Source organism: Emys orbicularis, chromosome 12 (assembly GCF_028017835.1).
Source record: "Emys orbicularis isolate rEmyOrb1 chromosome 12, rEmyOrb1.hap1, whole genome shotgun sequence".
Taxonomy (NCBI): Eukaryota; Metazoa; Chordata; order Testudines; family Emydidae; genus Emys; species Emys orbicularis.
The window spans coordinates 21,056,180-21,127,173 of record NC_088694.1 but is presented as its reverse complement, the minus strand read 5'-3'; the positions used below and the strand labels follow the sequence as shown (position 1 = coordinate 21,127,173).

Genomic DNA, 70,994 nt, shown 5'->3' with positions numbered 1-70,994 from the left:
TCTTAACCCATTTTTTCTCAAGGCCAGTGCAGTTCTCCTCTAATTCAGCACAGCACCTAAGCACGTGCTTTAACTATAAGCATCTGAGCCGTTCCATTGAAATCAATGGGACTGAAAGAACACTCAACTGCTCTGCTGAATTGGGATGAGATTATTCACGTCCTGGTACAAACATGTTAAAGTGCTTTGCTGAACTAGACTCAGAGTGTTACTACTTGGAGAAAGAGGGGAGGAACTGTCCAGTAGTTAGGGCTCTCAATCCTTACTGTATCTATCCTCATAACACCCCTGTGAGGCAGTGTAGTGGTATGATCCCCATTGTACAGATGGGGGAACTGAGCCACAGAGTGGCTAAGTGGCTTGCCCGACGTCACACAGGAAGTCTGTGGCTGAGCAAGGAAAATGGGGATAATCGCACTTACCGACCTCACAGGGATGCTGCGAGGATTTAACACATTAATGACTGGGAGGCAGTCCAGTAGCTCTGAAAGATAGAAAGCTAAGATGTTACACCTGCAGAATGGACACGGACCAAATTCACAACACGAATCCTGAAGAACAGATTACCAGTGAGTCTGGACATTCCAGCACTCTTCATTGAAATGTGTAGTGGGTCAAGATACTATACTTCAATCTGCATCATTCTTATCCTTTATGTGTCAAGATAGGCAGGCCCCAAATATGATCTGTTCCTTGTCCTTCACCCCAAATTTTCTCTTCCAAATCCATCTAGTTTGTGCTTTCCACCCCAAAACAACTGCTTTAATTCTGTTTTTGTTGTTTTTCTTCCATGCTAGAAATATGACGACACTATCAAACCACAGTATTCATCCATGACAGAGGGGGGAAATAGTTCACCAATGAAACAATTTCAGTGCAAAACTCCCATGGGATGTAAATAAACTTGAGGAAACCAATTTAAATTGAAGGGAAAGAAACAACTTGCCTTTGTCAGCACTACTAACTCAAAGCGTTCAGAAACCATGAGTTGGGCCCCCAAACTCACGAGATTGGATTAAAAGTCATTTGATTTTTAAAAATAGAGGGGGGAGAGGGAGTTATTTGCCTTAGGCTTTTTAAGCCTTTAGGGTTCATGTTTTCAAGCTTTTCTCCATGAGGGCTAGAAACTTACTTTAAAAAAAAAAAAAAATAGTTTCTCACAGCCATGTGATTCCAGGAGCTGGGGCTTTATGGACAGCATCAACTATCATGAGGTTTGTGATACCATGGCAAGAGTTGGCAACAGAGCAAGATCATTTTCAAACCTTTTGCATAATTTAAAACTAGTTCAATTATGGCCTCCGCCAAAGCCTGTGTCAATCGGAATCTTTCCACTGACAGCAATGGCTTTTGGATCAAACCCTTCATTTCTGTTAAATGTCTGGCTAAACCCCTAAAATAGTGGGAGGGGATGTGTTACAAAAACACCAAGAGAATCTATTAACTCTGTAAATATGCTGCTATGTACCCCTGTAGCCACCTTCGATTCTAAATCTGCTTCATGGCGTCCCCACAAACCAATATAAATATTCTCTCTGGTCTTAGGCTAGTTTCATACCTGATCTAGGCACCTAAGGAATCAGTCAGCTATAATTAGAGGCTTGTTGCAAAAGATTTTTGAGGTGCATGCCAAGAAAGGTACAGAAAGTAAAGGAGACTTTTGTGCAAGGTACTCGTAGTACACACACACAGTGACAGCAGCTTGCTTTGGGAGCTTTTCTGTTTGTTTATAAAAGCCACTTAGTTTACTCCCCTCAATTGCCCTTTCTTGTTCTCTCTCATTAGAAAGTATTTTGAGCTTAAGTTACCTAGTTTGGTTTTTTTTTAATGACCGGTGAGTTTTAAAAAAACAAAAAAAACCCTTAAGCTTTATTCAGTTTATAGTAAGATTTAACAACTAAATCTTTTCCTTTACGGGAATTCTTTTTTTCAGTGCAGGCTGTGCACATTCCTTTGTTACTGAAGGGCTGTTGACATTAATTTTTATTTTTAGAAAAATCAAAATATTTGCAAGGGAGGGAAGAGAGGAGAATCAAACAATGCCAGGGCTGCTTTGAGTCAATTACTAACATAACTAAAAGCATGAAAAGCAAATAGCCGAGTGACATGCTCACAAGTCTATTTTTTATCATTTGGATGAAAATACTGGCCTAGAATTCTACACTTTTAAAGTAAGATACCGAAAAGCATAAAGACAGGCCTGACTTTTTTGACAAAGGTTAACAATATTAGCAATTCACAGTGCTCTAAATCTTTGCGAGGCAGCATGGCCTGGAGAGTAGAGCACTGGACTGAGACACTGGAGAGTTGGTTTCTATTCCCAGTTCTGCCACAATCCTGCTGGATGGCCTTGGGCAAGCCACTGCACTTCTGTGCCTCAGTTTCTCCATCCATAAAATGAGGATAATAATGGACCTTTCTGTAAAGTGCTTTGAGATCAATAGATGAAAAGCTCTATGTAAGATTAGGTTACTGTGATTATAACAATTTCATATTGTGACACAATTCCCATTTTCAACACCCCAAATGTGCATTACTTTAGTAATGTGACTAGTTTCATTTACTTCAATGGGACCACTCATCAGCCTAAAGTTACACACATCCTTTAACATTTGCAGGATCAGGGCCTAAATACATGACCCAACTCCCTCATCCTAGCCCTCCCCAAATGAAAAACATTCTTTCTGGCCTCATAACTGTTGTTATGATATATCACTTAGCAAACCTCAAGTTTAATTTTTGAAACTGAATGAAGTGCCCCAAAACCAGCACCACAACTCAGCATTCAGTATTAGCATCTAAACTACCATTTATGTTTTGCTAATTATTTCTGTATTTGGAAGACAAATCAGGAGAGTCAGATTGCTACTCTACTTGTTCAGGCAACAAGTGGAACTGCTTCCAAGAGGTGAAAAAATTCTGGTTCTCTGCAAGCATTTCATTTGGACTCATCAACCTGAGCATTCAAGCAGGCAGGAGTCCACAGTCAGCCAGGTTTTGAATTGCTGTATTTGGGGCACATCACCATTATTGATACCACAAACTGGAGAGATGATTCGTATCATCTGCAGCCTGTAAGGGTCAGATTTTCAAGTGTGGCTGAAGACTCTCATTGATATCAACATTTGAAAATGCCTCCCTAAAAATACGGTGTGTGTGTGTGTTTGTTTTTGATGGTGAATAGTACAAGTCTGCCAAGTATCTAAAGCTAAATGCTAGTTGAAAACCTGAAGCATAAGGTAACAGGGAGACAGTGTTAAATAACAACTAACACATTCCCGTGAACTTCATAAATTTGCATACTGTACTAAAGGACCATTAAATTAAGTGTACCTTGGTTGTATTTACACCCAATTATCTTGATAGCAGCCATACCAGGAAAGGAAGTACAGGAGAAAATACACTGAAGCTAAAAAGGGTTTTGATACAAGAGTATTATGTTTTGTAAAGTCAGTCAGAGGTCCTTTACATACAGTCCCACAGGCACCACTTCTCCTAGGAGGTGTTACATTTAACTTATTTCGTCCATTGTCTAAAGACTGGGCCGCTAAGAATGTAGCTGTTTGGCTGCCAAGTTTTGATAGCCATTAATGAAAATATTTTAAGTCTAAATTCCAGTTTAAAACCATTTATCTTTCCTGGAAATACTGATATGCTAAACATACCATTTTCCACCATCCTACCTCACTAAATTTCTAATGCCAGCTTCAAAGAAATTGAACACATCATTAAAAACAAACAACCCTCTTATTACCAAGAACAGATTGTTTTTAAAGAATGTCACTTTATTCTATTTGTCTACTTCTCCATTTCAATCAGCTCAACAGTTTTTGTTTTTGTTTCTAGCAAGTTAATATACATGTAAGTGCAGCAGCATACTTTTTTTTTTTTTTTTTAAGGGGTCCACAACACTGCAGGGGAACATTTTAACTAAAAGAAATCTCCACTTCTATCCCAACACCACCTCCTCCCCTGAAGGAAGGAAAAAAGGCATTGAAATTTTAAAATGCCACATGACCTTTTTATATTTTCTTCCAAGTTTTGGAACTTTAGTTCACTGACAAATGGTAAAGCAGCAGAAAATCATGTGCAAAGCGGTATTTCTTAGTGGTAAGAGGAGGAAGAACAAACACCTTGCATGTCCTTTGAAAAATATCTTAGTTTATATCTCTAGTGTGTGGCGCATTCTCTTGCCTCTTATACTAGTTTTGTCCTTTTCTATTTGGTAAAGACTTATTATTTCTCTCTTAAAGGCAAACATCCTCCCCTATGGAAATAAGTAACCATTTTCAAAACAAGAGATTCAACTATTGTAAAATCTCAGCTACTGAACTACGAATGCTGATTTTCTTTGTGAGCATGTGCAGGCAAGTGACGAAAGCAAGTATAGCCTGCCCTGTTTCTGTAAGCCCTTAGCAGCTCTGGTCTTGTGAGTTAGAAGGGAATTAAATTGAATTGAGTTTGCAGTTTCGATGCCCTACCCCAGGAAAGGCAATGACTGGGAGCAAAGGGACAATACAACCCACAATGCCATCACCGGCAGTACCCAGAGTTTATTTTGCTCAAGACATTGTCAGCTAAGATTTGTTACGAGTAATGCAGGAGGCATCCCACAAAGTGGGAGGAACATAAAAGGCAAAGAACGTATTGACATAGAAGCCTCAATATTCCACAAACAATTAATAGTTACAGTGTGCTTTACCTTGCCAACGCATGTGTCTATATACCAGCCTTGCTGACAACAGGTTTCTAAGACCTTGTCTACACTGCCACTTTACAGCACTGCAACTTTCTCGCTCGGGGCATGAAAAAACACCCCCCTGAGCGCTGCAAGTTTCAGCACTGTAACATAGCAGTGTAGATAGTGCTACAGTGCTGGTAGCTACTCCCCTCGTGGAGGTGGGTGGTTGGTTTTTTTTGTTTTTTTTTTTTGTTTTTTTTTTTTATATATAGCTCCCAGAGCTAGTGCCGCAACTACACAGCCACATTAAAGCACTTCTGCGGCAGCGCTTTAACATTGCTAATGAAGACATACCCTAAGCATACAGTAGATTTTCATGCTTGCTCTGCAGGATCAATTTACCACTTGGTAGACCCCACAAAACTAATGGCCAATTCTTACCCCCTTCCTCCACCAGTTTTAAACAGACGTCCAACTTTAAAAATCCTCAAATTCCAAGGACAATCAAACAGGAGACATGAACACTTTCCACCATTCCCTTTTAACAATTCTTTCTAGAGAACGCACGCTAACACGTGGAGGCATAAATTTTAAGTAAATCCCATGACAGAGCTTTAGAATCTTCCCCAGCTGAAGTTATCTAACCAGTTTGCATCTGCAGACCTCTCATTCATTAGCACAGTCATTAAGTTTAGGTCACTCCTTACCAGTAGGGTACAAAAATGTTCTGAACAAAGGAACTAGGTAAACTAATAGCCTTACCCCTGTGCAAAACCAAGTCCTACCTGAGACCCCACCATAATAATCAGGCTCTCTCAGCTCATTCATTAAGCAGAGGTTTAGTCTCAAAATGCATAACACATAAGCACAGCTTGTCTCAATTGTCAGCACCGCCTGAGCAGAGAGAACAGTAAGCTCCTTGAGCGTCCGTTCCCATCCATTCCACAGAAAATATTTGTGTGGAATTCAGGAATAAAACTACTAGCGCAAGCTCTGAATCATAGATGGGCATTAGCATCTGTGAAGCATTGACACTAACGCCTGGTACAGTTCAACAAAAAGGCAGAGGTCTCTGCCTCATGGACCGTACAGTCTAATAAATCAAGATCGGACAAGATGCACTGAAGACCCCAGAACATGTTTTTAAATAAATCAAGGTGGAGCTGGCACTATAACTTCCAGGGGCTTAAGACTAGCTCTGTGTGCTAAGACTAGTTACTCCTAACTAACTCTCCATAAAGTGAGTAGTTCTACTGACTTCAACGGGACCACTCACAGACAAAATGATGCACAAATTTACATTTTTGCAGGATCGGGGCCTAGAATACTCACCATGCATATACATAACTTCCCTACCAGTGAAAGGCAGCTGTTCAACAGCGTACCCCACAGCAGTCTTAACTGGGGAGGTAAAGAATACCTCTTCGCTCTGCAGTGCCCATGGATGTTTTTGTCAGGCAAAATACAATTGCAAAAATTGGAACCTGCTGAAGATCCTGGGGATAACAGCCCTACTTTAAAAAGTGAGGCGGAACCAATTAGCTTCAAGTAGTCATGGCCCTGGTTTTACATCACAGCCAAATGATAGCACTTCCAGGAGCAATACAGTGAGTCCTCACACTATGCTGGGACATCGGAGTCAGTACTGACTCAGAAGGGAGAATGCCACTGAATCCCGAATACTTCCCACTGCATGTAGGTTTTCCTAAGAATTCTCCCACGCGAATAGCAGCTAGACCTGCCCTCTGCTTAGATGGCAGCTCAAGGTAGCATAGATGCACACGAGGTAATTTTGTTTTCCATACTAGCTGTGAATACAAAATGAGTCAGTGTTACTATAAAAACTGCAGGTTGATTCATTCTGATTTCTACACAGGAACAGCATGTGTGAGGTTTATACGAAGCAGGGCAAACACTTCTAAACATAGTACCTGTTTCATGTCGGTGACAGATCAGAAAAATAGAATGGTGAAATGTCAATAAAGAATTTTAGCTCACAATGAAACAAAGAAAAGCATTAAAGCAAAGACCCCTCCAAATTTGTGGCAGTTACCACATTACACTGAATGTCCTCCTTCCTGCTTTTAGAGAAACATTACAATGCTAAATACCCTTAGCACTAAGAGCAGCCTGTTATTTAAAGCCTCTGTTACATTTCCATGGAAGATGGGGGAGGGAGAGCATTGTAACAAGTGGATTTTGGTCTTGATGAATTATTCACGTGCATTTCCTTACACTGATTCCAGCCCAGATGACTGTTCCTTCTGTATCAATGTGATTGAGGTTGTTTTAAATAGATCTACCTCAGATTAACAAAACAGCCCAGACTAGCATTTTCCTACTTGGAAATAATTTCAAAAAGGGGGAAATTTCAAAAGGGGATCCTAGATTTATGTCCTGATAAAAACAGCATAACTACATACTGCACGTGCTTCAGGAGGACATGATTCCACACAAATACTCGTGCAATTAGAAACGTGCTTAAGATCAAATTAACGCTAATGTGAAGAAGGAACAAACTCACCTTATCAATGGTCATGGAAACTCTGTTCCAAGAGGCTTTATTGACACACATCTGAATTGTTAGCAACATCTCCAAAATCATTAAAGGTATCAAGTATAAGTATTCAAAAGACTAGGTAAGGTGGTAGAAAGATAATGATGGGAACCAACTACACTAGTTTACTGCACTGATGGCAAGTAAATGTCTGTTTAAATAACACCGGACAAGGCACAAATGGCCCATTTGCTATTAACAACGGATAGTCCCTGAGCCAGCAATTGGCTCAGCATGGGAGGTCCCTTGGTATTGAGGCAATGGGGCTCTGCATCAGTACAAGGTGCCAGCAGGGGATTTGGGAACTTACTCTTACACACTGGACCAAGACCTCAGCTCATTAAATATAACTACATGAAAGAGTGTCCAAGATGTATTGTTTATAACTAGTTTAATACTCAAAATATGCTGCAAAAATGATTAGTGGAGCACTATGGAGACCCCTACCAATACGTTTATGCTGAATGGCGTTTGAGAAGGAAATCTAGCCACTAGACCAAGCAACAAAAACCTAAACCTTAAATGCTGTTTGTCCAGTTTGAACATCCTTGTTTGTCAGAATTTAAACTGACAAGAGGTTCAAAGCCCTCTTCACAGAAACTTAGATGCTGACTGATTCTTTACAAAAAAAATCAAGAGAGCAGAATTAACTTCATAGGGCCATTTGTTTAAATGTTGCTTTCACACACAAAAACAGTCAATCCATTTGGGTGTTAACCAGGCAGTTCACTTTTAAAAAATAAGAATGTCTTAAACGTATGTCTCTCAAAGACTACTACAAATTGGCGTCCTGTTCCCATTGCAATACATCATACTGCATCTAAAGAGGCAACATGAAAAGAAAGCACACACACACACTTTGTTCATTTGCAGCAGCATTTGGACTATGTGTAGGACGCTGTTCAAAACAATCAGATTGTAATCAGGAAAATGACTTATATCCCAATTGCAACTTTGCCTCACTGAAATCCATTCAGAATGCTGCTGCAAAGACCATGTTCCTATCCTGTCACCTTGACCACACCATGCCTCTCTTCGCATCCCTCCACTAGCAAGCCTATGTTGTCCACTTATTCACTTTTCAAACAAGCACAGCATGCTTTCGCCCAGGCCATCCTTCACACTTAGGAGGAGCTCCCCATAAACATCCATAGCGGTATCTCAATATCCTGCTTTAAACTCTCCTTTGATGTGATGCCTACAAAAAACTTGACAAAGGTTTGGCTGCTGGTGTGGAGACCAAGGCCCACCATGCTGACCAATATTGTCTCACTGTTTCCTTGCACATCCCCATTCCCTCCCACCACCGTCTGTATCCATCCATTGTCTAATTTTATACTTAGATGGTAAGCTTTTGGGGCAGGGATAGTCTTTTTGCTCTGTGTTTGTACAGCAGGTAGTACAACAGGGTCCTGGTCCATGACTGTCACTCCTAGGTGCTACTGCCATACAAATACAATAACAGAAATTGAACCGACCTCCTATAACACTTGGATTACACAGAAAAGGTTTGATTTGTGTAGGGTTTCGGCTGGATAAGGGCAAAACATCAAATCAGTTGCAATGTGCAGCCCTAAAGACTTCTGGTTAGAGGGTTTTTGGAGAGGGCTGAGGGTATACTTCCCCCAAACTGTGAAGGGGTGGAGAGGAGTTTCTATAGGTGCCTGGCTGGCTGAGTTCCCGTTGCAATGGTGTCCCTAGCTTCTGTTTGCTAGAAGCTGGGATTGGGGGACAGGGAACGGATCACTTGATAATTACCTGTTCTGTTTATTCCCTCTGGGGCACCTGGTGTTGGCCACTGTCGACAGACAGGATACTGGGCTAGATGGACCTTTGGTCTGACCCAGTATGGTCATTCTTATGTTCTCATGGTTCCTTTAATGCTGCTAGGATCTTATTTACTGTGTTGTGAACTCTCTGAGGGCACCCACAGCCTTAGATAGGAGATACAGGTCTGTCTCATCTTACGCTGGGGTTACGTTCCGCAGTCAGCGCCTAAAGCGAAAATCGCGTATAGTCAAAATTACATTGAGTGTAATGGCGGGTGGAATCGCCTGCACTACAGAAACAGTATTTAAATTATTTTTCTCTCTTGTTTTTTGTTGTTTTTGCTGACCGCGTAAAGCTGAAATCACACATGTTAAATGCGCCAAAGATGCGACAGACCTGTATTATTATCTTCACCTAAATGAATAAAAGTAGGGAGTATATGAAAAATAAAATGGGGAGAGAACTGGGAACACAAGACAGGTTGTCTATAACTAAGGTTTCTAGTTTGCAGTGTGTAATTGTGTAAGTCAATGATTTGGTTTTAGTAACATTAGCTTAGCTCTTAGTGTGCTTAGATAGGGCTCTTCCTAGAACTACTGAAAAAAATTGGGACTGTCCAATAGCCAATGCCTCTGGAGCTCAATCCTCCAAAGCACTCCCACACCCTCACTTCCCAGAGACTGCAGTCAATCAAGGGCATTCAGCATATAAGAGAGCTCAGCACCATGAGAGATTAGAACATGTGATGAGGTATGCAGACCCCACAGTGACCAAGAAGGGGTTAATGAGAGCCTGTGGCCCCAATCAGCCCCACCTCATTGCACCTGTGCAAGGTATCAAGCCTGGAGGGAGGAGCTAAAAGAGGAAATGCCCAGCTCACTGTGGTGGTTGAGTGGAACAGAGAGTAGACCTCTTAAGTTAGCCCTATGAAGGAAGGTATGGCTGGGGCCAGAGCCTAATCAAAGACTGCTGGAAAGAAATGCCTAATTGGAGCCTCCCAGATGTCAGACCCTCCCTAGAGCAAGTAGGCCTGATGTAGGACCTTTTGTTCCTCATAACTAGTTTGGTGGTTCCCCTTTGTTTTGAGACCGGCAGAAATGTCAGCCTGGCAGACAGGTTTGCTGTGCAAGCCCTGGTAGGAAGCAGTGCAGTGCAGTGCAGCAGAGGGTCTGAATGAACAGACCTTACAGGGTCCCTGTCTGGAACCCAGAGTAGAACACAGGTTCAGGTTCCCCTAGTGGCCCACCTAAGGTAGTGGTGTGAAGACACCAGAGCCACTGGCTGGAAGGCTCATAAAGGCCAAAGTTGGGCTGAGGCTCTGATGCAATGCTGCCAGGCTATTGTTTTTGCTAAAAGGGGTAGGACTAAAAGTGACCTGGCTGGAGGTCCAGGTGACAGGAAGCCACAGACTACTGCAGGGCCAGAGTGGCTGTCTGCAGTGGGTACCGGAGGAGGAGAGCTGCCACATCCAACCATGAGGGAATGCACCTGTGGTGAGTAGGCTTTGCTGCAGACCACTAGTGAGCACAGGAGCCTTTTAGGGCCCAGTAGCCCTTTTGCAGGAATTGCATGCATATGTACACATACACAGAGTAGAGACCAACATATTGCAAATCCAGCAGAAAAAAACCCCTAATTTATATGTGGGATTTTTCCCACGCTTGTTAATTTACAGAAGTGATATCACAATCGTACATTCAAAAAAAAATTACATTTAGAGCAAAGTGCTAGTCCCTTTCAAACTGTGTGGATGGTGCCACTCAACCCTAAAAACTCTGATAACACTTCACAGCTGGAGCAATGAAGATGACCAATTACCTCCGGGGGGAGGGGAGAATCTGGCAACAGCCTTAAACATTATTTTAAAACCCCTGAATTATGGGGCTGCAGTTCCATCATAATGGTTCTTAAGAACCTTGCACAATTCTGGATCAAGTTACAGACCCACATTTCAATTGCTTCTTTGTACTATATAAACAAATGCAAAAATACTATATTCAGGCAACTTTAAGGTTATCCAATTTAAATAAAAAGCCTGCAATGAGACTTGAGGTTCCTATAGCATTAGCAATTCACTTGCATTGCTCATGCTGTATATTTGATATAAAAATTATTAGCATTAAATATTATGCATACCAGCAAACAGTATTAAACAATATGCTTGACAAGGAAAACAGTAGGAGAAAATGCTGCATAGTCAGTTTCCCATTCAAGCATTAGCACAATGTTGGGATTGCAAACAGAGGATTGTTTTGTTCAAAGCACTTTCTACTAGAAATGATTTTAAAAGTTTCCTGGAAGTATTTCTATTGGTCTTAAAGTGTTACAGAGCAGAATATGTATGTGGCTGTCTATAACATGACCCTGGGTGTCCCTCTAACAGAACACTGATACATCATTCACACAAACTTTGAAATCAGCTGGGAGCAAACTGAGCCCTTGTATCTAATGGAGCAAGTCAATCAGGGACTGACCTGAGTTTCCTCAACCAGTAAGAAAAGGGTTGAGAGATGTGGGATGTATTTATTTCCCAGTCAGAGCTGCCTCCTTCAACTGAAAAGCAAGCCCCCTTTAAGTGACTTCTGCCCTCTAGTTGCAGTGACTTTTCAAATGCTCATTACTTAAATCAAAACTATCCTCCCTCAGACACTGCTCTATGTTAAGGACTATTTATATGCCAAGTTCCAGCAGTTAAACTTCAGCCATCTCCGATGTAGCCCTGTCCAAACATATATCCCACCCCCACACACACACCACTCAAAGGTAGCTGGAAGGCTTTTCCCAAAATTTTCCCCGAAACATTCATCTTTGCAGAGAGCTCAAACATGGAAAAATGTCATCCCCATGGATGAAACTTTCAGGAAGTTACGAGTGCAAGTACATGGATGAAGCAATAATGGAAACATTTGCAACCTTAACACTATCGAGTGCTTTCAAGCAAATGCTAAAATACGTAAGAGGCCTGTATGTAGTTTGTGGGATATTGTTGTTGTTCAACAAGGAGGCAATTAAGAGACATTGGGAGAGTATAATACATACCTCAAAAGGTACTTTTGAGGAATGTAAACAGTTTCTAAAATGAAACTTAAGAATTTTGGTGGAAGGTAGGGAGGAGAGCAGCAAGTCAGGTGACCAGGAATACATTTAAGGAGGGAGATCAACAGACAATATGGAGCTCAAAGCAGAGAGGAGAGCAAAGAAGCCAAGGGTTTTTTTTAGTGTGTGTGTGTGTGTGTGTGTGTGTATAATATATGCTAGATGAAAACAATAATTACACCTTGAGGAACTGGTGACAAGCCACTGTAGCTTTACTCTCATTTTGTCATCACTAGCCCCCTCAAGTCACTGCCTTACGTATAATCGAGGTACATCAAATGATTTTTACGTCTAATTACTAGGATGAATTCACTGCATTTGTATCAGTTTGTACTTGAGATTTTATAATTGGGCACAAGTTCTAAATAACAAAATAAAGGTGAAGGACTTTTTTTGTTTAACAAAAAAAAGGGGGGGGGCGTATTTTTCCTAAAATACCCACCCAGACCGCCCCTCAGCCTGGCAAAAGAATATATGGCAGGCCTTACACCAGGCCAAAGGAAAGCTCTGTCAGACCAGCAGGGGAAGCTGGAGGGCTCTCTGGGGAGGCCCAGCCACCAGCCCTTACACTACTGCTAGCCCAAGCAGCCCATGCTGACACACTGTGGGAGCACGAGGAGGAAGATAATGTTACAGACATACTAAGGTCTTGCTCCTGCAACCTTTATTCTCATGAATAATCCCCTTGGTGCTATTTCACATGCGTAAGGGTTGCAAAATCAGATCCTAAAGTTGGGGTAGTAGGGAAAGGGGCTCAGGGAAAAATACAGAGGTGGAGAACAAGAGGCAGGGTGAAATGCTGGAGGAAATTGAGTCGCCCCCCCCCCAAAAAAAACCACCATAAAAACATAAGTTTGCATGTATGATTATGAACAGCTAAAAAATTAGAATGACAGTAAGATGGGAAACACTATTCCATCTCCTGCCTGCTGTCTGCATAAGTTCCACAGACTCTGCATAGCTGTTTGTTTCTATATCCACCAGGCTGCATCTAAACTTTAAAGCAAGCATCTACGGTCCCATTTGTATTGGAATGAAAAATAATAGCCTGATCCCCAGAGAAAGTGGACATCCATAGCTCTCATTGAATATAGCAGGAGTTACAGGGTGGTCATGACCTCTCGGGCTCTGGCCTCCAGTTTGGAAACTATGTAACCTATGCAGATGAGGCTAAGAACTGGAGAGGTACATGCTGATTTATTTTTGCAACAGAGTAAACTGTGCTGAAACAAAAATGCAAAAGCAACACCCACTTCCCTCCTACCCACAGAGGTGGATCGGGATTCCAAGGCAGCATGGGTGTCAATATAGTAGTATAATGATAAACTAAGTGGCACAACATGCATTTAGAACAGACTGGAACTCTCTGCCTTCCCCTCCTGAGCTACATATCAAATGTTGCACAATATATCCACGTCACAGATCCAACCTAGTTAATACAGTTATCATTAAATTCCAGTTCACTTCTATGGTAAATACAGTGTTATCTTTAATTCCTTTGCTTCTGTCTGTAGGCTCTGAATTTTTCCTCCTCCATGTCTTTTTAAAAACAAATTACGGTAATTGAGAATAAGATGTTCCAGCTAGTGAGGTAAACTTTTGGCTCCTTTATATCCATGGAGAATAGCCCGTCAACGTTTCTTAGGACACTATGATCTTTGGTTTGGGATTATGTGGAAATAGGAGGTGGTCAGAGAGAAAGTTTACTTGGTGTTCTAACAACCCTGATCTACTGGAATAATCCTGCAGTGGCAGAAATGAAAGAGAGAAAGATGAGCTAAAACACAGACATCTTTTCCAGCTGGGATTAGAAATGGAAAACCTCACTGTAAAGAGCTTGTTGAAAAACTTAAAGCAAACTACAACCCAGCCCCTCCCATGCTCAGAACTGCAGAGAGTTTTTTTTTAAAAGGCAGGTGTAAATCTGTGCAGTCACTTCTCAGAAATGTTAACCAGCCAAATGAAAGCGATGCAAGACCCCAACCCTACACACTTTCCATCCAGGATCCACACCTGATTAACTCAACTGCATTGAATGCCCAGTATCCTCTACAGCCAGATGCCTGGAGTGAGGAGGCTTGAAGCCCCCAGCACCTCCCTAGACAGCTGGCTACACTACAAATGTGACAAACTCAGAGGATCCAATAAGGAGTTGGCTCCAGTTGGTAGCACAGACAGGACTTTAACCTAACAATCCAGGGGATTAGATTGGCTAGGGAACAACATTCCAAGAAAAAAAGAGGTGGTCCTGTAGTTAGGGCTCAGCAGGGAGGATCTGGGTTCTTCTATTCCTGTCTCTGCCACAGGTTTCTTGTGTGACCATGGGCAAGTTACTTAGGGCCAGATTTCTAAAGATATTTAGATATCTAAAGATTGATTTGTAGGGGAGTTGTGTGCTTCTGAAAATCTCACTAGAGAAGCCTGCTTGTATCTTTAGGCATCAAAATACCTTTGAAAATCTGACTCAACATCTCAGTTTTCCTACCTGTAAAAGGGGTATAACCTCTCTCTCACACAGGTGTTCCAAGGCTAATTGCATGAATGTCAGTGTGACACTGATATCACAGCAGCATCGAAGAGCCTACACCTCAATAAATCCCATCCATGCTACAAACTGGAACCAGCCATGACCAGATCAGGGATGGCCATGCTATAATTTGCTCCCCAGACCTGGTTCTATTTGTAGGCCCTGAAGCAATCTGGAAGTAGACACAAACTGACACTGGAAAAAACACAACCTCAAAACAACTTAGCTGCGCAGAGTGCTGGGAAGGGCTAACATAGAAGTACCATGGATGTATTTTGTTAATTGACTAAATGAAAATGCCAGTCTGATCTGATTAAAGCCAGCACCAGTTTACAAAACTGATTTTCTGGACTGATGCTAGGCTGAGACAGGCAGGGATGGAGGGAGACATGCACCAGGGGCATGCATATGCCACAGCCCACTACACCCGGGTACCCATCCTTACCCAGTATCATGCTGTACACTCCTCTCTCCAACACACACATGCCAGCATGCAACTCCTACCCCCTTCTTGGGCCTCAGCCATGCAAATCGCCTGCCAATGTCAAGCCAATACACACTTGTTTGTAAACATCCAAAGCCTCTTTTATTCCTCTCCACCCCCGCACTTTCACCATCACCACCTGGGAGCTAGAACACAGCAGTGGGGAGCAGCAGGGAGGTGCCTGGGCAGCCCCAGGAGATCATCTCTGCACCCTTCCCCCTCTAGCCCAGGGCGGTCCCTTCCCCCAAGTGCCCGGGGCTCTCCACGGAGGATGAGAACTCCTACTGAAAGGAGAGTGAAAGAAAAGGGAGGGAGCGAGCAAAGGCAGGAAAGGGAAGACGGTTGGTGGCAAAGAGGGGAGTAGCCATGGGGATGGTCAGTGGTGGGGGGGACGGGACCTCGAGTCCTCAAACGGCTGGGGGGGGGGGTGAGCAAAAAAGCAGGCGCAGAAGGGACAGGGCAGTCCCCAGGCCAGGTGATTGGGGGGGAGGGGGCGCGGTTGAGAGATGGGATGGGGCAGGGAGCAAGAGCTGGGGTGTGACGGGGGCAATAGCCAGGGGATGGGGGCAGGAGTCAGGGGAGGAAGAGCCTTGAGGGAGGGTAGAAGGCTGGGGGAGAGGGGGTGAATCGGGGGTCAGGAGCCGGGAGGGAGGGTGGGTCGGGGGGTGCAGGATTCGGGAAGGAGGGCAGGGGGATGGGGTGGATCGGGGGCCAGGGGCCGGGCGGTGGATAGGGGGGCAGGTCCCGGGAGGGTGGGGCGCGGGGGCAGGAGCCGGGAAGGAGGGCAGAGGGATGGGGTGAATCGGGGGGCAGGAGCCGGGAGGGAGGGTGGATCGGGGGGTGCAGGATTCGGGAAGGAGGGCAGGGGGGTGGGGTGGATCGGGGGGCAGGAGCCGGGAGGGAGGGTGGATCGGGGGGTGCAGGAGCCGGGAAGGAGGGCAGGGGGGTGGGGCGGATCGGGGGGCAGGAGCCGGGAGGGAGGGTGGATCGGGGGGTGCAGGAGCCGGGAAGGAGGGCAGGGGGGTGGGGTGGATCGGGGGCCAGGGGCCGGGCGGTGGATAGGGGGGCAGGTCCCGGGAGGGTGGGGTGCGGGGGCAGGAGCCGGGAAGGAGGGCAGAGGGATGGGGTGGATCGGGGGGCAGGAGCCGGGAGGGAGGGTGGATTGGGGGGTGCAGGATTCGGGAAGGAGGACAGGGGGATGGGGTAGATCGGGGGGCAGGTCCCGGGAGGGTGGGGCGCGGGGGCAGGAGCCAGGAAGGAGGGCAGGGGGTGAGGGTTGGATGGATGGGGGGGACAGGAGCAGGGGGAGCCCCGATGTCCCCGCCCCAGCGCGGACGGGCCGAGCCGCTCGGGACTCACCTCCGGCGCCTCCCCTGCCCGGCTGGCTCGGTGCGTGTGGCAGCAGCGGGCAGCGCTCCAGGCGGCGGAGGCCCGGGCTGTGCCCGGGGGGCGGACGGGACACCCAGCGGGGCTGCCGGGCGGACGCTCCAGCACCAGGCTAAGAGGGGGAGGATAGGGGGCGGGCCCAGCAATATCAATATGCACGGAGGAGGGGGCTACTCGGGCGGGCGGAGGAGCGGGCGGGCGGGCGCAACACACAGGAGGATCAGCGAGAATGAGTAACATTCGGTGGTAAGGGGTGACGTAATCGAATCGGAGTCGGTCCTGCCTGGGGCGCATGCGCCATGTGCAACTCCCGTGGCGTCGGGGCACGGTCCCTAGGTCGCTGCCTTTTCTCACGTGGTTCCCTCCGCCTGTTCCCTCCCCACCTCTTGCCCTTCTCTTTCCCCATTTTCTTTTCCCCTCCACTGCCCTCTTCCATCTCTCCCACTCCCCCAAGGGCTAGCCAGAGTCAGGGCCCCACAGGGCGTGGGGTGAACCCTGCTCCCTGCAGCGCCCCCCAGGCACTGCCCCTGCACGCGCCGCTGTGATGGCAGACGGCAATGAGCAGTGCCTAGGGAGAGCCGAGGGCCAGTTCTTGCTCTGCATCCTCGTGCCCTGCTGGGGGTGGAGTGGGGCCCTTGACTTCATTGGGACATCTTGTGTAAGGTGAAGGCCTTGGCCCTAATGCCGGCACAGCTCCAAAAAGTATAGCAGGGCCCAATCCCCACATAAAGGCCCTGACTGCGTAGAGCGAATGTGAACACTTAGCCATCCCCAGGATGGGGGCGGTATAAGAACCCGAATGAAGAATAGGGTCCTGATGCTGCCGAGAGTTGCAGCTGGGCACAGGGCAGTGGGATGCTGCACAGGTGTAATGGTATGCTTGGGCATAACCCTGTGCAGGGTGGAGCAGTGGTCTGTACCTGCCCATTCTGTGGTCTGCTTTGTAAGATTAAAATCTTCTCATGGACCCTCCTTCCCTCCCCATCCATCCACCCACCCAACTGTTTGGTTCTCAAATTATGTTCTGCAAATCACCAGGATGAACTCTACAGCCTGCTGGTTACCTATGGACTTGAATTTAAGACCCACACAGCTAATGGCCTAATCCTGCAAACACCCACATGAGCAGTCCTGCTATTGGACTATAAGAGTGAGTAAAGTTTCTTACATGCGTAAGTGTATGCACGATCGATCCTCTTGTGATCCCTTCCATCCTGAAATGCTACTAACTCACTGGAACAATATAACTTGCTTTTAACTACTGAATATATCTTTTATTTGGCACCCTACCATAAGCCCTACCCCACTTCAGACAAAAATAACATACCTTGCTTCATGTATGTGGGTGTGTCTCAAACAAAAATGATGCCAATGGACTTTGTGCACCTACGCTGTTCCATTTCAGGGTGGCTTTCTAGCAGGCTCTTTCTGTTTAGCATACACCTGACTATACAGGTGGAGAGTTTATTTATATAGCACCCTAACATGTGCAGGTGGTTAACAGAAATATCAAAATGCAAGTCCCTGTCCTGAAAAGCAGAGCATCTTAAGCTCTGATCCTGCTTCCCTTGAAATCAATAGCATTGACCTCAGTGAAGCAGGGTCAGGTACCAACCAAGACAGTTTACAGACACAGGGAAATGGGGAAAGGGTTACAATACTTGCTTAAAATTATATTTGATTCCACATCTAATTCCCACTTTTTATTGGTTCCTAGCTCCACATCAAACGGTTATTGTTTTTTAATCCTAGCTTCTTGTTCTGGAATGGGGGGAAATTTTAACCCTTGCTTCTTTCCTATTTTATTGTATTTTATTTTTAAATATACATTTGTTAACAGCTCAGTCACTGGGAGGGCCAAGCACAGATCACCTACAGGAGAGAATCCTGAATCTGTAAAAACTCCAAGATGAGGACTATATTAGTTCTTCACTGTCTGTACAATGCTGTGTGCACCCTACTGCTTTTGAAATAATTGTAGAACCTGAGCCTGCACTCAGATCTGTGTGGGTGACCCCTTGACCTCCTGCAAAGCCCAATGGGAGTTGACAGGTCTCCACAAGGACAGGTGTCTGCCTGTGCAGACCCCACTGCAGGGTTCAGGCTTTAGGATGAATTCCAGCCCCATTGAAGGCAACAGCAAAATTCTCATTAATTTCAGTGGGACTAGGGTTTCATCCTAGCACAATGGGTCCTGGCCCAGGCCTGGGGCTCCTAGATGCCACAACGGTGCCTCTAGGTAACTTTACTTATAAGAGTAGCCTCGTTGGCTTGAGTGAGACTGACTACCCATATGAGTAAAGTTATGCACAAAAGTAACTTTGCAGGATCAGGCCTCTAGCAAGCTGCTCTGTGTGCAGCAAGGAAGCTCAGTGCAGTCCAAGGGGCTCTGTTGTATTAATTTAGATGAAATAAATGGGCCCAAGGAGTTAAAGGCGTTAACATACAGTAGACCTCAGCCTGCTTTACCACCCTGGCAAACACACCATTCAACATCCTTTTGACCCTTTATTAAAGATACAAGGGGGAAAAAGGCAAACCAGTGAAAGCATCTGAAATGTAACATATTTTAAAAAGCTTTTACTTTAACAACATCTCACTGGATCCCATTTTATTTGCACATCTCTTAAATGCGTATTTCCTTGGCAGATCCTTCTCCCCCCCTCACTATTCCAGTCTGACTTGACCTTTCCCAGGAATAGAAAATAAATAATAATAATAAACCCCCCACTGTGCTAACCCCAGTGGTTTTGCTGATCCAAAGTATAAGACTGAAGGTCATGGCGTGACAAGCCTTCAGAAATTACAACCACCTTTCAACAAATTACCTGTGCTCTGGTTGGTTTCACTTTCGCTGCATGGGAATTTTACAACACTGAGCACATTCTTTCTTCCCCTCCCCCACCCCCATTATGTGCTGAATCACCTCTTTCAAAAGCCTCTGGAACTCTTTGTTGATCCACTGAAGGAAATCAGAGCCCCTGCGAAGCCAGCTGAGGAGAGACAGGAAACACAGTGCTTTGCCAGGCTTCCCCGCGCCGCTGCCTGTCTCTGTGGTTTTAAATGCCTGCTTATCTCTTCTAGGAGGGAGCCCCTTGATAAAGTGCTTGGGAAATCCCTTTCACATCCAAACCCTCCTACCCTGGCTGGGGATTCCCTGTGACTGGCCACAGAGAGGGGGGAGGGTGTCACTTACATGGAGCCGACTGCTGCTGTGTTTTCTTTCCCCTCACTTCAGACAGCAGTAATGCGGAAGCAGCAGCCACAACAGTGAGGTTAATCCAGCCCTCTGGCTCACTCACCAGCAGCCTTTCCTGAAATGTGCCTGGTAGATAGAGGTCAGCTCTGACCTCTATTACACATCAGATCATCAATTTAGCTAGAGGTGGGCCAAAGCAGGGAAAGCCCCCAGCCCTTCTAAACTATCTGTCCCTGGCTCTGTTTTCCTGCTACGGAGTAGATTTTCTACGGTTTGTGTTTTTGTTTGCTAAAGTTACACCTCTACTGCGCTACCTACCTTGGTCTGTGGCTATGAGACCTTTGTGTGGATGCCACTTCTAGGACCTTCACAAATCAATCGCTGTCCCCAGACAAACTCATACAGTAAACCTTGCTAGTTAAGGGTATGATCCTGCACCACTGTTGTCTATGGGAAGTTTGGACATTTTGTATGGATAAAGAAAACATCCACAGTTCCAGGATTGAAAGCAACAACAACACAAGTTTGGCAGGGATCTAAGCCCCTAAGTCAACCTCTAGCAGAAGGGGCTATTCCATATTTACCACTTCACAGTTTCTTTCACCATTCTCTAAGGCATCTGGTACTGACCACTGACAGAGAAAGGACACTCCGCTCAACCGACAACTGGACTGCTCCACCCTGGCTGCTCTTACGTTGCTACTTTCCCCCCAGAGAAGAACCACAACAGAGTTAAATTAAAAGGACTCCCGTAGATGGGGACTCCTGGAGAGCAGGCAGCTCCGTACTCTTTGTGTAGTGAGCAGAGGGGCACTGAAATATACCAGAATCCAGCATGCAGAGCACTTCTGGGATCAGGATTCTTGGTAGATATTTCAGTAGCTTGCCCATTTACAAAAACAAATCTGCAGAGCCAGGATAGTGCATGCCCACAAGCCACACCATGCCACAACTAGGGTGTATGACTGTAGGTCTACCTTGCCAGTGTCATTTCAAAGGCAGTCAGGAGATTGCAGTGGATTGCCAGGATAGCTGCTGAATCAATGCAAGTCTGTTATGCAACTTTGGCCAAATTCTTCACTGTCAGCATTTACACCTTGCACCGTGGAGGGCAAATGTTACTACCCCTGGTGTCTGTGAGCGAAGAATTTGGTTTGGATTGTTTTACACCCCCTTTGGACAAGGGTAAATGATGACACAAGGAGCTAAGCAGTGGACAGTCAGGTCCCCTTATCTTCACGTCTCAGGGTTCCCTTTCTCTCAGTTTCAGCTTTGTCTCCTATCCTAACCCTCCTCCCCCCCCCGTGCCATCTGAAACAGCCCTCCACTCCCAATACAGCCCCCCCCCACACACACACACACTTTTTCAGAGCCCTCTTTAAAACTCACTCCTTTCACAAGCCTTTCTAGGCACCGACTCAGGCTTTCATTTTCATCTGAGCTTGAATGTAAGCTCCTCCTGGCAGGGGCCACGTCGCCATATATTTCTGCAAAATGACAGGTGCACTCACAGTGCTCTATATTGTTCACTAGACTGAGTCTTTCTGCGTGTTTTGCACCAAGCAAGATTCAGCCGAACCCCCTAGATCAGATCTTCTTTCTTTGCTCTCTGTTCCAAGCCAGCTCAGCACATCCTGCGCAGGCCATTTGGCTCTAGACAAACCATGTTGCTCTGGGTTTGTTTTTAATGAGTTTGGAGGAACAGTGGAGGAGGGGTATTTTCCAGTGTTACGGAACAGTGGGAACAGCTCACCAGGAGAAAGAACTTTTGTCTGGAAAGAAAAAAAACCCAGAGTCTCCTTGTGCTCATTTTGCAATTATTTGCGTTCTGAATGTACAGCTCAGCCCTCAGTTTGCTGGCATTGGCCAAGTGGGACCATGGGCTCCTTAAGAAAGCATCTTGCTGTCAAAACAAACCCCCTGCCCCTGCAGAATCTACAGACTTTGTTTATTGCTGCATCTGTTTCTAGCCTGCTAGCCCTTCAGTACCTTCCCACAGTTCCTCCTGGCCATCTTTTCTTGCCATCTACCTATTCCCTGCTTCTGGACCAGAAGTCCCCACCAGTTCATACAGGCTGGTTCAGCGTGTGAGCCCCACAGTGTCACGCTGCTTCCAGTACCAACAGAGGCTCCTCATCCTGTGCAGTGACAGGCCTCCAAAGGGGAAATGTCACAAGTGGGTCTGATGGGCAACTCAAAGCCAGGCTCGAACAGTCGGCACAATCCCAGGGAAACAGCAGAGGATAATTTAAGGGGGAGCAGAGAGGAGGCGAGGCTGAGACCACCCTCCACCTCTGAAACATCCAAGGGGTTCAGCATAAGGCCTCTCCTGACATCTTAATGCAGCAGCTGTTGTGGAAGGGGAGGGGGAAACAGAACTTCTTTTAAACAGTTTGGTTGCATCGTTCTCCCTCTCTTGAGTTTGGGAGGCAGAAATGAGAGCAAATGAAGTGAGGTCCCTGCCCTCGCTCCCAGACCTGAGCAGCTCATCTCTGCTCTTTAGGCTCATCAGTGAGAGGCAGAATCCTGATGAGAGACTGACTCCCTCTTAGGTGCCAAACTCAATTCAACCTTCACTCTGGAGCTGCGGCCAGCACCTCAACAACAATACTGGTAACACTGGTCTACAATTTTTGAGAAGTCGTCTGCTTCAGAGATAAAATGTGCTATTTATTATGTATTTTGATGTGCTGAATTCAAATATGACAATTAAAACAACTGATTGGCTACTGTTTCTAAGATATTTAAGTTTTTACATTTTATGTCTATGTATATTGTGTAGATAGTAGAGTTTTGATCATAAATTGTAAACCTAGGTCTTTTCATGCGTTTATGGTTGCTTTACATGATAATATTTCACCTGTCCTGTTTATGTAACACTTTAAAAATCAGCAAAAGGGTTATATAAATAAAATGTATTATGAAACAAAAGGCAAAAAACTATTATGTACATAGTTTAGTCCTATTCAGTGTCTACTCGGCGCTTCTTGGCTTGTCTCTTGTATTCATTAAATGGAGCATCTCTTGTCACTATCCAGCAATAGTCTGCAAGCATTGATGGGCTCCATTTGCCCTGATAGCGTTTCTCCATTGTTGCAATGTCCTGGTGAAATCGCTCGCCGTGCTCGTCGCTCACTGCTCCGCAGTTCGGTGGAAAAAAATCTAGATGAGAGTGCAAAAAATGTATCTTTAGTGACATGTTGCAACCAAGGCTTTTGTATGCCTTGAGGAGGTTTTCCACCAACAACCTGTAGTTGTCTGCCTTGTTGATTCTGAGAAAATTTATTGCCACTAACTGGAAGGCTTTCCATGCCGTCTTTTCCTTGCCACGCAGTGCATGGTCAAATGCATCATCTCGAAGAAGTTCACGAATCTGAGGACCAACAAAGACACCTTCCTTTATCTTAGCTTCACTTAACCTTGGAAATTTTCAACGGAGGTACTTGAAAGCTGCTTGTGTTTTGTCAATGGCCTTGACAAAGTTCTTCATCAGACCCAGCTTGATGTGTAAGGGTGGTAACAAAACCTTCCTTGATTCAACAAGTGGTGGATGCTGAACACTTTTCCTCCCAGGCTCCAATGACTGTCGGAGTGGCCAATCTTTCTTGATGTAGTGGGAATCTCTTGCACGACTATCCCATTCGCAGAGAAAACAGCAGTACTTTGTGTATCCAGTCTGCAGACCAAGCAAGAGAGCAACAACCTTCAAATCGCCACAAAGCTGCCACTGATGTTGGTCGTAGTTTATGCACCTCCAAAGTTGTTTCATGTTGTCATAGGTTTCCTTCGTATGGACTGCATGACCAACTGGAATTGATGGCAAAACATTGCCATTATGCAGTAAAACAGCTTTAAGACTCGTCAAGATCCTTTTGACGGTCACGGAACATGGAAACCCTAACATCACCTGCCAGGAGATTCCACTGCTGTAGTCTGGAGCCCAACAGCTCTGCCTTACTCTTGGGTAGTTCCAAATCCCTGACAAGGTCATTCAGTTCACCTTGTGTTCTGAGGTGTGGTTCAGAGGAGGAGGATGGGAGAAAATGTGGGTTCTGTGACATTGATGGTTCAGGATCAGAAGTTTCATCCTCTTCCTCTTCCTTGTCTGACTCAAGTGAGAATGATTCTGGTGCATCAGGAACCGGCAGTCCTCCTCCGTGGGGTACTGGGCGTATAGCTGATGGAATGTTTGGATAATGCACAGTCCACTTTTTCTTCTTTGACACACCTTTCCCAACTGGAGGCACCATGCAGAAGTAACAATTCCTGGTATGATCTGTTGGCTCTCTCCAAATCATTGGCACTGCAAAAGGCATAGATTTCCTTTTCCTGTTCAACCACTGGCGAAGATTTGTTGCACAAGTGTTGCAGCATATGTGTGGGGCCCACCTCTTGTCCTGATCTCCAGTTTTGCAGCCAAAATAAAGGTGATAGGCTTTCTTAACCATAGTTCTTATACTGCTCTTTTGTGATGCAAAAGTCACTTCACCACAAACATAGCAGAAGTTATCTGCACTGTTCACACAAGTACGAGGCATCTCTGCTCACTTTGGCTAAACAGAAATGTGTCCCTTTGCAAAATCAAACACTGACAAATAAGAGAGCACGACACTGTATGATTTCTAGAGCTGATATAGGGCAATTTGTTCAGCAGAGTGATGTAAGCTTCGTTATGATTGCATCATCCATGACTTCGAGGAATAACATGATGCAATTCATATCATGTATGACGCAATACCAGCTTCAGATTGCATCATTCATTGTTTTGCCTAAAAAGCAAGTACTGTCCAAACCCAGTCATAGATTTATTCATAGATCCAGTCAAAGATGTATTTTAGTCATTTCTGGTTTAAATTGAGATCCCTTCCCTTTATAACTCACTTATCCTCCGCTATTCCCAAGTCAAGGGTCGTATATACTGACCCAATAGCATATCTTGAAAACTAGAGCCAATCAACAATTTTAAGCATCATTTTCGTTCTCAGTGACCCAGAATTAGTAAAGTTTGACTACATTTATTTCAGAAGCATTTTGGCTGTAGAGCAGTGTTAGTTATTAATTAAATAATTTTTCACGTTCTCTTTGCATTAACCTCATCGCTACTTTGTAGCACGGAGCATAAGTGACTAAGTGAGCATAAATAAGCAAGTAACTACAGCAGGAGACTGGCAGTCAGGAGTCCTGGGTTCTGTTCCTGACTCTGCCACCAATTAGCCATGGGACCTTAGTCAAGTCACTTCACCTCGCTGTGCCCCAGAGACAGCTGGCACAGAGAGGTGCCTCTTCTGGAAAATGGGGCTATCAGGGCTTCTCTACCATGCAGGGGTGTTGAGAGGCTTAATTCATTCGTATTTATTAAGTGCTTTGGGATTGCTAGATGGGAGGTGCTACAGTAGTGTGATTCTATGTCACAGGTGACCTGCACACTGGATGGTCTGTGCTGAGTGCTCCATAAAGCAGCAGGGTAGAGCGGCTGTCAGTGGATGGTGAGGGCTTCTCGTTTTCAGCTCCCCCACAATCAAGCAGACTGAGCTTCCCTGGATGCTCCTAGTAAATGCGACAGTGTCCAAGCAGCCCGTGAACTCGGCAGGGCACAGGGCCTGGTGCAAAGGCTAGGGGAAGTTTGCCAGGACACAACACAGTGCTGCAAATAGTTATTGGTTCTCTTTTATTGTTACTCCTTTAGATGCTTTTGCCAGGACTCCCCCCAGTGCTTCCCACCTGCCGGTGGGGCCCGCCGAGCAGCACCTCCCCCTCCCTCCCAGCACCTCCCACCTGCAGCAGAACAGCTGTTTCACGACGTGCAGGAGGCTCTGGGGGCGAGGGGGAGGAGTGAGGGAGCAGTGCGTGAGGGGGAGGGGCGGAATGGGGCGAGAAGAGGCGGGGTGGGGCGGGAAGAGGTGAGGTGGGTGTGGGGACTTGGGGGAAGGGGTGGAGTGGGGGCGGGGCCTGGGGTTGAGCAAGCCCCAGCACACTGGAAAGTTGGCGCCTGTGCCTACATGCAAATCGGCATTAATTGAGTCTAAGGCCCATAGCGATCACTGTGATCATGTGGTCTGACCTCTTCTAAAACACAGGCCCTGGAACTTTCCCACAATAATTCCTGTTTGAACTAGAGCAGATCTTTTAGTAAAACATCCAGTCTTGATTTTAAAATTGCTGGTGATGGAGAATCCACCATGACCCTTAGTTACTCCTGGGGGAATTCTGCGCCACTGCGCTTGCGCAGAATTTGTGTCCCCTGCAGATTTCTTTGCTTCTCCGCAGAAAAATGACTTTCTGATGGGGAAGCAAAGGGAAGCCACAAGAACGGTTATGTGACCCTCCCTCAGCAGTTTCAGCAGTTTCAGCTGCCCAGGGCAGCCGGCAGAGAGGTAAATCACTGTGAGGCAGGGGGCGTGACTGGAGAAGACCCGGCTGGTGGCTCCTACCCTGCACCTGGCTCAGCTGCTAGTCCTGGCTGGGCAGTGGGGGATGGGACTTCATTTTCCCCTGCATGGCATCCAGGGCCGTGTCAGACCCACCCTCAGTTTTTTCCCCTGGCTGTAGGAAGCTCTGCAAACTTCCCCCTTCTCCTGCTTCCTGCACTCATCGCTCCGCAGCTGCAGGGAGAGGGATCACTTTACAAGGAGCTGCTCCCGCATCCACCCCACCCCTGTGCATACAGACCCCCTCATACTCAGACCCTCCCAGCAAGCCTCAGCCCCCCCCACCCAGAACACCCTCCCACCCCGATAGGCCCCACTCCGCCTGCATCTGGACCACCCTGACAAGCCTCCCGCACCTGGATCCCCACCCTACCAACCTCCAACCAGCTGCACATGGATCCCCACCCCACTGAGCCCCCCCACACCCAGACCCCCCCCCCGCTGAGCCCCAACCACCTGGACCCCCCTGCAGAGTCCCATTACCATTGCACCCAGAACCCCCCAACAAGCCCCTGTGCATCCAGATTCCCCCCGCACCTGGATCCCCCACTGAGCCGCCCACACCCAGATTGCCTCACACAGAACCCTCTCAACCCACACCTGGATCCCCCCACACTAAGCCCCTCCACACTTGGATCCTGCTCCTGGTGCACCTGGCATGGAGGGAGGGGCCCTGGGGTGTTTGTGGGGCAGGCCCGGTCCTTGTGCTGTGTCAGGGTTGGGTGCAGCCTCACCGCTGAGTCCCTGTCCCTGTCCCGGTGGGGAACTGCACAGTGATCTCCCACCTCTGTGCAGCCAGTGGCCTGTGCTCCCCAATGCCATGCTGGAGTCTCCACATTTATTTGACAAATAAAATTTGCAGAATTTTAAAATATTGTGCACAGAATTTTTAATTTTTTGGCACAGACTGCCCTCAGGAGTACTTGGTAAATTGCCCCAATGGTTAATTACCCTCACTGTTAAAAAAATTGCTGTTTAATAGTTGAATCAGGAGAGAATGCAACATGCAGGATCTCTGCTCAGCGCCTAAACAGCGGAGCAGATTCTTCACATTCGCTGAGCATGGGTAACACCATCTCTCTTCAGTAAATCGTTAAATAACTGCAGGAAGGAAGGAGACACTTGTTTATTCTTTAAAAGCCTCCTATGAATCCCTGCCTGGGCTTTTCTACAGAGTGTGCATCGGTCTCTGCTGTATGCACCCGGGGATCCTTTGCTCCTCAGGAATGTGGTCTAGCAGCTCAAGCAGGATGCAAGCAGGGAGGCAGTGTGGTCTAGTGGCTCGAGCAACTGTTCAGTTCTCTCCCTCGCTGGCTTGGACATGTTACTTGGCTGCTCCAAGCTTTGGTTTGCCCCTTTGTAAATTGGTTATAACAGCATCTATCTCTGTATCTCTAACACACCTGTCACCGTCGTGTCCAGGGTGCTAACTCCCTCCCAAGGGTTGCTGCTGGGCTGTAATGCACTGGCAGGCACTTGGATGAAATGTGCTCTAGAAAGGCAAAGCAACAGCAGTGCTGGAGTTGCTTCCTTCTGTGGGGCTCACGCATGCCAGGTGCTAAGCGCCCCTTGCTCCCGTGGCCATCCGTAGGAATTGAGGGGTCCTGGACCCCTTACGGTGTCAGGTCCATGATTTGTCCTTACAAGCACGGCCTTTGTTGCAAGCCGCAGATTCCTTTCGGTCACATATGGAAGTGCAGGGATGCAGGACGACAGCCAGGAGTCACTAGCACTTTCCCCAATGATTCACCCACGAGACCAGCAATATCATCATGGAAACAGAAGGATACGGACCAGTCTTTCTGAAAGGCGAAGGGGCGCTGTGTCTGCCAGTCCGGGGCGGGGGCGGGGGCTGCGTGCTATAGCTCGCCCAGTGGCTGAGTGCATTGGGGTCATTCAAATCAATGATTTGCAATCAGGTTTCATTGCAGACGGCAGGCCAGACCCTGCTTCTCTTACTCCCAAGCATAGCCCCCTGGATTTCAACAGGAGTCTGCTCGCTGCATCGGGCTAGCAGCACATGGGCTAGCAGCACGCGGGCTAGGTGTCTGTAAAGATTTGTGAGCTCTTGAGCAAACCCAGCCCTAGTTTTCATAGAGCTGGGCATGGGTACTGTTTTCCCTTAAACTACTATGGTGTGTCATGAAACTAGGGGGGTTCGACTGGGTTTCCTCTTGAGTGTGTTTTGGGTGCCTTGGACACTGAGCATTAGGGGGGCTACAAGCTCGCATAGGCCAAGTCAAAGGATGTGTGCACAGACGGACCCCTGTGAACTGAAACGGCTGAGTGTTTTGAACGGTTCTCATACACATCCTGCAATTTACCACAGGCCAGGCTCAGAGCAGGACCGTTGTGGTCTGAGGCCAGCAAGTCTGCTACGTGACTCTCCCCCCCACTTCGCTAGCCCAAGCAGCAGGAGTGCCGCGCTGCTCTGCTCTCAGCTGGGAGCTGCTTTTAACGGCTCTCGCAGGGGATTCAGTGAGTGGTGTTTAAATAGTTTAGGAAGGCATTTAATGCAGTCCAAAATACACTAGAATGTACTGACTAAGGTGTATGCATGCGCCTGCCCCTAATAGCTAGAAGATAAGAATCCAGTAATAGTTACTGATAATTAACAGCTTCTCCTTTAGTTCAAGGGGTGGAGTCCTGTGTTTGGAGAGGGTGGGTTATGGGTTCTATCCCTAACCGCACATGGCTGGTGTATAGCTGATTGCCATGACCTCTGTATCTCTTGAGCACGTGGATTCATCCAACCATGCTATGTAGAGAGTGGTCTTTTGGCTGCTTTGTTCAGAAAAAGCCACCTGTGGACTCAGGTCTCTGAGAGTAAAATATTCCCTTGTGCGGTTCATTCAGATCCCTTTTCTCTGCACTGGAGTGACTAGACTATCTAGCTACCTGTAGTGTGTAGTTCTGGGAGAGCGGCAAAGTATCCAGCTCTGGATCTGGAAACGATGCATGGCAGCAAATCCAGTTGGTAGACTGGCAAGAGAATGTGCGATAAACAATCCACCTTTTCTTTAAAGCTGTGCCCCACATTTTCAAACATTCATTCAAATCCTGCTCAGCAAAAAAGCAGCCCCCACGTTTCCTGAGAGATGGGGGTGGGGAAGGTCAGGTGAGCTGAGACAAGCTTTGTTTTCTTACTGACATGCTGATGGGCTTGCTACCATCGGATGCTTATTGCGTTGTTGGACAGGGTATGCGTTATTGGACAATAAATTCCTGTCTAGGTGAGTTGTCAGCCAAGAGGCTGAGAGCCAAGTAAATCAGCTGCCTGGGCGTGCTGTTGTCGCACCCTTGCCATTATATGGAGAGCTGCGTCACTTGGATTATACCTTAATTTGTACAGAAATATCTGCACTTTTCTATTGGAAACCCTGCTTATTACATCCGTCTCTTCGATACAGGTGTTTGCAGGGGGTACAGCCCAGACTGGGGGAGAGATTCTTTAAGGTGGCCCAATGAGGCAACTAGGAGCTCAAGTCATGGACCAGGACTCCATTGTGCTAGGTGCGGAACAAACACAGGGGACTGCCTGTGAGTACACATGGGCCTCATGATCATTGTAGCCAAGCCCCTTCCTATCATTCACAATGCCGAGATTTTATTTAGCACTGTTCGTCAGTGGACCTCAAAGTGCTTTGCAAGGGAGGTCAGTAGCATTATCCCCCTTTCACAGATGGGTTCACTGAGGCACAGGGCGGTGCAGTGACTTGCCCAAAGGTCTCCTGAGTCCCAGCCCAGTGTTGTATCTATTGTACATCACACAGCACAACAGATGAAAGGGGAAATTGCAGACCACACTAGCCCCCTCCCATTACAAAAAGGACCAGGGATCTTTAATGTCCACGTGGAGGAGACAGGAGCTCTGTTTATAAGGGCTCATGTGAGAGGCTCACACCAAATAAACTGCATACAATGGACTTGATCTGCCCCAGCCCCTAGAAAGGTGCCTGAACTGAGAGGCAGCATGCCGGCCTCTGAGCCTCCCCAGACCTCGCTCGCAGCACTGCCACGCCTGTGATTTCAACTCAGAATCTCTCTGTGCTCATCAGCCCCATGGGCTATCTGCTACCTCAGCCTGTGGCAGCTCAGATGGGTGCAGGCAGTTTGCCCTCTGTTATTAATCCTGGTAAATATACAACCACCACCCTGGCTATTTTGCAAGACAGTTTCCTCATGTGCAAAGTGCAATATCCTGCCTGTGTGTTTGGTTTCCTCGTTTCTCTCTCATCTTGACTCTTGCTTCCACCACCCCTGTCTCTGATCTGTGCCCCCCTCCAGGCTATCCCTAATGCTACTTCTCCAGCCACTACCCACCCTGCTCAGCTCCCATCTTTGATCCCTTCACGGCCTTTCAGGCTCTTCCTCCATCAGGATCCAGCTACTAGACTCCCCTTCAGTGCTCTGCCCCACCAGAACTCAGCGCTCATGTCCTTCTCATACCTTGACCAACCCAGCTACTCTTCTCTTGCTAGTCTCCCTGTCTCTTTCCCTGGCTGTCAGCTTTATGCCTTTTCTATGGTGCCCCCTGTACCTGGAACATCCTCCCTCTACCCCGAGCCAAATCCCTCCCTTCCCCCATCAAATCTCTCCTTAAAAACAGGGCAGGGTCAGTGGAAAGGGCACCCAATTGGGAACCAGCAGACCTGGCTTCTAACCCCATCTTTGCTAGCACTCCCTATGTGACTTTGGGCAAATCACTTAACCGACCCATGCCTCAGTTTCTCCATCTGGCACATGAGGATCACGATACTTAAAGCAGGTTGAGATCCGTAAATGCTAAGTCCTGTTAAACCGCCTTCTTTTGCTTAGCCTTCCACTGCTGCTGCTCATGTCTGGAGCTGTCTGCTACCACCTGTGCTGCATGGCCCAAAGGTATTTAGGCACCTGACTCCCATTACTTTCAGTGGGAGCTAGGCACCTAAATACCTCTGAGGATCTGCATCTATGTGCTTATGTCTCTCTCATTTAGGGTCCCGCACTGCTCTCATTGAAAACAAGAGGGGCTTTGCCATTAACTTATAGGAAGTAGGATAATCAAACCCTTACTTTGTACACTTTCGCACAGGGGCCAGGTCTCTGTCAGAGCCAGGGCCGGCTCTAGGCACCAGCAAAACAAGCTGGTGCTTGGGGCGGCACATTTTTAGGGGCGGCATGGCCGACGCCAGAATGCCGCCCCTAAAAATGTGCCCCGGCCGCCCTAGCTCACCTCCGCTGCTGCTGCCGCTCGCGCGCCACGGCGCGCGAAACAGCTGATTCGCGTGCCGCTTCTCCCCCTCCCTCCCAGGCTCTCAAGCCTGGGAGGGCGGGAGGGGGAGCAGCGGCGGGCGCGAATCAGCTGTTTCGCGCGCCATGGCCGCTCGGGGTCTCCCCCTCTCTCCCAGGCTCGTTTCGCGCACCGCTGCTCCCCCTCCCTCCCAGCGGCGCCCGCTCCGCGGCCACTCGGAGTCTCCCCCTCCCTCCCAGGCTGTCAAACCTGGGAGGGAGGGGGAGATCCCGAGCGGCCGCGGCGCGGGCGCCGCTTCTCTCCCTCCCTCCTAGGCTTGAGAGCCTGGGGGGAGGAGTCAGGGCTGGGGATTTGGGGAAGGGGCGGAGTTGAGGCGGGGCCGGGGGTGGGGTAATTAAAAAACAGGGGGGGGTGGCCAAAATTGTTTTTGCTTTGGGCAGCAAAAATCCTAGAGCCGGCCCTGGTCAGAGCATTGCAGATGTTAATGGTGCCATAGTGATATGATATTAATCATTAGAATTCTTTATTGGGGGTTCTATTAAAGGCCCACACTGCCATTAATAGAAAACTTCGGTTGCTGTATAGACGGGGTGCTGGAACAATTTTTATAGTGAGGGTGCTGAGAGCCATTTTTAACTAAGCTGCAGACCCTGTATATAATGGAAATCACTTCAAGCCAGGGTGTGCAGCAGCACCCCTAGTTCCAGCACCTCTGTATATACACACAGTCATGAGATGGGAAGATGTTAATTAGGATAGGGCGAGCGTCTGCTCTGTGATGTGCTTGTGCATCTCCTAGGGACTGTGGTGGAAGATGCACGTATCTGCTGTGGGCAGAATTTTAGTCTGAATTGTGCAGCATATATGAAGATGATGAACGGACAGAGACAGAAAGAGATGAAAGCTCGCCACCTTGTGGTGAGACCCCATTATAGCCCCAGAGTGTCAGAACTCAGGCAGGGCTGGGCAAATCTTGCTGGGTTTCTGTCACATAGGTTTTATTGACAAGTTGCTTAGTGGGTTTGAGTTCATGTGGTTTCTCCGCCCTTGAATTGCACTTTGTTTGGGTTCATTCAAATGCAGGGGCACTCAGATACCATGCCGATGGGTACAGTATATGTACCCAGAAACGAACAAACTGTTAAATTCAACTCTAATCTTAGGAGTTTCGTTCAGACTCTGTATGGCATAGATCATAAAATCCTAAGACCTAGCACCTTTCATCAGGAGATGTCCAAGCACTTTACAAAAGAGGTTAGATTCCTAACTCCCCTTTTACAGATGGGGATACTGAGGCACAAAGAGATGCAATGATTTGCCCAAGGTCACCCAGCAGGCCAGTGACCAAACAGGGAATAGAAACCAGGTTTCCCGAGTCCCAGTCCCAGTCCTGAGTCACAGTCCAGTGCTCTATCCACTAGGAAATACTGCCTCCCTTTATACAAAATTCTGTCTTTTACTAACTAAACCTTAAAACAAAAAACTAAAAAAGCCCAACTTATAATGCATATAAAAAACAAAATCCCAACAAAAGGTTATTTTTTTTGCTATTTAAAAAAATAACTAAACCAAATAAAATCAAATTATACATTAATTTTTATAGTACAAGTATAAAATGTTGCTCCTACATTAAGGGCTAGAGCTTCCAGAAAACTCAGCACTCACAGGGCTGGATTTTTCAAACAGGTGAGCTCCCAGCACCTTCCATTATGACCCCCCCCCAGCCAGGATTCTCCAGAGAGCTCAGCACCCCACCCTCTGGAAAATCTGCCCACTAAACGGGAGCTGGCTCTTTTGCAAAGTCTAGCCCTAAATGTATCACTGCAATGACATTGCAAAATCCTTCTTCGGATGAGGCACCGCACCTGCCTGCAAATGAATTAAACAGGAAGAAGTTTTCCTACAAATGAGTGACATCTGGCAGGTCTGACAAGGGCCTGGAGCTACCAGAATATGAGAAAATGGGCAGGGCTGAAGTGACCCACAGCTGCAGCCATTCATGTTTGCTGTCAGCTGTCTGGTTCAATGAGGTCCTGTCTCTGGTGCTCCTAAAGCTTTGATAGGCTTAAGATGAGGCAGATCAGTAGTGACCTGACACTGTTTAGGCTCCGCCCTGGCTCAGGTAAGAGGGAAGCAGGAAGTTTCAGGTAAGGAGGTGGAGCTAAGAGAAGCAGAAAGCAAATGTTCCTATGTAGGCAGCAGCCAGCTAGCATTTTAAGAGTGTGTCTGTTTCAAAGTCCAGGAGCAGCCAACTGAAGCTAAGCAGCTGTCAAGGTATGGTGGGGGGCTAAACAAGTGACCAAACAAAGCTGTATGTTTGGGTAATGCTGCCCTGCTCATCTTGGCAGGGTGTAAAAAGAAAAGATTTCTAATGTGTGAATATCTTGGGCTGGGATAATTGGTGAGGAAGAAGGAATCTTGCTGTGGAAGGTGTATACAGAATAGCTTGGGGAGAAGCAACTTTCATAAGGCAATGGCACTTGTGCAAAGCATTAATCCCCTGTGTCATCAATTTCACTGATAGCCAAGGAAAATGATATTTTGTCTTTTTCCCCTACTCCCCTCTTCCAGTTCCCTCTCTAACTGTTGGGCAGTTACAGGAGCTAAAGATGTGCTAAACTGGGGGCATTCTAGCAAAGTACAGGTAGTAGTTGGCTTATCCTGGGAGATCCTTCTAGCTATAAAGCTGGGCTCTTAAATTGCTGTGGCAGAAGTGCTGTGACCCTGTCTTGTGGGCTTTGGAAACGGGAAACTTAGTTGCAACCCACATCCTGGTTGCTGAGGAGCTGTCAAGCTGTTCTCTTTAGTTCTTAAGGGTGGGGTTACAAGCTAGCCAGGTTTTAGGCCCCCCCAGACTCTGACTCCTCCCCCTCGTGTAACTCTCTCTCTACTGAATTTGCCTTGGCATTATTTGGGTGGACCTGATGGTTTTTTTGTTTGTTTTTGTTTTTAACACACACACCCCTTTCCAAAAGTAATTGATGCCTGCCCACTGTGATGGGACTCCAATGTTCGGGGCTGGCCTGAGGATTTTGAGAGGCTAGAGAGCAACTTTTTGTTACTCCCAACAGATGTGGTGAATTCAGCATGAAGCTGGTGGGGTGGGGGGCTAAGGTTGGAACACACTCACTTCCCATTGCCTCTGAATGTGGGGCTCACAGAGGTCTCCATACAGCAAGCAACGCCACACGCTGCTTAAAGAGATCATTCTGGACCCCAGGTCTGAACTTTACCTCTCTGATGGGCAGCACCAAACCCCTGGTTCTCAGTGATCAAATTTGGGGGTTTGAAATGTGACTCCTGAGTCAGTAGTGGTCAGAACCATTGTGCTTCCTGGAGAGGCTCCAGGCAGCTGTGAATTCCCGTCTGGGGCTGTGCTGAGGTACTCTGGGCAGTGGGGTGAGCTGGGGTAGGAGTGCCTGGCTTAGGATCAGTGGAAGTAGGGAGCAGATGCTTTCTGCTTCAACTTGGGGTTATTTTTCTGTTTGTACTTGGACTTTCCCTCTTCCACACACTCCTTTTATTTGTCAACTTAGTTTGTGTGAAACCCCCAGTTAAGCCCTTCACTGCTGAATTACTGTGGGTTGCAGCTACAGTTCTTGGGAGTAAAAGGGTTAATGATATTGGCCTCAAAGTGCTTTCTGACCCCAGCTAATGCCTATAGAAAGAGTGGATTTTCTGTGATCCTGTAGGAAATGGCTTGTTTTTTGCAGGTCCCATTAGAGACTGGTAATCCACTGAATGCTACCTAGAATCCCTCCTTGCCTCTATACACCCTCCCTGAGGGATCCATTGGATTCAGCGATTGCCTCGGCTGCTGATTCCTAAATTTGCTTCTCCGGTTCCAATCTCCTTCTGGAGCAGAGTTGGTTGGGGGACGGGGCAAGGAAAAGGTGTGGTTTTGAAAGGGAGATAACTAGTCTCTGCCACCCATTGTTCTCTTCCCTTCCGCCATCCACAGAGGTTAAGAGTCTGCTATAGCTGCCAGTTAGTAAACATAGTCCTCTAGCTCAAGCTAATGAGTTGGCTGGAGAGGTCCAAAGTTCAGTCTCCAGTGATAGCAGATCTAAAACAATGGCCAATGGCTGAGACAAATTCTGCCCCTTGGTTATGCTCCTTCATCTCAAGTGGTTTCACTTCCTTATCTTCCTTCCAAATCTTCTCACTGCTAATGCTGTGTCCTCTGCCACTAAAGTCTGCAGCCTCTGACCTCCTGACTCATCCTCTCCATGCAGCCAGGTCCTCATTAGATTGCGTAGACTATGTAGCGTAGACTGTCGGTCTTTCATCAGTTGAGACTGAACCGATCACAACACGTCTTCCAATCTTCTCTCGCTCTGGCCATCCTTCGCCATGCTTGTCCATATCTCCTTGTTAAGAAATCATCCCACCTCTTTGGAGGCCAACCGCGTGGCCGTTTCTGTTCTCGCGGATACCACTCGGATATAGCTGCCTTTTGGCAACCTGGTACCTGAGATTCTTTGCAGCCTCTCGTCGTTCGAATGCCTCGCTGCCTCCAGAGTGGGGATTGAGGAACGTGCCGAGAACTGAGACTTGATTTTCCATGTTGTTTTAGCCATTGTTCTCAGCCACCCGCTTGCTGGGCTGTCAGTGGCGCATTTACCACCTCCAACTTAGCTAGTTTACAGCCTCAGAAAGAGGGATTATACGCCCCTCCACAGAGGAAGCAACCCCCTTGCGGGGCTGACAGTCCGACACCTTGATAGCCTGGTTAGACCTGCCAGTGAATACACTCCGCTACCATCGCTGTCGAACAGCCAGGGTCACTGCTGCGCCACGTTGAGGCGTCGAGGTAGGATTTGCAGCACTTGTATTAGATTGCACTTGTTCAAAATGAAATTGTATTACAGTAGCAGGTAGGGGCCCTGACTGAGATTGGAACCCCCTTTATGCCAGGTGCTGCACACATCCATAGCGTGAGACAGTCCCTGCCCAGAAGAGTGCCCAATCTAAACAGACAAGAGACTCAGCATGAGAGGGGAACCAAAAAGATGAAGTGACTTCTCACAAGTCACACAGCAGCTTATTGGCAGAGCAGGGAATAGAACCCAAGTCTCCTGAAACATTTCACTCTGCTCCATTCAGACCAGTGGTTCTCAACCCATGGCCCAATCAGCGCACAGCTGTGGCCCATGTGACATTCTCAGGACCGTGACTAGGATGGGGCAGGAAGGGCACCTGCCCCAGACACGGAGCCAGTGGGGAGAGGGAGTGCAAAAATGGGGCTGTGCAAGATCGGGCCCATCATCAGCACCTTCTCCCTGGCAGGATTGTGCCCGGCAGCACTGGCAGGAGGCCAGGGTGCTCAGTGCGGTCCCCCACCCCAGGATCATGGGACCAGTGACCCTGGTTGGAACAGGCTTCCTGGCACTAGGATCGCAGTGGCAGGTGGGCTGCACTGCTGAGCAATGTGCAGCTGAGGTAGGAGACCAGTGGGCACAGGGAGGGGGTCCAGCTGGTGTATGGGGAACAGACTCTAGGTGAGGGGAGTGGCTGGGGAGAGTCCCTGGATGGGGTCTAGATACTGGTGCATAGTCCCTGGATAGGGAAGGTGAGGGCTGGGTGCATGGGAGGGTAGTCCTGGGCTGGGGGGGACACCCTGCACCAGGCAGGGCTCCCCATCTTTGCAGGCAGGATTCGCAGACACTTTCACTTCCGTGCTGCTGCTGGCAGCGCAGCTGGGCTGAGTGTCTGGAGAGGACAATATGCCATGCTATGCCATCCTTATAGTCAATTAATTCATTTCAGCAGTTAAATGTTTTGATGTATTTTGCTAATTTAAAATGCTCTTGGTAGACATTTGCTAGTGTTGAAATGAAAGGTACTAGATCGATTTGACTTGTATGTTATATGACAGCAATACTAAATTTTACTTCTTTTTTTTTAAAGTGTGTGTGTGTGTGTGTGTGTGTGTGTGTAAAGAGAGCTGCATATGTGGCCAACAATGGTAAATTGGTTGAGAACTACTATTTCACACAAACAGTTTGTTCACCAGAAAAATCAGATTGGATCTAACAAAACCTACTGAATTCAGATGGGATTTGGCAAATAAATCAAATAAAACATCTTGAAACAACTTATTTTGAGACTTTCAACACAAAATGTTTCAAAATTTAGCTAGATTTGGTTTTAAAGTGTTTTAAAAACTAAAAAACAAAAAAAGGGAACAAAACCCCACCAAAGAGTTCATTTGAGTTAAATTAAATGTTTTGTTTGTCCAAAACCAACTTTTTTAAGAGTGGTGTTTTTTTTTGGGGGGGGGGGGGGGGGGAGGGTTGGTTTTTTTTTTTTTTTTTTTGCCAGTGAACTAAAAAATTGCTCGGCTCTGGAGTCTCAGCCCTGTGCACTGTATAGCCAGTCCATTAGCCCACATAGCAGATCTGATAGCTACTTTCGAGTATTTCTAAAATTCATTCTTCCCGTAGTTTGATTCCACTCCAAGCTCATGTTATGTCCTGTTTTGAATGCTGCAATCACCTCCATCATGTCTGTTCGCTGAATCCCATACCTCTCCTCACCTTCATGCAGCTCCCAGATTCTGTCCCCACCAAACTCTCTTGCCTATGCTCTACCCACACTTCTGTTTTTAATCAGTCCATGTCTGCCTGGGTGCTGTGAAGAAGAAGAAAACTGCTGAGTAAGTTGTAAGTATTGCTGTCTTCTCTCCTGACCATTTCCCCCCCACCCTTCCCTTCCCCTTCACCCACGCCCTACTTAGCCCCAGCTTTTTACACTATGCTTATGCCTGCGACAACTTCACAATGGATTTAGAACGTGCTTTAGGTAGGCCACCAATATGAGTTCCACGTCAAGAGATAACATGAATGCTGCCTCGAAAGAGAAGCTGACCTAGAGAAACATTTTGTAGAAAGAGGAAGAAACTGAATCTGTCAACGTGATGCTTGGAAGCACGAACAGACTAGCACAAGACCAAAATAAATGGTGAAAACTGGTGGATGCCCTGTGTACCTGAGGGGGCAGGATGATAAGAAGAAAAAAGTATGTATGTACTTCAGTTCCCTCAAAAGCCAGCGGCCAATCCACGTAGTTAGGGCCCTATCAAATTCACGGTCCATTTTGGTCAATTTCACAGCCATAGGAATTTTAAAATAGTAAATTTCATGATTTCAGCTACACCTCTACCCTGATATAACGTGACCCGATATAACACGGTAAAGCAGCGCTCCGGGGGGGCGGGGCTGCGCGCTCCGGCAGATCAAAGCAAGTTCGATATAACGCGGTAAGATTTTTTTGTTTGTTTGTGTTTTTGGCTCCCGAGGACAGCATTATATCAGGGTAGAGGTGTATTTAAATCTGAAATTTCACGGAGTTGTAATTGTAAGGGTCCTGACCCAAAAAGGAGTGAGTGTGTGTTTGAGGGGGGGAGGCAGGGGGTTGCGAGGTTATTGTAGGGGATGTTGCAGTACTGCTACCTTCTGCTCGAGAGCAACGGCTGCTGGCCAGGAGCCCAGCTCCGAAAGCAGAGCCGTCGCCAGCAGCAGCACTGAAGTAAGGATGGTATGGTATGGTATTGCCTCCCTTACTTCTGCGCTGCTACTCGTGGAGCACCTGGCTAACAACCACCGCTCTTGAGCCGCCAGCTCTGAAGGCAGCACAGAAGTAAGGTTGGCAATACCACGACCCCCCCTAAAATAACCTTGCGACCCACGCCCCCAAACTCTTTTGGGTCAGGACTCCCAATTTGAGAAATGCTGGTTTCACCTGTGAAAGCTGTTTAGTCTAGGGTAAAAGCACAGAAAAGACCAGATTTCACAGTCCGTGATGTCTTTCATGGCCGAAAATTTTGGTAGAGCCCTACGCATAGTCAACAATGTGTTCCACCTAATGTAAACTAGAGCTGTGCGCTGTGGTCTTTGTTTTTAGTTTTAATATTTTCTGCAGACTCTCTCTCTCTTTCTTCTCCCCCCCCCCCCCCCCCCCCGCGTTAAGAGAGGGAAAGAACATGAGTTGAGAAATGCTCTCACTTTGCCTCAGAGAAATTGTAGTTTGGGTCAAGCTCCCGTTCTCCTTTTCAGGCAAAGCTTCCTGGTTGAACTACATCTCCCATGATGCAACATAATCAACCCTCTTGGGAGATGTAGTCTAGCCGGGAATCCCAGCCCATGGAGGGGAATGGGATGTGAGGCAACCAAACTACAACTGCTTTGAGGCACCTTGGCTGCAAGTTTTCAGTGGAAAGCAGACGCTTGTGGACAAACTCAGGTTAGTTGAAAACCCAATTGATGAAAAGCTTTCAGCCAGTCCTAATGAAGAGCTCATGCCACTCTGATTGTATTGAACTAGACTGCGTCCAGTTTATGCCCTTGGCCCGACAGCCATCTAGAGCATGGACACTTGACAAGACTTGTTGGGAGCCCCCACTTGAGACCCCTTAATAGAGCCTGATTTTCAGAGGGTAGGTGTTCTTTTTGAACACTGGGTCTTTAAAGCCATTTCAAGCTGGGCAGCCAAATCAATAGATGCTTTGGAAAATCTTGGCTGTCTGAGTACTTGTATACTATCTGAGTGCCTTGCAATCTTTAATGTGTCTGTTCTGGCAATGCCCCACGGTAAATGGGCAGCCACATGGTGATGAGAAATTGTGAGGCTGTTACAGAAGTGTGTGTGAGACAGGGGGTGCTAAGTTAGGTGTGGGTGACGGAGACAAACACCCACCTGAGTCTATACCTAGGGTCCTGGTGGGATTGTACCGTGTACTCCCGCAGCTCCTCCTACCGCCAAGGCCTTGCTATGGGTGCTGCAGTCGCACTTCCTTATTACTAGGTAGCCTTTGTATCTAGCCCAGGAACTTCCCCATGGGCTGAAAATCACGATCTGCATCCTGACACAACAATAAATATCAAAATGCAGCTCCCCTCAAGCCAGTAGCGGAAGGTGCTACTCCCCCCTCTCTGTGCCTTTTGTAATCTCGCAAAGTGGGGTGGGGAGGGAAATTCTCCCCCTTGGCTTCCCAGAGCTCTGCCCCAAGCTGCTGCTTGGGCTGGATACTGCGTATGGATGGACTAGGGCACCAATGTTGGTATGTGCCAGTGCTGGGCCCAGTGACTGCTTGCAAGCACTTCCTGCCTCCTGCAGGAGCACTAAGGAAGTAGCAGGGGTAGTTCAGGGTGGTCCCTCTGGAGGAGGCAGAGGTTTGTATTGCTTCTCTCTACAGCTTGGGGGAGCAGGATGAGCCCCTTAGGGCACGAGTGGGGGGGGGGGGGGTGACGGACTGCCTTCCTTATCACAGAAAAGACTGAGCTGTCTGAACGACCCAGGCTCCGTGGGATGCTCCCTCTGTATCTTCCCCTGGCTCTCCTGTCCCCCCAGGCTGACCAATCAGGTAGGAATTGGGTCCTGGGATTGACAAAGCGTCAATTGATTCCCCCCCCCCCCCCCAGGTTACCAAGGCTCGCTGGGACCCGAAGGCTGAAGTACACTGTCTTGTTATAAATGAGCCATGCGTGCTATGTGGTAGTGCCCTGTGGGGTTCTGGCAGTGCCAGAGATCTCCTGCCCAGCCCCTGGCCTGCTCTTGAGCGCTAGTTGCTTCCTTTGGAAAGGAGGGGGTGACACGATCACCCTCCAGAGTGAAATAACCTCAGCCCCATAGCAAATGCCCTGGAAGCCTGTGACTGGTTTTGGAGGAACATGAATATGGTGGATGGACTGTGTGATGGAACACAGATGACCAGACCCTTGCTGGCTAAGGATTAGTTTCCCTGACCAGGAGGGGAGTTGGGTTTTGGCCTGGAGCTTGGGAGTCTCGTCCTGTCTCTCCAGGGCTGTGTGAGACTGAGCCAGTGATTGAGGCGCTGCAGTGAGCTGGCATCTGGCCCTCTAGGATACGGCAGAGATATGGAGTGGTAGCCAAGGGGGCGCAGTACAAGCTTTCTGGAATGAAGGCATTGAAAGGCCCTGTAAGTGTCCTTGCCGTAGTGCCTTGTTAATCCTAGGTTGGAGCCTGCTTGGATGAGTTTCTGCTCAGCAGTGCCATTAAACTTGTGTCCTCTGGAGCTCAGATTAAGTTCCCTCACCACTGTACTGCCCTGTGCCTGCCAGATACTCCATGAGTGGAAAGTGGGTTAAACTGAAGTGGTCATGTTTGTTCCTCTGCTACCCCCTTCCCATGACCAAGTAAACCTAAAACCCTTTTAGTATCTTGCAGTCTGAGCCCGGGGTGTGCTCAGGCCTAGTGCACTGTTGTACAATGCGCTGTAATGTGCTCACCCATGGAAAATCCAGCTCTGTGCCCCTTGTATGTCCTGGGAACCAAGGAGGCTGGCTGGGTGTGAAGCAGAGGACACAGAGGGAAGATCAGGTGTCTCCTGCCTGCTGGCTGGGGGATTGGCGGCACTGCTGCCAATTAAACAGCACTGGAGAAAGCTGGGTTCAGCAGGCTGGTGCAGCGAGGGGATGGCCCATGATCCTCTCCCAGCACAGTGAGCACAGCACAGAGCTGACAGGCACTGAAGCTTCTGGACCCAGCCAGGACATTTGCTCTGGGTTGCACAGCAGCAAAACAAACCCTTAGGATTTTGTTACCCCTTTGGGGTGGGGAGTGCAGGGGGAACATGGGGCTGGGATTGTGGGGTTTGATGTGGATGTCCCTGCCGGACCAATTCGAGGGATGTCTGGCAGCCAGAGCGATATGACTCTGTGTGAAGCATACCGGGAAGGCCGTGCCTGTTTTGGGGAAGAGGCAGCATCTGATGGTGTTCAGCTGTCCTCTTCCATCTGGGTAAGGAATCCTTCTCTTTCCCCACAGCGTCTGCTCTCAAGGTCTCTGCTGGGATTCCCACAGTCCACTGAGGCTGTGTTGCATTGGCTGGCTTGCTGGGCAAATGGGAGGTGGCTTTAAATCCCTCATCTGCAGGATTTGTGAGCTATCTCCTAGCTCTGCCTCCTGTCATGCAAATGCCCAAAGTTGGGGAGGAGGGGCCCTGGGATGAGGGTGACATGCAGAGATGGGATCCAGGGCCTGTATGGCAGCAGGAGGAAACCAGCTGAAATCTTGACCTCTCCTCTGGAGTCTGGTTTCATGCTGCTTTGGGCTGATACAGAGTAACCTGAAGTCTGTTCTCTCTTGGAGCTAATCAGGCTGTGAGTACTGTGGCCTTGGCACACTGGCCCTCCTTCCTAGCTAGGAGGGTAAGTGGGATTTGAACCTGGGGGGGCTTGTGTAGCGCAGGAGCACTTGCCACTAAGCTACCAAACTGGCTTTCTGGCTCATGTCCAGAACAACCGTTTGACCATCCTGCCCGGGCCAGCAGACCTAAGATTGTATGCCTGTGTTTTCAAGAGGTAGGGTGGCCTAGTAGCTAGAGCAGAGGGCTAGCAGCCAGGGCTCCTGGGTTCCATTCTGGGGCCTGCCACTCACTCAGTTTTAACAAAACGCAATGCTTAATCTCTTCCCTGCCTCAGTGCTTGTTTTCACCCAGCATTGCCAGCTGGGCTCTGCCATCTTATACCAACTGCTTTCCTCTAACTATTACAGGGGCTTGGTGAGTAAGCCTGGAAACAGTCTCCCACCTACCTCTGTCTCAACCTGTTAGTTTCCCAACAGCTGAGGAGTTGTGGGGAGGGAGGGGGGCTGTGAAAGCTCGAGGGGGCAGGGGAGACACACTACAATGTCTTAGTTCTAGGAACTGTATCTGTCAGGAGAGATTCCTGTCCCCAACTTATTATTACCAGAAGAGGTTAATAGAGATGTTGTGGCCTCCACTGCTAGCCCTCTTAACACAGTCCATGAACAGTGGCCATAGTCTTGGTCTCTGGTCCATGGCTGCATCTACACAGAGAACTGAGCTGGTGAGACAACATGGGTGCTAGTATCAGCCCTGCAGTGTGTCCCCATTAGTCAGGCAGCTTTGCTTGCACTTTTACCCTGTGTCTACTTGGGGGCTGTCCTATGCCTATTCAGTCTCATTGCCCCAGGGTACCTATCCCATAGGCCCTGGCGCAGCTTCCTGAAGTGGTGGCTCCTGGGAGACTTTGTAAGGCCTTCTGGGAGCCCAGGGAAGTTATGGAAGAAATCAAACTCCTGTAACTCCCTGGGTACTGACTGTCCCCCACTACTACTACTCAAAATGGAGGCCAGGCTGAATGGCCAGCTCTCGTGCCTTGCTCAGCAAGAGGTTTCTGCTGGGATTCCATGTGCTGGCCAGGAGGAAATTAGCTGCCGGTTACACATGTTGTTACTACTTCCTGCGAACTGCTCTGTGTGGGCTGCGTACTGTATGCCACGGAATCTCAGCATACCAGTGCGTCACACTTGTATCATCACGAAGTCCCAGCGCTTGACACAAAACCACAGCGCGTACCATGCAAATTGCAAGGCTCTGTGACATCCTCAGTGTCTTGGCATCCTGCTGTGCGTGGCCAAGGGAGGATTAACCTTCCTTTTGGGACCGATCAGCTGGAGCATGTGAACTAGAGACATGAAGATTATGGGCCATGCAGGGTTTCCTTCCAAATGTCCTTGCTAATGAAAACCAAAAGCTGCGTGATTGGGGTGCATTAGTGCCTAATGAAAGTGGCCTTCCAAAACTGTCTGAGTCCTCTGCCAACCTGCAACTAAATAGCCCTTAACTGCTCATTACTTACAGCACAGTCTATTCCACTTAATCGGAATGACTGCTTCTCTGGGATATACCCCCGGGAGCCAAATGATGGTGAACGGCAACGGCTGTTGCTTAATTGGGAAAGTATTAACAATTTCTGCTCTACTGGAGATTCATCTACACCTGTACCTAGTGGCTGTGAAATGGTTCCAAATCAGAGTGGTTGGGATTGGCCTTTAATGAGTGTAAAGTGCAAAGACTTCTGTTGTTCAGTATAGTGTTACTCTCGATGTCTTCTGCCTCTCTTCCATGGCCTCTTCTCCCAATTTGGACAGTTACGTGCATGGTGCAGAAGGCCATCTGCCAGGGTGTCCCAATAAGAAGATCACGCAGTACAAAGTGACTGTTGATGACTTCATTATGGGATTAAAGTCCTCTGGGATGGCAAATGCTAATCCATGTAAAAGTGAAATGGCTCATACCGATTAACATTCAAAACATACAAAATAACACCTGACATCTGCTTTTGAAACAAGAGTGCAGCGATAGAGTGATAACTGTAACCCATTAATGATAACGACCAAGAATTCTGCAGGGAAATGTGCTGACACAGGTTTGCATGGTGGCAGACCCTCCCGGAGTAGAGAGAATGCATGCGAGCTCAGAGTTGACCATTCTCACTATTTTATTCCCACTCTTGATATCTGTTGCCTTCTTTAAAGCCCTGGCTCCTGGAGATGTGCGAGAATCTCAGATTTTTATTTTATTTATTTATTTTAAATCAAGTGTTCAGCCCTCACAGTTGCAGGGAAAGCTTGAAAATGTAATTAAAGGCTCAAACCAGAAGGTAAACAAGAACCCTTTTAAATTCATGATCTTGGGGTGTTGCTCATGAGTTTTGAATGTTTTGTGACTGGCAGTATGTTGCTTTTCCCATGCCGAGGTTCCTCCATCTTCCCAAAGAGACATGCCCCACATACTGTGTTCATAAGGGGTATGGTTCACCTTTCACTGAAGTTAACTGGAGTCTTTCCATTGACTTCAAAGGCAATCCAATGAAGCCTGAATGCAGCATGTGCAGATAGGAGTGGGAAGCCAGGTTACAAAACAACAGCCACGTAGTCGTCAACCCAGGAATGTCACTTCCCAACAAGCTAAAGGCCACACTCATGCAGTGTGCTCTCTATCCACCTAGGTGATAATGTTTTAGCCCCTCAGCTCAGAGAGAGCCGATATTACATAGCTAAAAAGAGAGGGCAAAAATCTCTCCTCAGATCTGCACAGTGGTTCTCTCTTCTGCTCTCATTACAGGCCTGGGTCTCCCAAAAGAAAAGCATAGGATCAGAGCTGAGATCTGCCATGCAGAAGTGAGAGGAGAATTCTGACCCAAGTAAAGAATTCTTGCAGAATAGCTGCCCTGTAAGTTAAGCAGTGGCAGCAAACTGTCAATGCTGAGTGGCAGTTCCTTGAATTATTAGGATGTCTCCTGAGAAGCTTTAACTCTAGTTGGCCTAGTTCTTTTGTGCTGATCACACTAGTGCAAAGGAGCCATGGCTTGGTTTCTGCTAGATCGTATCTCTGTGTTTATCACAGGGGAGCACTTCCTTCGCCTTGGGCGTTCATCTGTACATCCTGTTCCCCTCCACAGGGTGTGCGCATGCCACTGGCAAGGACTCTGGCCTACAAGGAGAGCCCCTGCAGCAGGGAATGATCTGAAGACCTAGGTGGCAGGGAGGGGACTAGCTTATTCTCTGATGTTAAAGGGTGTGTGGACAGGGGCTTCTTTTTGACTGATCACAAAGTAGAAGGTACTCCACACACCCCACCCCCTTTGGAAACACCTCTCTGGTCTGTAAGCAGTATGGGTCAGTACGGAAGCATGTTGAACACAGGACTGGGAAGCCAGAGGTCTGGACTCTGATTCTCGCTTTGTCATGGACTCACTGTGTGGCCTTGACCAAGCCCCCTTAACCTCTCTGCCTCCACTTTCCCATTAATACAATGGGAATAATATTTACTTACCCCAGGAGGGGAGGGAAGGCTGCACAAATGGCTGTAAAGTGAAAGATTTCCCTACAGTAGGCACTTGTATGTGCCCTGGGTGTATGAATGGCTGGTTCATTTTGATGGAATCCATGGGCCCAGAGAGTCCAAGGGGTCATCTGTCACTGCACAACACAAAACCGTTAAACACGGTTTGAGGTTTTGAGGGATGAACTGCCTGCTCGGGTCCATAGCAAATGCACCATCAGAAAATCTTGTTAACCTTTTCTTAAAGACGCAGGAAAAGAAGGAAAAACAGTTAAAGCATTTGTGATGTAATAGGTAGGCCTTTATTTGAACAGTATCATCGCTAAGGCTATGTTCTAGTCCAGATATTTTTAGTAAAAGTCATGGACAGTCACAGGTCACAGCGGGGTTTCAGTGGCGGGGGGGGAGGGGGAGTGAGGAGGCAAGCGGAGGGGATCCCTTGGGGGTACGTCTACGCTGTGAAGTTGTTGACAAAACTTTGTCTTTCACAGGTACTTAAAGCCCCCATTCTCCCCCTCGCTTGAAAGACAAAAGTTTTGGGGGCTGGAAATATTTTGTCAGCAGAAGTGCCGACAAAGAGCATTTACACACACTGACTTTTAGTGACAAGGCTGTGTTGACACAGCCACACTCAGCTGTCTTTTATATTGTAGGAAAATGTGTTATTGGGGTTAAAAACAGTTTCCAAATGACCACCGTTCAGTTCTTCTGTGTACCCAGAAGAAGGAACTGCTAACCTGGCTCAAGGAGGCCCTGACATAGCCAGTGAGTTTATTTCTTGATCTAGTCATTTTATTCAAACCCAGTTTAACTAAACAAGTCTGGCAGGGAAGTCTATGTCAGAAAGGTGTTTAAACTACTGCCTTAATGCAGGCTGTCAATGACCAGCACTTTTGCTAAAGGAGAGATTAGGCGTCAGGTTGTCTCTCTATACAGCATACACTGGACTTCCTGCCACACAGAGGAGAATCTATCTGGCCATTGAGCTATACTTGTTGCCTGTTCAGTTCCCTTGGGGAATGTTATTAGTGCTTTAAGGTGAAAAGGGGAGAGGGTGTCAGGGTGGGGGATGGGGGCAGCAGCAGGGTGAGTGACTATAAAAGGGTTCAAAAAGAACTAGATAAATTCATGGAGGACAGGTCCATCAATGGCTATTAGCCATGATGGGCAGGGATGGTGTCCCTAGCCTCTGTTTGCCAGAAGCTGGGAATGGGCAACAGGGGATGGATCACTTGATGATTACCTGTTCTGTTCATTCCCTCTGGGGCACCTGGCATTGGCCACTGTCGGAAGACCGGCTACTGGGTTAGATGGACCTTTGGTCTGACCAAGTATGGGTGTTCTTATGTTATGTTCTTAAACACAAATTCACAGCCCATGACCTGTCCATGACTTGTGCTATATACCCCTGACTAAATCTTGGTGCTTCTGGGCAGGGGGCTGCCTGGGGGCACCACAGGTGCTCTGGGGCAGGGGGAAGCCCACATGTCCTTGCAGCCCCTAGGTGAAGGCACGGCCAGGGGGGCTCCATGCACTGCCCCCGCCCCAAGCGCCCACTCCACAGCTCCCACTGGACGGGAACCATGGCCAATGGGAGCTGTGGGCACAGTGCCCGCAGGCCGAGGCAGCACGTGGAGCTCCCTGGTTGTGCCTCTGCCTTGGAACATGTTGCCACTTCCGGGGGACATCCCCGCTCCCCCCAAGGTAAGCACCACCTGGAGCCCTCGCCCCCTCCCACACTCCAACCCCCTGCCTCAGCCTTGAGCCCCCTCCCACACCCAAACTCCTGCTGCTGGGGGGGATGGGCACAGTGGCCTGAGACTGCCCCAGCAGTTCCCAGGCCAGCTGCACCAGCCACTGCAGAAGTCATGAAGGTCCCAGAAAGTCATGGAATCTGTGACAGACTCGCAGCCTTACTCATAGCCTTTCCCTTTAGCTGTAGGGTCTCGTAGGGGAAAAAACCCTGTTTGCCGGTCTTTCAAAGATGGTAACTGTCCTGGGGTGAGGGAGAAACAGCAGCTGCTGCTGTTAGTCTGATCCTGTTTCCTTGAAAACAAAACAAGACACACACACACGAAGGGAGAGAAAAGAACAGCAGAGATAGGAAATACAGCTTCTCTCTCTAGTGCTGACTCTCACTTGCAACCTCGCCGCTGAAGTAATGCGGGCATGGCACATGGTCCAATCAGCCTCTCCAAGACCTGACAAACTTGTACCCCAGATTGGGGCTGTTTAGAGCAGTGGTTTTCAACCTGTGATCCGTGGACCCCTGGGGATCTGCAGACTATGCCTAAGATTTCCACTCTAAATATTTTTAGGGGTCCACAAATGAGAAAAGGTTGAAAACCACTGGTTTAGAGCATAGCTTTTAGCTGCCTCTGGTCACGTGCTCACAGCAATGTTGCAAAAAGGGTGGTCTTGGCCAGTTAAGCCAGACTCCTTAATGTAAGGCAAAAAGAGAGGGGAAAGGAAAGCAATAAGGTGGAGAAGAGAAATGACACATGGGGTGGGAGGAGGGAGCAGGGACCCAAGACTCACATTGCAGGTGTTAAGGATTTAGCCAAAGGTGGTGTCACTGATTCTCTTTGTGGCATGGTCTGGTCAGGATGCCCAGGACAGTGTTCCGGGGGATCCCAGCTTCCAGAAAGCAGCAGCCATGTTGAATCTCACCCCTATCTCCCACCTCTGTGTTATGATCTCCCCCCCCCCCCAATTCTCTCTCGAACCCTAAAAAATGGGTGTTGGGCAGCATAGCCCACCCTTCCACTGTTTGTTTTTTTGGTCTACCAATTGGACCTAATTTCCAAAACAGCAATTCTGGGCCACTAGTTTGTTTCCATTTTCCTTTTGTTTACTAGTTGCAATTTTAACCCCCCTCAATAGACCTCCCTTGTTCAGACTAATCCAGTCTTGTGGCTCTAATGCTTGCTGACTTTTATATAAAATGGGCTTTTGTTGATTCTTCTACCTTGGACAGTTTGGTGTACAGGTCCCTCACAGCCCCCTGAGTCTCTCCCCGCTTCCCTTGGTTGCAGTCTCAGACCATGAACTACGTGGGGCAGCTGGCTGAGACTGTGCTGATCACCGTGAAGGAGCTGTACAAGGGCCTGAACCCAGCCACCCTGACAGGATGCATTGACATCATTGTGGTGAGGCAGCCGGATGGCTCTTTCCGGTGCTCGCCTTTCCACGTGCGCTTTGGGAAGCTGGGAGTCCTGCGCTCCAGGGAGAAAGTGGTAAGTGATGCCTCCGGATGGGGTGTGAGCTGCTCGTGCTAGGGAGCACTGGTGTCTACTTGCTTAGGTCCCCTCCATTCTAGTTCTTCCTGAAACTAAGTTCACAGAGGCTGGCTTGAGGGTGGGGGCAGAGAGCCCTGCCATTTGCCTGGGTTGTCACACAGCCCTGGTGCATTGTGGAATGGTTTGCTTTCCCCCTCTCTGAAGCTAGACCATCCTCAGCAGGCTGCTTGGGAGAGTCAGTGTCCCTCACTTATATGTGAGAGGACCTCTGTCCCTCATTTACCAAGTGGCAGGTGGAAGTGAAACAGGTCTGCAGTCTGGGAGGAGCCTTGGTGGGGATAGGTAGCCCCATGAGCTGGGACACTCTCTCCCCAGTTGTTGAGGGGCCTCACTGGGGACTCCTTTGCCAAGAAGAATTCCATCCTCCTCCAAACAAAACTGGTGTCTGCAGCCCTCCTAGTTTTCAGAGGGTTTGGGAGATCCCTGTGGTGGCATGGAAGGAGGTTCCCGGGGAAGATGTGGTTTGGATGGATCTCCCCTCTTGTCTTTATTGCTGGGGAACTGATGGGTGAGTGGATTCCAAGCCCTCTTCTCCCCCTCCCCCTTGTCAGGTTGACATAGAAATCAACGGGGAGCCAGTGGACCTGCACATGAAGCTGGGAGACAATGGAGAGGCCTTCTTCGTCCAGGAGTCAGAGGAGAATGAGGTAAGCCATGTTCTATAGCTGGGAAGAGGTGGATGTACCCACTGAGTGCCCCTGAAATGGCTCCTGTACCTCTTGTCAGATAGCTTTTTTTTTTCCCCCCTGTATTTTCCTGACTTCATGCCTACTGCAAGAGGGATGCAGAGTGGAAGAGGGAAGGACAAGTAGGCTCAGATTGCTGTTCTCCATTGGGGTTGTGCCATTAGCCCTCGCTGGCTGTCGGGGTGTGTCTAGTGCTCTTGCTGTCTCTCCCTCTCCCTCCAGGTATAACACATGGAGAGGTCCCAGTGTCAAGGAGCTTATGATGCAATGTAGATGCGGTCAGGACTGGAGCATCTCCAGGAACAGCACAGTGATTAGCCAACCCCCTTTTTGAGGCTTTATCAATGGTCAGCAGAGAGGTGATCTTGGTGCCTCTGTTGTGCCTGACAATGCCTGGGGTCTTGTGAGGGGATGTCTGTCCTGCTTCGACAACCCCCTCATGCTGACTTTTGGCTGCTGCTAGATGAGACCAACTGACCTAGAGGTGAAAAGGCTGCGTATCCAGTTACCAGTCCCCTGAGCCATTCAGTCCCCTCTGCACCATTAACTTCTTTTTAAGTCTTAATTCCACCTTCTAATTGCATTCAGCCAAGCTGTTGGAAAGTTCCTTTCAAAGTCAGTCTCTGTGGGCCAAGGCTAACAAAGGTGTCCTGGTGTCTATTCCACACGTACCAGACCTGAAGGGATCTTCATTCAAGGACATGACAATTTTGTGATGACATTTATTGTGTAGATTGTCCCCACAGGGCTGGGGTCAAAGGTTAACAATTGTGCCTCTTCCCACCTCTGTTCCAGGAGATGATCCCCTCCTGTCTATGTACCTCCCCTATCCCTCTGGAAGAGAGTCCAGATCTCGAGGCCAAACCATCCCAGGCATCCACTGTGTCTCAGCTCAGCCTGCTTGGAGAGCCAGAAGCATCAGGCTCTGACATGACGTCCCTTCGTAAGAAAAGGCGGCGCAGGAAGAAGCTGAAGCCGAAGGAGGCGGCGGACTCTACTTCAGAAGAGCAGGAAGGGACTGACAGTGAATGGACTCTCGAGGAAAAGCGCAAGCTGCTGACTGCCTGGTGAGCCCTGCCAGGAGGCTGGGTGGGGCTCCTTGGGGGGCTGGTGGACTGAGGCGAGGACACCAGAGTCTGTCACTGACTCCTGGGTGGCACTGAACAAGCTGCTTGCCTAATCGCTGTTTCTCTGTGTAAAATGGAGGTGATTCCACTACCTGCCTCCCAGCAGTGCGGGGTGGTTCATTAGTGGCTAACGTTACTGCAACACCATGGGGAAGTGAAGCCCGTATAAATGCTAAATCTGTATTCCTTTCGCTTTTGGATACTGACGGTCTTGGGTCCTGGCTAGTTCCTTTCTCTGCGCGCGCGTGTGTGTCACTTCGTAATAGGTCCCAATACTGGTACTTCCATCTTCCACTCTACTTTACTTTATTTCTCTCTTCACAGTGATTCAGTTTATTTCTCCTTCACTGACCTCCCGAGTGAGGAAGCTGGGACTGTGCAATCCAAAGAGAGCTACCATTATTCTGATGGGGAGCTGGCTCCGCCACAGAGGTAATAGTCATTTTAAGGCTCCATGAGACGGTGGGGTATATTTGAGGATGGGGTGACTAGAAAGCCGTGTGGAGCAAGGAAGCGGATCTTGGACCATTAAGCTTGCCTGGCCCAATAAGGTGCGAGTGGAATGTAGAAGAGCTAGAAGCCCTACACAGACCCAGATCCTGTGGGCAGAGCTGAGAAGCGGCAAGGACAAATCTGTGTGGATGGTGGTGGTGGAAATTGGGGCCTGAAGGAGTCTCTGGGCTTGTCCACACAGTGAACCAGGGGTGTGTAAATTCTAGTTCCCAAGGGTGCATTGATGTGGTAATGTTTAAAAAAGGCCTACATCAGCGCACCCTTGGGAACTTTTAGTGTGTGCCAGCAGAGTCCATGCAGGCTATTTGGTGTATGACATACTGGTGTGAACTAGAATTTACACCTCTCTGGAGCACACTAACGCACCGTGTTGACAGCCTGCAGAAGCAGTCTGGGCCAATGGCTCGAGCACTGGACTGGGACTTGAGAGACCTGGGTTCTATTCCCAGCTCTGCTACTGATCTGCTATGTGACTTCTGGCAAATCGCTTCCGATGGCTTTGCTTCTCTGTCCTCTCCCATCCCTTGTCAGTCTTGGCTAGTTAGAATGTAAGCTCTCTGGGGCAGGGACCAGCTCTGTGTTTGTACAGCACCTAGCACAGCGCAGCCCTGATCCCAGTTGAAGCCCCTGGTGCTACTGTAATACAAATGTGGATGGGTACTGTGGACGTGGAAAGGGTTCTGCTTGACTTCCTGGTTCTTCTCTGTAGCCTCACTCCAAGCCGTCCGTCTTCCCCCAAAAGTGACTCTGAACTGGAGATCAAACCCTCTGAGCCATCTCTTCTTGGAGCTGAACCCCGCATGCAGTGGACTTGGGGGAGGCTCCCTCAGGTAGGTAAGGGAGAGGGAATGGAGAAAACAATCTCTAAACAAATTTTGCTTTTCGGAAAGACTGGCTGGGGAGAAATTGGCTTTCTGACCACGTGTCGGTGGGCAGCTGGCGCTTGGTCTAGCGAGAGAACATGGCTGTCCCAGGTTTCAGATAGCAGCTTAATTCTTTCAACTCAGCGAAATAGGATCTGTGCTGCAATTGTCTGAAGGCATCTTGGTGTTCTGCATGGGCTATTCTGGAGCAATGGTCGGGGGGTGGGATATGTCTCTTACATTTCTTATCTCTAGTATGTCTGACTCACTTGGTCTTGGTCTAATGCTTAGTCCCAGCCTTGCTTTAATATAAATTAAAATCTAACCCATAGACTGAGAGTCAGAACTGAGTCTATGTAAGTGCCTATGTTACGCAGAATATTGTCCCTGTAGCTTGAACTCTAGAGCAGATCCTACAGAATAGCACTAGTATGGTGCTTCCTTCTCTTGGCTGCCCACTGTGGCTGCGTCTACCGGTTAGGTTTTTGTTGGTAGACCCCCTCACTAGCCAGAAGAGAACAGCCTGATGGGCCATTCACTTGTATACACATCAAGCCCATGGGGAGGGAGGGATGGTGACAGGCAACCTTAATTCTGGCATCCTTGAGTGCTTAACTTTGCAACCTTGAATGTTCTCTCATGTATTTTCTGTGTAATATGTGCACATGGGCTTGTTCTTGATAACCAGTGGAACTGAGGTCTGTCTTCTTTGATTATCTGTATATGTGACATGGAGCCTTCTGCAGTGTGGTGGTATAAGGGCTAGTCTATACACGCCCCTTGTGCTCTACCTAGCTCTGTCTGAAACTAGTATGGTTAAAGCAGCACTGCCCGCCCCATTGGGTGATGCAGTTATACTGGGATAAAGGTGCTTGGACTAGTATAGCTTATTACTGTAAATATGATACAGCAACTTTCCTTTGCTTTCCATAGTGCCAGAATCCAGGGGGAGCAGGTGCTTTGGGGTTAGAAGGTACTTGGTGAGCTCCCATCACTGGTATAAGTTCCACAGAGCATCCGCTAGTTCAGTGGCTCTCAACCAGAGGTCCGGGCCCCACTAGGGGGCCACGAGCAGGATTCAGGGGGTCCCCCAAGCAAGGCCAGCATTAGACTCACTGGGACCCAGGGCAGAAAGCTGAAGCCCCACTGCATGGGCCTTGATTCCCACCACCCGGGGCTGAAGCCAAAGCTTGAGCAATGTAGCTTCACAGGGGGCCCCTGTGGCATGGGACCCCGGGCAATTGCCCTGCTTGCTGCCCCCTAATGCCAGCCCTGAGTTTTATATGCAGAAAACCAGTTGTTATGGCACAGGTGGGCGGTGGAGTTTTTATAGCATGTTGGGTGGGGGGAGAGCAAGGAGCTCAGAAAGAGAAAGAAAGGTAGACAACCCTTGTGCTAGCTATTGCCTCTCTTCTTCTTCACGCACTCCATGCGGATACCATTCCAGCTGGGGCCTAGAATACACATGGGAGGGAAAGGATGCCATTTGGAGGAGAATTTTTGCCTTTCCTTTTGAAGGGCTGATCCTTGGGTGTGGGAGGAGTAAAAACCAAACCCTCTTTCCTTCCCCCTCTTAAGGTGAGTAAATTGGAGCGAGTCGAACCAGTCAAGTCCACTGTGACCATCACCACAACAACGACCGTCCCAGTGAGCCAGGCAACCCACTTCCAAGCCATCACGGCAGGTTTGGAAGGCGACTTGAGAACAGCAGACTCCTGGGATACGTCTTGTTCCTCCACCACACCTGTAATTAGGCCAACGCCCGTCTTCCAAAATGGGAATGGCCCCCCTGTGCTGAAAGACCAGCCCTCGGCAGAGTCTGCAGCCGCGGTGGGGAGTGCGCCTGAGACCACCCTGCCCCAAATAGGAGAGCAGGGAGCACAGGAACAGTCAGTGGGAGAAGCTGTGGAAGGAGAAGAGAATGTGGTGAAGAATCAGCAAGCCCTAGAGCTGGATCCCTCTTGCGTGCGGGCAGCCCCAGCCCCAAGACAGGCTGGTTTGGAGAGAATGGAACCCAGTGATAGCCCAGGAACCAAACCGGAAAGCCCAAGGAGGCAGGGTGAGCAGCAGGTTGGACGGTGCAGAATGGAGACTGTTATAGCTCTGGTTATGGGATTAGGCCGCCTGGCTTAGAGCTGTGCGTCTGTGATCCACATCTTGCATCCGGGCCTGCCCCAGGTGTCTCTTCCGAGTATGCAGGAGGCCCTTGTGTTTTGGGAGTGGGGTGTTCATTCTGCAGCTCCCCTGCCCAATGGTGCACCACGCTCCCTATGGCACTCCTGGGAAGGTGTGTGCTCTCTGGCTCCCCCAGTGGCAAACACTCTAATCCAGTTTCTCTCCACCTGCTTTGCAAGCCCCAGAGCAACATGCACCTCCAACTCCCCTCTTTCAGTTGGCAACTCCCCTCCTGCATCCCAAATACCTGTCCTCTCCCTTACCTATTCACTTCCCAAAGCCTCCCTTATCCCTCAAATACTCCATGTCCGTTGCCTAAGTCTCCTGGCCTACGCACCTCACTTTGTGCAAGTCCAGCAGGTCTCTGGCTCTGGCTTACTCTGTCTTCTCTTCCCTTTTGTGGCTGACACTAGCTATACAGAATCCCTGCTCAGCTGTGTTCCTCGCTGTCCGTCCTCTGACATATTCAAGGATATTGGGTTTCTAACACTTAAGTGACACTGAGCCACAGCTTACTTTTTCTGTGGGATGAATCCAGAGCAACATCAACAGAGGGTGAAAATAGATGCATCAGTTTTCCTTTTTGCTTTATAGTTGGCTTCACTTCTAGGTTCTCCTGCACTAGCTCTGTGTGTCCTGCAGTCTTTGCAACACCATGTTGGTCTAGCTGAAGTCTATTTCAATGGGAATTTTAAAGTCTTTGTGGGGAAATAGTTTTGGCACTTCTGTAAGAGCTTGATGGATTGGGGGGAAATGCTGGTCTCACTGTATGTCTGTCTGTGTTTGAGGTTCCACAAAGAGAAGCCCTCACCTGGGTCCCAGCGACATTTACTTGGAGGACCTCCCCAATCTGGACGAGGAGCAGGTGGCCCTTTATTTCCCCAAAAGGTATGGCCTTTGTTAAGCTGGTTTCAGAGCAGGGTGCGGCCACCTTCTTGGCCCAAGAGGGATTTTGATTCCTTGCAGCCAGAAAAGATTGTTCTATTAACTGACGTGGAGGGAGTGAACACTGAAACAACGTGTTGGAGGTAACTGGTCCAGATAAACTCTCTGCGGTCCTAGCTACGCTGAGCACCGTTCCATCCTGCAATATAGATGGGCCTGGAGAGTGTTTAATGGCCTTTCTTAGTATAACTAATCTCAGGGCAGTCTAGCTTCTACTTTATGCCAGAACCGCACTCGTACTACAACAGGCATACAGTGTGGGCTGTTCATTAGCCCAACCCCCTTTCTTCTGGGGTTTGCCTTAATTTTTAAGGATCTCTTATTTTAAGACCGGTTTGTACTTGCAGACTTACATCTTAGGCCCAAGTTGCTTCCTGAGAGGGCTGCTTGGGACTTCTCCCAGCAGGAGATCGTGTTCAGCTGTGGAGACCACCCTCACCCCAGTCCCCTGGTCTGGCTGCCAGGGAGTCAGCAGAACAGCTCTGCACCTCTGTGTGGAATTCAATGGCCTGATGAGTTCGGAAGGAACTCCTGTTGCCTATTCATACCAATGAAACCTGGTCTCACAGTTTTGGTTCAAAAATGTGCCTCCAGAGGAGATAAGTTCAGTTCCCACACTCGGGTGGCCAGGGTGTATCTGACTTGGTGACTCACGCAGCATTGTCACTATTTCTTCTGTTGTTGACAGTGATGTGGAACCGGGTTCAAAGTCCTCGACTGATCCCAGCAGCCCTGGCCATACCCGACTGCTGGCTGGTCCTACAGCCGATGGAGGCACCGATAACTTATCCGACCCCACTCATGACCTGACGCACCCCATCGCGCTGTCCCTATGTGGCGGTCTCGGGGACAGCAGAGAGATCTTGCACAGTAGGTACAAGCGGGAGGGATGAACCTGCTATTAATTTTCAGAGCACACCACTGAGGGTGTCCTCCTTCTCCAGGGGCAGAGCTTATTGTGCTGGGACAGCAGCTGGCTCTGCTACAACCAACCCCGCCCCTATTCCCATTCTCCCCTCCTTGGCAGGAACAGTATGTAGCTGTCTAAGAGGAGGTACAGTACAGATAGGGAGCAGACCAGCTGCCGGGCTATGGAAGAGGGGGAGCGTCTGCAGGACCCATTCAAGTGACTAAGGAGAGGTGGTGCCCAGCAACACAGATGTCTAACAGCTTCCTATGAGGAGGTCTAGGACTCCTATCCTGACAGCCATTAAAGAGCTGCTTATGTCCCCCCTCTGGTTCACATAAGCTTAATGCTCTAGTGAGGGACTGCTCAGGTGCTGGCTTGCTGGTATTTCATCTCTCCCCATTCTCCTGTTTCTGCTAGAGAAGTTCATGGAGCACATCATCTCTTACCAGGAGTTTGCTGAGAACCCAGAAGTCCTCGATGACCCAAACCTGGTGATACAGATCCACAAGAAGTGAGTAGTCTGCTCTTCTGGCTTGGCTTCTCCTAGAGCTGGTGACTTTTTTAAATTTTTTTTTTTATATATTCCCCTTGTGCCAAAGAAACCTCTCTCCAAGCGTCCATGACTGATGTCGATGGCTATTTGTATTGTAGTACTGTCTAGGCTGGGATACATGGTGCTTGCTGGCTGCTCTGTGGGACGTAGACACAAAACCATGACCTAGCTATTGAGAGGTTCAAAATGGTGGAGAAACCCTCTGCAGCCAGCATGATCTGAAAATGGCTCTTTGCTGCCCTTGCACCAAATATATACTTGTTCTCTGCTACTTCACTTGCTGTGTTTTCCCTTTCCAGGCAGCCTCCCCATGCCTAGCCACCACCCTCCTGAGGCTTTAGCTCTTCGTGTGCAATTGCCTTCCTCTACTTCTTGTGTCTTTCAGATACTATAACTGGGCAGTGGCTGCTCCCATGATCCTCTCCTTGCAGGCATTCCAGAAGAACGTTCCCAAGGTAAATGGCAGAAACACTGCATTCCTCTGACCCTGCAGAGTCCCTTACCCTTAAGGGAATTATATTCCTGTGCTAATAGTATTTATCACCCAAGGGTCCCAGGCGCTCTGCCAAGCCTCAGAACCTCACTGTGTAGTGAGTAGCTGTAAAAGCTCATATGCTATATAGATGGGGGTTGGGAAGGGACTGAGGCACAGAGAGACTAAATAAGTGTGGGGCAAAGTCGGGGTGGGAGCCAAGAACCCTGACTCCCAGTCCCCTCCTTCCCTGACCACAAAAGTGCATCAATTGTCCTTTCCTCGCTCAAACACGCAAAGTCCAGAACTGCACTTTGGTGTAGAAGTGCCCAGTGTCCGTACCTACATGTCGCTCTGAGTGCCCAAACATGGCAGTTGGGAAATGCAGCTTTCCCTTGTCCCCTCGACAAAAGGCCAATTCGGTGACATCTGCCTGGGGACAGGGCTGAGCTGGACACCCCTGACCTCTGGAAGAATTCAGTCTGCTCTGGCCTTTTTGTCCGTTGGCCTCAGCTTCTAGTAGAGATGGGTTGTGGTGATGAGGATGGGTTGGGGAGGAAGCTGAACGAAGGTCAATGCTGTGAATTTTCCCCTCAGCCTATGTTCAGTGCTTGGGCAGTGGCCTGGCTGTTGCCATCCTGAGGTAACTGGGTGACTATGCCCTGTGAACGTTCTCCAGTCTTGGGCTCAGACAGGACTTGCTGTGCAGCAGGAGTTGTCCCTCTTAAACTCTCCCATCTTCACAGAGCACCATTGACCGGCTGGTGAAGGAGAAAATGCCCAAGAAGAGCGGCAGGTGGTGGTTTTCCTGGCGGAGGAGAGACTTGACTGCTGAGGAGGTATGTGTGCGGTGGCTGTGACTGAGCAGAGACTGAATAGCTTCTGCGTTCTCCTGCCCAAGCCAAATCACAACAGGGCATTGGAGCTAAGCTGAGGTGGAGACTGGAGACAGTAACATCTGAAAATAGGGGTCATGTGTCCTTGGCACTGCGTGGTGTCTCCAGAACCCCAATGCTGCTGGAAGTTAGTGGCTGTAGTGTGTCTGGTGAAGATATTCTAGGCTGAGGGAAGAGATCTCTCCCATCTGCATAAGAAATTCACCTCCATGAGAGGCAGTAGCTACGTTGGCGGGAAAAGCTCTCCTGTGGACATAGCACTGTCTACACCGGCACGTAGGTTAGTGTCACTTACGTCGCTCAAAGGGGTGGCTTATTCACACCCCTAAGCGACATAAGTGACACTGAAGTAAGTGGTGTGGTAGACCTGACCCTAGTGCCTGAGCTGTTAGCAGGGCCGGCTCTAGGTTTTTTGCCGCCCCAAGCAAAAAAATTGTTGGCTGCCCCCCCCCCCTGCCCACCAGTGGCCCCCCCCCACCCGCACCCCCTGCCGCCCCAGCGCTGGGCTCTCTTTGCTCCACCCCCAAACATGGGATCCGCTACCAGCACACGGTGGCCAAGCCCTGGCCCAGCCGTGACTCTGTCCCCATGAGGGTGGAGCTGCGCGGGAGTACTTCCAGGTGGTGGTGTGGCTGCGGGGCGGCATGGAGAACACGGCCCCCTCCCTGGGCTTCGCGGCGCTGCTGGTGGCCAAGGTGGATCAGTTCGTGCTCACCCCTGACATGCTGGCAGCCGAGGACTTAGAGAGCCCCCCCAGACCTGCTGCTCTTCAGCCTCACCGTGCCCTGGCCCAGCCCCGGCAGGTGGGAAGGCGAGGATCTCCGGCTGCGGGGCTACCTGCTCAGCACTGACGAACCCAGCCGGCCGCTCACCTCTTCACACACTCCAGGAGCCCCTCTCGCCGCCGCTGCAGCCCGGGCTCGGCTCCAGGGGACCCCGCTTCCCTCCCTCCCTCCCCGGCTCCTCACACACTCTGGGCAGGGCTGCCCAGAGAATTCAGGGGGCCTGGGGCAAAGCAATTTCAGGGGCCCCTTCCATTAAAAAAAAGTTGCAATACTATAGTAACATGTATTTGGAAATGTAAAAAATAACTAGTGAAATACATTCAAAAATTAATTTGCAATAATTTGAAAATACACTAAATACATTATTTAAAAACATTAAATGCTTTAATGGTATGTATACATTTGCAATTACATAATGGGCTGTTGCTGGGTGATGGTTGGTGCCAATGGGCTGTCGCTGCCTGGGGGTGGTGCTGCTGTTGCCCAGGGCTGGGTGGGGAGCTGGGCTCTGGGTTGGGGGGTGCCCGGCTCACAGGGGCTGGGCTCAGGGCTGTGGGGAATGGGGTCGGGGGGTGCCCGGCTCACAGGGGCTGGGCTCGGAGCTGGGGGTCTGGGCTGTGGGTGGGATGGGGTCGGGGGGGGGGAGAGTGCCCGGCTCAGAGGGGCTGGGCTTGGAGCTGGGGGTCTGGGCTGTGGGGGGGATGGGGTCGGGGCGGGGTGCCCGGCTCAGAGGGGCTGGGCTCGGAGCTGGGTCAGGGCTGTGGGGAGGATGGGCTCGGGGGGGTGTCCGGCTCAGAGGGGCTGGGCTCGGAGCTGGGGGTCAGGGCTCTGGGGGATGGGGTCGGGGGTGCCCCGGCCCCTTACCATGCCGCTTACCCCTCTCCCAAACATCGCTGCAGCCACCAGGTGTCTCCAGCGAGGCCTGAGTTCCCGCCGCTCGGCCGCAGCTTGCAGCCCCGCCCCCTTACCGGCTGAGACGCCGGGGGATGGGGGAAGACGGAGGCGGGGGGAGCCTTGGACATACTCATGGGGGGGCCCCTGTGGGGCCCGGGGCCTGGGGCAAATTGCCCCACTTGCCGCCCCCCCCCCGGGGCGGCCCTGACTCTGGGAGCCCCTTTCGCTGCCGCCGCAGCCTGGGCTCGGCTCCAGGGGACTCCGCTTCTCTCCCTCCGCGCTCCTCACACACTCCGGGAGCCCCTCTCGCTGCTGCCGCAGTCCGGGCTCGGCTCCAGGGGACTCCGCTTCTCTCCCTCCACGCTCCTCACACACTCCGGGAGCCCCTCTCGTGGGCTGCAGCAGCCGCGAGAGGGGCTCCCGGAGTGTGAGAGGAGCGGGGGGCGGGGAGGGGGAAGGGAAGCAGGGCCCGGGATGCAGGGAGGGAGATGGGGGTCCTGCTGCCGCGCCGAGTGTCCCCAGGGCAGCGCGGCGTTTCCCGAGTGGGCTGTACAGGGTGCCACCGGGCTGGGCAGGGGGTGCGGATCCCAGCTCACACTGATAGGGCGAGTGGCTAGGCCAGGGCCGGCTCCCGGCAATGCCGCCCAAGCAAAAAAATAAAAAATAAAAATAAAAAAGGGGAGCCGGAGTGCTGCCTCTTAGAAAGTGCTGCCCCAAGCACATGCTTGGAGGGCTGGTGCCTAGAGCCGGCCCTGGCTGTTAGTGTGGCACAAACTGCTGGAGCTCCACATGTAAGAGCATGAACCCTGGAGTTGGGTGGTGTGCCTGGAATTACTCCCACAAGAATTTGCAGTTAACAAAACTAAAAGGAAATGTGCATGGGGGGTGGGGGGGGGGGCAGAAGAGGGGCTCTGCAATAGCAGGTGAAGACCACAAGGTATTGGACTGAAATCAAGGTAGGCACTGGCTCCTTAGGGTAGGAAAGGTAGCCCCCATGGGGGCCAGATCTTCATTCTCCCCTTCCCATTTTGTGTCCCAGAGCTGGGGTTGGGTAAGACTTCTCCCCCCCACCCCACTAGGTGCTGGTGGGTTTTGTTGTGAGCCTCTTTCCCCTCATGGTGAAGAGCTATCCGGTACCGCTCTGACAGCCAGCCAAGCAGGTAGCCTTTACTCCTGGCCTCTGAGCTCCCAATGGGAATCTATCTAAAGGAGCTAATGGTAGAAATGCCTGTGTCCACAGCATGAACCCAGCGCAGGAGAACTGGAGCAGGGCTCTACCCCACAGAGGTAAGCAGCCCTCTCGTGCTAGTTATCGGTCTATGGTGGAGGCTGGGCTGATCTTCTCCCTCCTTTCTATTAAGTGAATTGCTCTTCCCGATGGCTACCCCTGTCTGTGAGAGTGGTGGGGGCCCCCTTTGTAGCCTCGAGAGGGAAGAGGGGGTGTGTAATGTTGGGGCATTCAGCTCCTCATTATATCCTGACCCCATGCACCTGAAGCTCTGGAGACTCCAGTCCCTATGACAACCCCAGTCAAGGCCCCCCACCCCCACTTCACGATGCCGGCCCATCTACCCGAGCAAGGCTGGTCATACTTCTCTGTAGCCTGGGCTCACTCTCTCCAGTACATGGATGGGGTTTTTTTGTGCTGGTAGCTGTGGCTTGAGTCGGGGCTCCTGTTGCTGCTGCAGTGAAACAGCCTCGTTTCTCTCTCTCCATTTCCACGTGGGTGTAGGAGGAAGATGGATCCTTCATCCAGTGATGAATCCATATCCCCGGTGTCGAGCCCTGATGCCACCGTGCAGAAATTTCTTCCCACCTACAAGAAATCCCTGAGGCTCTCTTCAGATCAGATTGTATGTGTGTGTTCTCCGCTATCAAGGCTGAAGGGGAGGAGATCCGTCTCTCTCTGAAACTGAAGAGATGGCCCTTCAAATAGGGCTGCCACTACCTAGGAGCATGCTAAAGGGATGATCTGCAGTGGGGCCAAGATATTAATGCTCCTAAAGGGCTTAAACATCTTGTTCTAGGCCTAAGATCACCTTAGATCTTGCTAGCTTAAGCAGGGTCAGGTATGGTCACTAGTTGGGTGGGACATTTTCCTTGAAGGTCTAAGTGGAATCAGTTGGTGGGGCCCCTCTCCCTCTGGGTCGGCACTGGTCGGGGGTTCTGGGCTGCAGGAGTATCTCTTGGCTGAGATGTGAAAAAGAGGTCCTGATCACTGGTGCGTAGAAAGACCCTATAGGGGTGTCTTGACCAAAATCCAACCCTAGTCGTTAGTCTTCATGCCTGAAATTCCCCCTGTGGCTTCAACTGGATACAGTTCTCTTCCTGCAAAAACTGTTCTGTATGCCGCTGCTTAATGTGTGCTGTTAAACAGCTACTACAGTCTGCCCTAGGAACAGCTGCACTTCAGAGGGGTTTGACATGGGGGGTGTGCACACATGTAAAATCGCACAGAACGTCTCCTCCAACTGAAATGTGTTGGGGTGGAATACGTGTTCACCCAGGTAGTATCGCATAGGGTCCTCTGGGGAGAGGCGCTGCACGAATATCCACGTGTCTTCTCCCCTCTCACTGTAGAAGAGACTGAACCTGCAGGATGGCCCCAACGAGGTGGTGTTCAGCGTGACCACTCAATACCAGGGCACGTGTCGCTGCGAGGCCACCATCTACCTGTGGAACTGGGATGACAAGGTGGTGATCTCTGATATCGATGGGACCATCACCAAGTAAGGGTCCCTCCTCTGTGTTGTCTGCAGGGAGAGCACATGTCATTAAATGCCTTGTGTACGTGGCCATGGGCCTGTCCCAGAGGGTACCATAAGCCTACCAATGCCTGGAGGCCTGTTGTCAAACCAGCTGGGAATCGCATAACTTTAAGGGTGTATTTTTAACCTCCTCTTCTCCTTCTAGGTCTGATGCTTTGGGTCACATTTTGCCGCAACTGGGAAAAGACTGGACTCACCAGGGCATTGCCAAACTCTTCCATAAAATCCACATGTAGGTATCAAATAAGTTAAAGCTTTAGTCAGGTACCTGGCAGGGGCCCTGCCCAGATGGACTGAGATGTGGGACCCCAGGATCAGGGCCCTCTTATGGGGAAGGGGCCCATCCTGCATTTAGCTTCTGTCTCCTTCTGTGTGGTTATGTTAAACCTTTTCTCTCCCCCAGTGCTGCTGGGGGAAGGTGGCGGGGCAGAGCTGGAGCTAGCATTTCCTCTGACCTGTGCCTAGTAGCCATTCTCTCCTTCCCATCCTTACTTGCATTACACATTGGGGGGGGGGGGGGGAAACGGACTGACTGCAAATGCCCTTAAAAGCCACAGTAGAGTTTTGCCCAAGGCCTTATCAGTCAGTGACTTTGCAGAGCTCTTTGTTTTGACCCTGAGGCTGGGGACATAGGAGGCATAAAGACCTTCTCTAATGGAGGACCCTGTGTTTTGACCAATTTAGTGTTAAACTTCTCTGCTGTCGTTGGCACTGTGGGGTTAATGGCTCCAAGGCTCCTCATCCCTGCTTCAGTCCTTGCCATCCAGGCTGCACGTTGGCAAGGAAATGACCGAAGAGGGTCATGGCTCTACCAGTGTTTGCGAGCGCGGTCAGCTGAGCTGTCCGGGTGACTGACGTGCTAAGCAGCGATGCTGATCCTTTCTGTGAAGGAGAGGCTGCTTTCTGTTTCTCCAAAAGGTGCCTTCCAGGGGACTCCATCTCCTGTTGGGAATTCCTCAGTCAGACCGTAAATAAGCCTCACTCGCTTGGGTAGATATCCAAGGAGTTCTCTGGAAATCGTAAGAATTGGCAGGCCAGTTCAGAGCAATGGCCCCTTGGCTCAATATCCTTTCTCTGACAGTAGCCAAACCCAGCTGGTCCCGGGGAAGAAACCTTGTAGGTGGCAGTTAAGGGATGACCAGCCAACAGGAAAGCTAGCTATTAGAGATTAAGAGGAAGAAGACAATATAACTGGTCATGGAGATCTGCAAAGCTATGGGGTGCTCTACAACCCACTTAGTATGGACCTTGCCTCACAGAGTTGAGAGGCTAACTGGGCCAAATGCAGGCCTATGACAGAGGCCTTGCTGAGGAAGAGGGTGTGGGAAGGCTTCCTGGAAGAAGAGGTTTTGGAAGAGGATTTGGTAGATGGTTGGGAGGCGGGGAGAGGCTCGGAAAACATGCTGTGACTTGAGCAGCCTCCTAAGGGGCATTGTGGAAGGACACCTAGGCAAATGTAGGAGACTGGCTAGCGGATTAGGGAAGCATGTGATGTTGTCTAGAAGGCCACAGTCCTCGAACAACTTCTGTGATTTCCACATGTAAAGGGGAGCAATTGGCTCTAAGGCCTCCCTCACCTATGTTCACCTGAACTGGTCAGTAGCAAGTCTCTTGAATTGGGACCTGCAAATGTAACTGTGTTTAAAATGACCTGGAGAATGTTTGGTTTTAACTAAGCTAAATCTGGTTTAAGGTTGTCTTGTGCATTCTGTCAAATAGAACAGCACTCCTGTCACGCTCCATCCCTGGTGGTGCCCCTATGGGGGTGGCTTTTCAGTTGGCCAGAGTATTCCGATGCTGATATTTCCTTGTGTGATCTCTGAGCCACCACTGTGGGGTGCTGTGTACCTGTTGTTGGGTGTACTTGAAGCTGCAGTGAGCCTGGCTGACTTCAGAATATTTCCTCTATTGGTGAGCAAGGCACAAAGAGGAAACCGTAACCCTCTCCATGCCTGGAAGAGGTGAGCCCCACTTCACTTGCATACTGTCCTCCCAAGGGGCTGCTGGGATAGATGAATAACTGAGCCAGAGAGGGGGGAGTTTGCACCCTGCCCCTCTTGCCTTTATACCTGGTCTACTGAATAAGAGAAACCAACAGACACCTGAATCTCCTGGTTGGCCTCCCCTGCCTGCAGCTCCCCTCTTGAACCAGATGCACACATGTGACCTCGTGTGCTAAGCTGGGGGGAAACTCCTGGAAGTCGACTAAATCTCCCCTGCACTAAGTTAATATTTACGTAACTCAAAGCAATAACTAGGTATCCTTGTGCAGCCAGCTGAGTGGGTTCTTCAAGAGCATGTGCCAAGCTCTGGTTGATGTGCTGGGAGTGGCAGGAAGCTCACTAAATACTGTTAAGCCTGGTTAGAGCAGTAGGTAGCCACTGGGCACCCTGGTGTGCTCCCGTTTTTTCCACCTGCTGAGCGTTGCATCTGGCTTTGCCTTCCCATGCTCTAGCTAGCAGAGGTGCCAAAGGATGATGGGAGGCTGTTCTCCGTGCCTGGGTGGTGCTGGGAAATCACCTGGAAGCCGCCTGGGTTGGAGTGCAGCGCCTGTGGCGGTGAAAGGCTGAGGGCTCTGGGGTGAGCCCATGTCGAGCCACCTCTTGCAGATCTGCCAAAGCACCTCCAGGACTGGAGCTGGCAGTGAGGAGAACCTGCTGCCTGTGTGGCTGCTCTGGGATGAGCCCACTCATGATCTCTTCCTATGGAGCCTGGACCCGAGTGCCCTGCGTTGAGCGGACAGAGCACCCGAGCCCATGGAGAGCAGCGTTGCCAGATGTAATCAGTGGTCCCTTGTGCATGGGGTGGTGGTGGCTGTGCATGCCTGTTGTGGGGTGCAGGGAGCAGGAATTGGGGTTATTCAGTCTCCAAACCCCAGCATGTAGGTCCCACCTCCTTGTGGCAGTGGCAAGGGACATAATGAAGCTGCAGCTTGCTCAGAGACAAGTCTCTGCCTGGTTCTACCTTCTCTGTTCTAGGAATGGCTACAAGTTCCTCTACTGCTCATCCAGGGCCATTGGCATGGCGCACATCACCAAAGGATACCTGAAATGGGTCAAGGACCAGGGCTGTGCCCTCCCCAGGGGGCCCATCCTGCTGGCCCCCAGCAGCCTGTTCTCAGCCTTTCACAGGTAGCTCTTCTCTGCCATGTTGTGTGTTACCCCCCGGGACAGCTACGCTTGGGTTGGCACCCACGTGGCTTTGAAACTCCCGGCCAAACATCTCCCTGGGGGTGTTCAGCCTGTCTCTGCTTTAATATCCTCTGCACACACGCTCTCCCCGCCGCCCCATGTAATGGGACTTAGATGCTGTAATCCACCCATCTCCGTCACATCTTAACCCAAACACTGGCTTCACTGTGGGTGTAGCCCTATCCCTGCACAAACAGGCTTTATCCTCATCAGAGGGGCCTGTTCCCTGGGATTGGGTCTCTTAGCCACTCCTCTCAGGATGCTGGTAATGGCTTTAATACCAAGCAATTCATTAAAGTCTGCAGCATGGTCCTGGCTTTAGAAAGCATCTGCCCCCTGGCTCCTCTAGTCTCGCCCCCAGTGGTGTTTGGCACTGTGCTGCTAAGCAGAACTGCCCCTTGTTCTGGGACTTCCCCTTCCCCTGTAATAGGAGGGGTGCGGTGCCCCCATTGCGTCTCCAGATGTGCTTGCTTTGATTGGCTGATGGCAGTCTCCCCCAGGGGAGGGGGATAGTGAGTGGGGGTTGGGCTCCTTCACGTCTCTTATCACCTGTATAGTCTCAGCCTTCCAGATAAGGTAGGGGGAGAGGCTGGGACTTCCCTCCTAGGATGGGCCGACTGCTGCCCCTCGACTCTTCGCCTGGGGGATCCTGGAACAAGGGAGTGCAATGAAGTCCTGGCTGTCCTAGATCCTGGACCAGCCTGGCTCTGTAGCTCCTGACCTGACCTCCCACCCCTCATGTTTCAGGGAGGTGATAGAGAAGAAGCCGGAGATATTCAAAATCGCCTGCTTGACAGACATCCGAAACCTATTCGGCTCCATGGGGCAGCCCTTCCACGCCGCCTTTGGGAACAGAGTCCATGTGAGTGCCATCCTCCCTGCTGGGGGGAAGGGGGGCAATCCTGGGGGGGGACAGACAGTGCTTCCTTGGCTCTAACTGGTCTGGTTGATCTTTCTCGGGCAGGATGTCGACGCTTACAAGCAAGTGGGGTTGTCGGAGTCTCATATATTCACAGTGAACCCAAAGGGGGAACTGATACGGGAGCTCACCAAGAACCAGAAATCCACGTAAGCCTACCTGTCTACTGTACTGTCTCTCTATACCATAGGCTGCCCCTACTACCATCTTCCCCTCCCTCCTCAACTATCCAGGCTGCTTCTGACCCTGTCTTCCACCCCCCGCCCCTCGGCTCTTCCTAGCCTAACCTGGACTGTGGGGAGGCTACTATGGTCCAGCTTCTGCATGGCTCATATGGAGAAGCTCATACCAATAACATTCTGTGGCAGGTTCCAGGGGCCCTACCTGGATGATCCCTGATGAAATAGGGGTTAATGCCAGCTCTTTGTCCCTCTCCTCTTGCACAGGGGAAGGGTTAGAGGAGTAGCTGCTTGGGGGGGGGGGGGGGGGGGGAGGGAAATGCCTTTGAGAAGGTTGGGCTCCACAGTCAGCATCCTAGGAGTAGGTTGAACCCCAGCAAGGAAGTCTTATTTGCCTGTGGCTAACAAACATGACTTCCTTCCTTCCTTCCTGTACAGGGCTTTCCCTAGAGAAAAGGCCTCTCTGACTTGAACTGTCTCCTGCAGAGTTAGTCCACCAGATTTCCTATTACCACTGGCACTGTTGTGGTAGCCGTGTTGTCGGCACTGGGGTGGTGGGTGGGCCACAACGGCATGCCAGTGAGCAAGAAAGCCTGTGCAGCATACGTGGCATGAGAAGCTAGTGCACTCCAGGTCTGAATGGGCCTAGTCACAACGCATCGTTGGCCGTGGAATAGAGTGCGCCTTGAGCACCTTTTGGTGGCTCATGTGCCTGGATGAGGGCTGAGGAGGAGAAACGTGGTCTCATAATCCTGTATGTTGATCCTTTTTCCTTGTAGGTATGAACGGCTGACTGAGCTGGTGGAGCTAATCTTCCCCCCGGTAGGCCAGGGTGTTAGTGTTGCTTTGCTGTGGCCAGAGTACAGCCAGTTCTCCTACTGGAGGGCTCCACTGCCGCTCATTGACATAGAAGATCTTGCCTGACTCGCTGGAGAATGGAGACCTGGTGAGGATGGACAACCTGCCAGGCCTCGATACAGCAGCCACTGCCACCTCCTGCCTATTCTTCTGCTGCTAAGGAGTTTCATTTAATAAACCCTGGACACCTTCTGGACTGTGAACCCCCTCTTCAAGGGGGAGTGGTGGGGTTAATCCAGCTTTTGACTTAAAGCTTGTTTATTCAGTAGGAATTGGATGTTTTTCCTGTAAACCAGAAACATGCTTGAGGTTCTTGTAGGTTTGAAATGACTTGTTGGTTTTAGGGGTGGTCTACGGGTGGGTCTTCACTCTGACTGCTGCTATTTACAATTTTGCTGATGCTCACAGCCTGTCTTAATGGCTACCTACGATGTGGCTGTTTCGAGGGGAGGGTCCCCCATCCTAATCTACCCAACAACCAATGAGAGTTCAGAGCTTGGATCAGCTGAGGGGCAGTTTAATTGCTCAATAATTTTTGTTTTAGGAGGCTGAAGACGGTCAGGATTAAAGTAGTTGGTCACCAATAGCATTAATACATATTGCCTTAAGCCCTGTGTGTCTGTCTCATTCTGTAGCTTCTGCTACTGGCTTGTTTTGTGTATCACTCCTGAGCACAGGTGCCACTGAATTGGTGTTAAAGCTTGTAGTTCACCAGGGAGTATGAGCTTACCTAGGGCTTCAATCAGGAAGCTGAAAACTGGTCCAGAGGTCTTTTCCTGGTTCTGCGACAGGGCCCAGCTGTGTCGCCTTTGTAAGACCTTCGAAAATCCCCCATCAACATCTTTAGGTGCCTCAGTATCTCTTGAAAACCTGGCCCTTGGCCTCTCTGTGGAAGCTTGCCCTTAATGCACAGATGTGGAATGATGCTGCCATCCCTCCCAAAGGGGTTGAGGTTCTATTTAATGTGCTGCTGGTTTTATTCAATGAAATGAGCTATGGGCTCGTTCAACAGGCAGGTTGTTCTTGGCCCTTGCGATGTCACTAATAGAAGAAAGGGTCTTCTGGGATTTGCATCCACAGCCTGCTGGATTTGATGAGGCCACTTACTGGTGCTCCCACTCATCCTCTGACAGGGATCGGCAACCTTGGGCCCCCGGCCCGCCGGGCCGGTTTGTTTACCTGCCGCGTCCGCAGGTTCGGCCGATCGCGGCTCCCACTGGCCGCAGTTCGCCACTCCAGGCCAATGGGGGCTGCAGGAAGCGGTGCAGGCCGAGGGATGTGCTGGCCGCCACTTCCCACAGCCCCCATTGGCCTGGAGCGGCGAACCGTGGTCAGTGGGAGCCGCGATCGGCCGAACCTGCGGACGCGGCAGGTAAACAAACCGGCCTGGACCACCAGGGGGCTTACCCTAGCGTGCCGCATGCCCAAGGTTGCCAATCCCTGCTCTATGACCTTGTTCTTCTGTGGGAGGATCTTAAAATGCTTTTTACAATTAAGCCTTCCCAGCCTGACTCCTATTTAACTGAAAGGGAAATTGGGGCAGAAGATGGGACTTGCTTAAGGCCAGCTAGTGAGTTGTTGGCAAAGGTGAGAGTAGCACCCATGGGTTCTGACTTGTGGCTGTACTGCCGCCTACTTCAGAAATGTTCTGACCTGAGCTGTAGGTTGTGGGAAGATGGAAGCTCTCTAACCTCAGTCAAAAAGGTGCATTGGGCACTTCCAGGCTTTCTTCACCGTCTTTCTAACTGTGGCTCCCCTGGGGGATATGTCTCTTCAAAGGGAGCCTCCAGTCTCACTTGCAGAGAGCAAGAGTGACTTGTTCCAGGTGCCCACATCTAGTCCACATGGAAGGAGCGTGAACTTAAAATGGGTTTCAAATCCCACATTGGCTCTTGTCCCTATAACTTATAGGAGGGAAGCTTCTGCTGTTTGCAGCTTTCCACTGTAGGTGCCAGGTGAGACCATGCATTTCATGCCCTGCCTTTGCCCCCCTGCAGAACTCGATCCCAGCGCGGCTGGCAGCTGGGCACAAAATAGGTGCACCCCTGTCCATTTAGACCTTACTGCAGACTGTGCGCTCATTTAAAAAACAAGCAAGCCAGGCTCTTGTGAGCCTTGTGGTCCCTAGAGAGCAGTCACGGCATCAGAACTCTGGTCTTAAAGCCAGAATTTTCACAGGGCTCAGTGCCCACCCTTGCATCCAGACTTTCCAGAGAGCTCAGGCGCTGAGTGCTTAGCACTCTGCAAAATATGGTCATAATTTAGTGTCACAAGGGAGAGCTGGCTGAAGTTGCTTAAATGTTGTGGGTTGTAGCCCACGAAAGCTTATGCTCTAATAAATTTGTTAGTCTCTAAGGTGCCACAAGTACTCCTGTTCTTTTTGCGGATACAGACTAACACAGCTGCTACCCTGAAACCGGTCCTTTATCAGCTTCCCTTCTCCTCTTCTTCTTCCCCCCCCCCCATTTCCAAGCTGAAAGGTGCTCTTGCATACGCTGAATCATGAAATAAATAGAAACAGGAGAATGCCAAATGCTCCTGTGAGCAAAAGCCTCTTTCTAAAGCACATTCTGCATGTAAAGATTGTTACAGCAATTCTACCACCATGGACTGAACAAGGCTGCAAACCCACCCACCCTCCCCACAACTTCCACCCCTCAAACAACTCTTGTTCTGGAAAATAACCGTTGTGTCTCAATCCTGGCTGCCTCTCTCAGTAAGCTAAGCCCTGAGCTTGCACCTCTGTTAATTCTAAGGGAGTCATTTGGTACCAGAAACCTCAGCAAGAAGTTTTATTTTTGTTCTTAGTACAAACCGTCTTTCAGCTTTAACATCTGAACAAATGTACAAAGTTTTTAAAAACAACTCAAAATGGACTTTAATGGGATTTCACAACTGCCCCAGAACCCCACGCCTCCAACAGGGAGCGAAGATGCAGGTACAATCCGATTCCTCCTTCGAAAGCACCAAATGCCCATTTAAACAT

The 70,994-nt window shown here is 49.5% G+C and overlaps 1 protein-coding gene across 1 annotated transcript; it reads left to right on the top strand.

The window, feature by feature from the left end:
- The first annotated feature begins 49,016 nt into the window (after positions 1–49,016).
- LPIN3 (lipin 3) lies at positions 49,017–68,074 on the top strand. The gene is made up of 19 exons (XM_065414817.1): positions 49,017–49,211; positions 49,826–49,921; positions 50,756–51,027; positions 51,412–51,519; positions 52,310–52,430; positions 54,042–54,522; positions 55,427–55,526; positions 56,272–56,453; positions 56,911–57,004; positions 57,432–57,501; positions 58,265–58,357; positions 61,334–61,380; positions 61,826–61,946; positions 62,674–62,822; positions 63,007–63,093; positions 65,840–65,992; positions 66,800–66,914; positions 67,017–67,120; positions 67,930–68,074. The coding sequence occupies exons 1-19, from the start codon at positions 49,020–49,022 to the stop codon at positions 68,072–68,074; spliced, it is 2,730 nt and encodes a 909-aa protein (XP_065270889.1). The 5' UTR covers positions 49,017–49,019.
- The last annotated feature ends 2,920 nt before the right edge of the window (positions 68,075–70,994 follow it).

Bases quoted from the DNA above. Each gene is read 5' to 3' on its own strand.
- LPIN3 (XM_065414817.1), top strand. From the start codon at position 49,020: ATGAACTACGTGGGGCAGCTGGCTGAGACTGTGCTGATCACCGTGAAG. The intron at 57,005-57,431 runs GTGAGTAGTCTG...TGTGTCTTTCAG, and splicing joins GTGATACAGATCCACAAGAA to ATACTATAACTGGGCAGTGG. The intron at 61,381-61,825 runs GTAAGCAGCCCT...ACGTGGGTGTAG, and splicing joins CAGGGCTCTACCCCACAGAG to GAGGAAGATGGATCCTTCAT.